Source organism: Danio rerio, chromosome 24 (assembly GCF_052040795.2).
Source record: "Danio rerio strain M-AB ecotype USA chromosome 24, GRCz13ab, whole genome shotgun sequence".
Classification (NCBI taxonomy): Eukaryota; Metazoa; Chordata; class Actinopteri; order Cypriniformes; family Danionidae; genus Danio; species Danio rerio.
Genome location: NC_141044.1, coordinates 14,994,185 through 15,066,273, shown reverse-complemented (window position 1 = coordinate 15,066,273; position 72,089 = coordinate 14,994,185). Strand labels below are relative to the sequence as shown.

At 37.2% G+C, this 72,089-nt stretch overlaps 3 protein-coding genes across 16 annotated transcripts in view; 1 reads left to right on the top strand and 2 right to left on the bottom strand.

Annotated features, from left to right (window-relative positions):
* sbspon (somatomedin B and thrombospondin type 1 domain containing) overlaps nt 1-5,688 on the bottom strand; it is a 28,210-nt gene extending 22,522 nt beyond the window's left edge. The window contains exons 1-2 of one of the 2 annotated variants that reach the window (XR_015524835.1): nt 4,393-5,042; nt 655-849 (exon numbers count right to left, since the gene is read on the bottom strand). Coding sequence is in view for 1 of the 2 variants with exons in the window: in XM_087309354.1 (XP_087165480.1) it covers nt 655-849; nt 4,393-4,618 (421 nt within the window). In the remaining variant the exon portion in view is untranslated. Of the gene's footprint in view, nt 1-654; nt 850-4,392 lie in introns of both variants that reach the window. The other variant, XM_087309354.1, reaches the window with a different exon arrangement.
* A 10,742-nt stretch (nt 5,689-16,430) lies between these two features.
* Nucleotides 16,431-41,769, bottom strand: si:ch211-171b20.3. 13 transcript variants are annotated; one of them, XR_015524827.1, is made up of 8 exons: nt 41,023-41,527; nt 40,803-40,848; nt 39,012-39,160; nt 38,538-38,667; nt 38,360-38,464; nt 37,758-37,801; nt 34,838-35,067; nt 16,431-16,581 (listed from the first exon to the last, which is right to left on the bottom strand). XR_015524827.1 is itself a non-coding variant. In XM_087309350.1 (7 exons), exons 1-7 carry the CDS (start codon nt 41,198-41,200, stop codon nt 34,928-34,930), a joined length of 792 nt encoding a protein of 263 aa, XP_087165476.1. In that variant the 5' UTR covers nt 41,201-41,752; the 3' UTR covers nt 34,770-34,927. The 13 variants fall into 13 exon arrangements, 4 of the variants coding, with proteins under 4 accessions (XP_087165476.1, XP_087165477.1, XP_087165478.1 ...); XR_015524829.1 differs by having other exon boundaries at nt 34,838-35,062; XR_015524826.1 differs by lacking the exon at nt 16,431-16,581 and adding an exon at nt 32,158-33,992.
* Nucleotides 41,770-45,772: 4,003 nt separating this feature from the next.
* rdh10a (retinol dehydrogenase 10a) lies at nt 45,773-69,607 on the top strand. The gene is given in 6 exon segments (NM_001080583.2): nt 45,773-46,411; nt 47,261-47,496; nt 56,607-56,705; nt 65,884-66,029; nt 66,359-66,490; nt 68,208-69,607. Coding segments are annotated over 6 exon segments (1,020 nt in total). The 5' UTR covers nt 45,773-46,128; the 3' UTR covers nt 68,332-69,607.
* Nucleotides 69,608-72,089: the final 2,482 nt, after the last annotated feature.

The following is a 72,089-nucleotide window of genomic DNA, read 5'->3' as shown; positions in this document are numbered from 1 at the left end:
ACAGCACTACCTACTGCGCCACTGCCTTGCCTCGTTAATGAATTGTTACAAACAAATGAAGTGCACAGATAGTTAGCTTATAACAAGCCTGACAAAGTCTATAAAAATAAGAGTACATTTTGGTTTAATGATGAATTTAAAGGTCTTGTGAAGTGCTTTAAAATTTGCATTTTTATTCGATGTTTGACGTCATCTCAACTGAAAAATAAAGAAAGAATAGGGCATAGTGAGAGCTGTTGAGATCAAGAGCATCAAATAAAAACCAAATGTGAAGCGTCTTGAAGGGGGTGGGGCATGTCAGATACTACACAGCATTTGATTGGTCAACACTTAATGAGAAACTAAAGTATGAAGTGACGTGAAAAAAATTGTTGATCCATTTATGCGGAAGTGGCAAATTGCAAACTTTGGATTTTTATGTGAGTTTTTTATTTTCTAAACATGAGTTTTGTCACTGTTTTGGAGCACACTAGCTAATATATGTCCTTAAAACGAACATACTGTAACTAACATCTACATTTTTTTAATTCACGTGCCAGTTAAAGCTTGACTGTTCTGTACATAACGTACTAAGAACAACAGAAAAGGAAAAGACTGTAAAAAATGTTTGAAAAGATATGAGTCATGTTTACTCAGTTTCATACAGTAGTCTACCTTGTGTCTGAGAACAGAACTGGCCCTGGTGGTCCTGATACTCCATGCATCCGGCCTGCTCTTCCAGACTCAGACAGGCCTCTCCGTTGTTTTGGGGCAGTCTCTCAACGTTGCGTCTCCGGACTCTGAATGAGGGCTGGCAAGGCTGTGCACACCCACTCCAGTTACTCCACTCACTCACTACACACGGCTGGGCTAAAAACACAACACACGGGTCAGATGTGGGAGTAAGGTGACTACAATTTATACAGATCAACAACATATTGTAGTGGATACATACAGTGCATCCGGAAAGTATTCATATTGCTTCACTTTTTCCACATTTTTTAATGTTACAGTCTTATTCCAAAATGGATTAAATTAATTTATTTCCTCAAAATTCTACACACAATACCCCATAATGTAAATGTAAAAAAATATTTTTTGAGATTGTTGCAAATGTAATAAAAAAAACCCTGAAAAATCACATGTACGTCCTTTGCTAAATACTTTGTTGATGCACGTTTGGCATCAATTACAGCCTCAAGTCTTTTCGAATATAATGCCACAAGCTTGGCACACCTGTCTTTGGGAATTTTTGCCCATTACACTTTGCAGTACCTCTCAAGCTCAATCAGGTTGGATGGGAAGTGACAGTGTACAACCATTTTCAGATGTTCAATAGGATATAGCTCTGGGCTGGGCCACTCAAGGACATTCATCGAGTTGTGGTGAAGCCACTTCATTGTTATTTTGGCAGTGTGCTTTGGGTAATTGTCCTGCTGAAAGACAAACCATCAACCCAGTCTGATGTCAAAAGCACTCTGAAGCTGGTTTTCATTCAGGATGTCTCTGTACATTGCTGCATTCATCTTTCCCTCTATCCTGAGTAGTCTTCCAGTTCCTGCTGCTAAAAAACATTCCCACAATACGATGCTGGTACCACCAAGCTTCACTGTGGGGATGGTATTAGCCTGGTTATGAGTGGTGCCTAGTTTTCTCAAAACGTTACGCCTGTAAGGTTCTCCTCTCTCCACAGAATGCTGGAGCTCAGACAGAGTGACCATTGGGTTATTGATCACATTCCTGACTAAGGTCCTTTTCCCCTGATCACTCAGCTTAGATGGCCGGCCAGCTCTAAGAAGAGTCCCGATGGTTCCAAACATCTTACACTTATGGATGATGGAGGCCACTGTGCTCTTTGTAATTTTCAGAGCAGCAGAGATTTCAGCGAAGAATCAATATATTTTATCAATTTTGGAATAATGCTGTAACAAAAAAAGCGCTATGAATACTTTCCAGATACACTGTATATCTAGGTGCCAGGGCCCACTACAGATTTATACGTTTCTTATCTATCAGTTTTTACACATACAGCTAAAGAAAAAAATATTATCCCAATTTATTTACCTATAACATATACCAATGGAGAGAAGATTTTTAATGTTTTAACATAATAGTTTTAATCAATTTCTAACAACTAATATAAATTTTTGTTTTTAAAAAGACAACAGTATATAATATATTACTATTTTACAAGATACTGATAATCAGCTTAAAGTGCTATTTAAAGGGCTAACTTAGTTTATAGATTAACTAGGCAAGTTCAACACACTTAAGTTGCACACACTCAAAACTGGCTTTTGCTGCTTGTTCAAACAACTTATTCAAAATGAGTTGAAACAACAAAATTCTTAAGGTTTTTGGGGGCCAAATTTATTACGTACACACTGTAAAAATATAGGGTTCCACAGAATTAATTCATGTTGTCCCAACACAAATTGATTAAGTTAACTTAACACTTTTGGCAAAATGTATGTGGATTGAACTCACAATTAAGATGTTCCAATGAAATCTCAAGAATTGTGTTGTTTCAGCTAATTTTAAAACAGTAGTTTCAATGAGCAAAATATATATATATATATTTTTTTTTTGAGTGCATGGTATATTTTTTTAGTACTGTATTAAATACAGAGCCACTAATGTGAGAAAACACAACACCCACTAAACCTGACATGCAGTCTAGGATATGAAGGCAAATTCTTTCAGTCAGCAATTTCAACCTGTGGCATTTCATCTTATCATGCCTTGTTATTTAAATATTGGATTCTGGACTGAATTATTTACTAAAACGAAACTATAAATCTAATTGATTCTGATTGTCAATCTTGCTGTACAGTCGGCAGATAATTCTTTCATTTTGCTGTCATTATGGAAACAATATTAATTGCTTTTCCAGGTAACTGAACTGCCTCTATTTTCATTTGTGTGGTGTTAAACATAAAACACACATACGTAACACACACATAAATGTCTCTTTCTTTTTTTTTTTGGGGTTTATACAGACTTAACAGCTGCCATTATTAAAATATTATTGTCTTGTTCATCTTTTTAATAAGCCACTTGTTTTGTGCATTGAAACATGATTTTTTTATTTTTTTGAGGAATGTTTAGGTAAAATTACAAAATAATATGACCAAAGCTGACAAATGATTTTTGATCAATAAATATTTTATGCTGCGTCAGGTGTCTCTCTGAAATCTTGTAAAGTACCTGGAACGCTTCTGCAAAGTCATTCCCTAACAGGGCAGCAAGAAAACAGCCTACTTGTAAAGTTTTAGGATTGTATGTTTCTAGATTACATTCACCTTGTCTTGTTTATTTTATACCTTTATATACCTCTTTTTGTTAGATTTAGATAAATTATTGTCTTGAGTAACCCACATTTAGCTGCCATTCTTTAGATAGTCTGCCATCAAATCAAATTTGATGTACCATCAAAGAGAAACTAAATGCAATGTGCAATTAATTTAACAAAATGAGGTTCTTTTATGTACATTTCAAGTCAGAATTATTAGCCCCCCTAAACTATTACCCACCCTGTTTATTTTTTTCCCCAATTTTCTCAAAACATTTCTAAACATAATAGTTTTAATAACTCATTTCTAATAACTGATTTATTTTATCTTTGACATGATGACAGTAAATAATATTTAGCTAGATATTTTTCAAGACACTTCTATATAGCTTAAAGTGACATTTGAAGGCTTAGTCACACTTTATTCTGATGGTCCGTTTGTTGAATTAAGTTACATTGCATCTACATGTGAAAAAATTAGGGTTGGGGTTAGGGTTTGGGTAAGTTGACATGGACTTGCAATGTTTCTTATAGTCAGTTAAATGTCTGTTAAAGGAGCAGTATCAACAGATATTAAGCAGACAGTCTACTAATACTCAAATGGACCATCAAAATAAAGTGTTACCAAAGGCTTAATTAGGTAAATTAGGTTAACTAGGCAGGTTAGGGTAATTAACCAAGTTATTATATAATAATGGTTTGTTCTTTAGACTATCGTAAAAAATAGAGCTTAAAGGGGCTAACAATTTTGACCATAAAATGTTTTTGAAAAAGATTAAAAACTGCTTTTACTCCAGCTGAAATAAACCAAATAAGACTTTCTCTAGAAGAAAAAATAATTTCAGACATACTATGAAAATTTTCTTGCTCTATAAAACATAATTTCAAAAAATAATAATAATAATTCAAAGGGGGGCTAATAATTCTAAGTTCAACTGTATATAATAGAAACAAGTTACATGAACTCAGAATGTAATTATATTAAGCTGAACTTAAACGGGCTGTTTTCTAGCTCCCAGCATGCTTTGCGTCAGACTGTATAAGACTCATTTTGCAAATGCATACAAGGAAAATATGTTTAAGGATTAAGACTAATGATATGGTCCAAATTGACCACTTACCTGGGCACTCTGCTGGGTAATCAAAGCAACAATCTTTAGTCTTTAAACACTTCTCATCACAATAGCATGTCCCATAAACATGGTCCATCCTCCAGTCTGTGGTAAAGCAGGTGAAATCACTGCCTTGACAGCATCTACCAGAGCATCCCCCATCGGAAAAGTGGCACATCCCAAAAAAAGTAGCCACCAGCAGGAGGGCATTCTGCTTGACTGACAACAACCCCATAATTTCCAAAAAGAACTCAATGTTCCCCCTATAGCTTAAAAAGGCAAACGTCCCATTTACTGTACTCAAGTTCCTCTTAAAATCAATGCCACAGATCTCATTGCTGAAGAGGAAATGAAACTATCACAGGTAAACTATCACAAGTCATCTTAGCCGGAGGAATCCCTGTGACCTAGAATTCCTGTGGCCACACAGCTCGTCTGTTTGCCCAGAGAAAAACAAGTGCTCAGGTGGAAAGAAAAGAGCTATTCTGTTAAATTGAGAGCGTCTGGAGCGTTTCTGCCCTCAATCCTGCACACAAAAGTGGACGAGGTAGAGAAAAAGAGAGGTGGGGAAATGTTGTTTGAGTGAAGGGTGTGTGAGAGCTTTCTCTCTCTCTGAGCTGCTCTTTTGGCCGCCGTGCCCTGGCCAACCATATCAAACTGATCTCAGATCAGTGCCCAGAAGCTTATAAAGCAGGAAAACAGTAGGAGGAATGTGAACATTTGGCCTTGCTCCAGTCTTGTTCGCCTGGGGCAGCACACGGCCCTGTTTCTGTCACATCACCATCACAAGCAGACACTACAGAAGCACATCCGCCTTTGCTAACCTCCCACAATGAGCCTCGGTTTGTTGTGTTTGTTAATTAACTGTGGTATGTCTGCAATGTTTCCTCTTTGGAGTGATGCAAATGTGATTAGGCATGAAAATGATGTTAGGGAATTAGTTGTTATCTAATCAGTACACTGCATAACTGAATTAGAGAGAAGATCCGCTTTATATTCGACATAGTGGTACAATGGCATTGCAAAGATCAACACATATAAACCAGTTGGCAAAGTCAAAGCGTAAAACTGTAAGTAGAATCAGAAATCAAAGAAGATCCAAAAATTCAAAACATGTGCATGAAATACTTCATGAAAGCACTCAATAGCTGTCCCAATCCCTTGAAGGGTGTAGACGACAACGGTGTGTTCTTTGAAGTCTAGGAAGTCTGAATCGAGCATTGTGAAATGCAGAGCTGACGTTGATGAGCGGCAGAAATGTTTGTTCTGTACTTTTAAACAAGAGCTGTTAAACTGACTGAAAATAAAACAAAGTTTACAACCTGTCCAAATGTGTTCACCTAAGTCTATTTATGTATACATTCAATCTTACATAAAAAAAAAAAAAATATATATATATATATATATATATATATATATATATATATATATATATATATATATATATATATATATATACAATCACATCTGATTGAGAGATGCTCAACATTTGAAATGTTTGGTTTTTGTTGCAGATATCCAAGGAAATGGAGAAACAATACGTCCTTTAACCAAAACCTTGAGACATTAGGCTGTGAAGGCTTGATCTGCTATAATGTTAACATTGCAAAATGAAGGCTGAAAAATGTTCCACTCCATCATATGAACTGAAAAACGTTTATATGATCTATTTCTGATAGATGCACTAATGTATCCTTTTTGTTTTTGATATTACAAGCTTGTGCTGAGCTAAACAAAACAATAAAAATGCAAAAACTGAAACAGAGGTATGGTTTTGTACAGTACACTACTGTGCACATTTTTTCGCTTTCCACTGTCAAATGTACCAAATTGGCAAACCGTACCATACAACCTTATGGCTAATGGTACCAAGCACAACAGAACAGTACCACAAGTGGGAAGCTAGGCTCACTGCTCAATGCTACTGGTTTACAGACAATTATCACCAGATCTAGCAAAAAGCTAGAGGAACAACAACATAGGAATGATTGAATTCAGGTATGCAAACAAGACTTTCTGAAAGAACTCAAAAGATCCCGGTTCACTTCAATGGCATTTTCTTTGAAGCCAATAAAGGTCGAACCAAGCATTGTGAAATGATCTGATACAGATGAGTAGCAGAAACATAAACTGCTGTTAAACTGTTCAGGCTATGTGATATTGTAAATAAAATGCATCTTAGTAATATATATATTTTTTTCTGTATTGTAGGTGTTACAATGTAATGTAATGTTTCATTACTAATGTCATAACAAAGAATCGCAATGTGTTCATGTGTCCTAGATAGCAGTTATGACATTTATGATGTGATTAAACATCTTGTAAAGTGCAGATCATCACAGAAGTCATGATGATATGAAAGTTGAGAGACCAAGGCTGAAATTCTTCATGTATTTGTATCTGCTTGGCTGAGACGGTTGTCTCCTCTGCAGGGAACTCAGACTAATCATGAGAGGAATGAGATCTGCTCATGCTCAGAAAGCAAGATCAAGGGAAAAACAGGATATTAGTGAGAATTAATCTCTAGGAGATTTGTTATGACTGCTGGCAATATTTGATTGCTTTGATTGTTGAACCAGAAGTAACACTATTTAACATCTTCATCCTCATCAAACCAAAGGAACTGACCTCACTATGCAGTACACTAAAATTACAAATAATTTAATTTGTAATGTTATTTTCAAGTAAATTACATCATAAAATAAAGTCAAATGTGCTTTACTAAGACACAGTATGTGGTTTTCGCCTCTAGAGGGCGTGCATTCACAACTAACAAAGCGTAGTTTGATGATGCCATAACCAAGTATGGAATCGTGGTATTTGTCATCTCCATTACATCCTACAGGTCTCCAGCAGAAATCATGTAGATGGATGAGCTAAAGTATTCTAAACTTATTATCAAGGAAGTACAAAACAAGTAATGCAGAGTTCACTCTGCACAATTGTTAGAAAATACAGGCAAATCAAAGCCCGTTCATGTGGGTAACAATCACACAGTGTTAACTATCAAAAACACGATCTAAGAGAATTGCAGATAAGTCGCAGACACTGGTGAGATATTTGGCATGCTAAATGAATCTGATTTTGTCAAGGATTCAAAATCATGCTTTGTGAAATTAGTTCTGATAAAAAATAACATCAGTGATTACCTACAGCCAATGAGAGTGCAGCATCCAGGCCAGCAGGAAGTTAAGGGAGAAGTTACGAAGGTAGAGAACACAATTTCAACAAGCCTGGCATCGGTTGAGAAAAGGGCTTTTTTGATCTATTTGGACGCAAGAAATGGAGGAAAAACTAGTGGAAATTTGGCAGGAGCACCCATGTCTGTTCGACGTGTCATCTGAGCAAAAGCACAACCGGGTCGAAAAAGAAAAAACACTTGGAGAGAAATTGATGATTTTTTGCATTAGCCAGATGAACAAAATAAGTACATTGTCTACCCCTCTAAATGCTTCTTTCTCATTATGTAGTTAATACCAAAAGATATAATACGTGACCTCACATTGTTTCCATGTCGCTTCTTGCGTGTGTTTGGTTGTGAGATGTAGTTTGCAGACCGAGACAAAGTTGTCAGCGATTCTTCCTATTGTTAAGATATGCAGTGTGAAACCCCGTCACCGATCCATTTGCAGTGTAAACACAGCACCACTGGAACGCTAGCCCTGATAGTCATGCAGTGTGAAAACATCTGTGACTCAACTCCTTTGAAAATCATGCAGTCTGAACTCGAACGAGCGCAAAGCAGCGTGAAAGCAGTGGAGCTTTTATTATGCCATGTCAACAGATGCCGGCTCTCTCGTTATCACATTGAGAAAAAGGCAGCTCTTACTAAATACTAAACAGATTTTAAGGTTCTGGTATAATGCTGCTTTGTGCAGTCCAATAAAATCAAAAAGTAATAAAAAGTAAACTTTTTTTTTAAATGTTCACTCTGTTTACTTTGTGGAACTCTGTAAAGTACAATTTAATTAATCATTTCTTACATTAATATAGTGCTTTTCTGGACACTCAAAATGATGCATCACTGGTGTTCTTCCTTTGGCCCAAACAAAATAAATGTGAGCCTAAAGTGGCCCACCTGTACAATGGCAAAAGTGGGCCAAAGATTCCAGTTCATATATGGGCTATTTAAGGCAAAGATTATGCACTTAAGGCAAAATGTAATCTGAATGTGAGCTTAATGTGGTCTATGTGGAAAATGTCAAATTTGGCCCAAATGACGGAAAAGAAAGTTGGCAAAAATGTGGCATAGTTATTTAAGGGTAATCTGGGTCTAAACCCAAAGTGGCTCACATGTGTAGGTGCACATGTGGCCCAGTTATCTTAAGACATATGTGGACCACTTTAGCCTAAAATGGCCCAGAGAAAATATGACAAATGTGGCCCATTCATTCATTCATTCATTTTCTTGTCGGCTTAGTCCCTTTATTAATCCGGGGTCGCCACAGCGGAATGAACCGCCAACTTATCCAGCAAGTTTTTACGCAGCGGATGCCCTTCCAGCCGCAACCTATCTCTGGGAAAAAATGTGGCCCAGCTATGTAAAAACGCATGTGGACCAATTTTGGCAAATTTTCAGCACAGTAAGCTTTGGCTAATGTGACTGTTAGAATAAAGTGGCTCAGAGAAAATATAGCAAATGTGGCCCAGTTTATCTTAAAACATATGTGGACCACTTTTAGCAAATGCTTGGCACAGTAAACTCTGGCTAATGTGGCTGTGACCCTAAAGTGGACCAGATGAAATATGGAAAATATGGGCGAGTATCTCTGGCTAAAGATAGTATGAACTCAATCAGCTGAGGTTAGATGTGGAAAGTATGGTACTGTTATCCTAGATCACTTTTGGTAAAGATAAAGTACAGTGATCATTTGATAATTATAGGGGTCAAACCATAGCTCTTTGACATGGCAGATATGGGTAGTAATATAGCTAATTTGTGGCCCAGATCTGGCAAACAGGAGCAGACCACCCTAGAGCCATCATTCCATTCATGTATATGGTCCAGATGAAAGTACCAGAATAAAAGCAAACTGTGGCCCAAAATAAGGTCAATTATGGTTCATTTGGTTGAATTATGGCTAATATGTGGTATCCCTATGGCTTAATTGTAGCCCAGAACTGACAAACAGGAATGGACCGACCAGGTGCAATCATTCCATGCGGTATGTGGGCCAGATGTAAGTGTCTGGTGTGGGCCGGTGGGTAAATTTGGCCAGGGTTTAACCTCTACTCTTTTTAGAGGAAAATCCTGGTATTTTGAACGACCACAGAAAGTCAGGATTGCGGTTTAACATCTCATCCGAATGACGGCACTCACTGAGCAGTATAGAGTCCCCATAAAAATACTTGGGTATTAAGACCCACACAGACCGCAGGTTGAGTGCAAAAACAATGTAGCATTGGATCAAGCCAAGTTTTTAAAGTGTATGCTTCATTTAAAATCCCTTTAGGTCAAGTCAAGCCACCTTTATTTAAGCAGTGCGTTTTACAATGTAGATTGTATCAGAGCCATTTTACAAAATGAACAGGAAAATAATTACTTGAATAGGTCAAAAATAAGTTTAGTGTTTATTACTTTAATTGATTCATTTGATTTTCTCAAAAAAAAGAATTGTAAAAATAACAACAAGTATACATATAAGTATACATATAAGGTCAAGCATTATTTTATAAAATCTTGAATTTAATATTATTACATGTTTTTTTTTCTTGCCTAAAGCTATTGATTTAAACTAGAAATTACTTCAGTATTTTTATGTTATATTTACTACATTGCAGAAGCAGGCACCAAACTAAAGAATAGTTTGAATATTTTATCTCAATAAACACACAAGCACCTTTTTATGAAGTTAATTTAACATCAGCAAATTATTTTTATTTCTGAGCAAATAACATGCAGTTGAGAAAACACAAAGTCTTTACTTTAGTTTCCAAATAAATGCACTAAAACAGTGGTTCTCAAACTGTGGTACGCGTACCACTAGTGGTACGCGGGCTTCCTCCTAGTGGTACGCGGAGGAATCGCTAAATAATGAAAGAAACAATTAACACTTTTAATCCTTTAATGCGTAATATAACATCGATGTGATCAGCATTGGCTGTTTTGTGAAGCGTACGATCACAACGCTGTGCTTAGAGTGTTTATTTTAGTGCACTGTGTCATAAGCTGCTAAAAATCAGTTTCCGAAGTTTAAGAATTGATTCTGAAGCGTGATTTGACTGACATGAAAAGTGGCCAATCACAGTCGACCTTGTCTAGTTGCGTGAAACGTAAGGGCGGGACAAAGGCTTTCTGTGTTGCAGAGACAGAAAAAACAACTTAAAAACAAGTGTTTTGTTGGAATTATACTTCTCGGATGTTTTCACTACAGAGATGTCTAGCAGAGTCATTAAACCGTGTACATATTTCCTGCCTATTTGATGATCTTCATACACGTTTCGCTCTCCGACAGCCAGTCGACTCGCCTCTGACCTGTCACTCCTCTAAATACATTCTGAATGGCGGCGGCGCGGGAATGAAGGTAACTTTATTGCGCAATTACTCATTTCTGCAAATGCGGCGAGTGCTTTATTTTAACACGAGAGCGCATTCATGTACGCAAATCGCTAAAACAGAAATGCGAGCTCTTAAATAGGCTTTTTTCAAATGAACTGCAAGTCCTCTCATGATCGCCTGTGTGCTCAGATAGAATACAATCGCGATCTTTCCACTATTTTTTATTATTTATCTTTGCTCCTTAACTAAATTTAGTCAAAAGTATTCAAAGTTATCAAATATTTAGAAATAGATTGATACATGATCGATGACAATGCTAATGGTCTTCTTATTTGGCTGTGTTGTGAAGTGAAACTTACTTTTAGCAAAGGTGGAACATTTTTTATTTCTTTACGACAAAATAATTATGCTGGAAATGTTTCTGGATGAGGTATTTGTGTGATTTATACATTTAGGTGTATTCTGATCTGTCCTAAAGCATTACAGGTCAAAGCAATCCATTGTTAGCCTACTTATTGTTTATTTATCACAATTTACAATAAGGCTCTTAAAGCACTGCTTTGATAAATGTAGTGTCGTCATATTTCAAATACCTCAAGTAAAATGAAGTCATTTGTTTTATTTTTTTACTGACAGTGTACTTGTATTTTTTTACGTTTCTATTTTAGATTAAGATCAAGTGTAAAATAAAATCTACATGTGATGTACAGCTATTTAAGAAACAAATTTGCCATATTGTAAAGAAAAATAGTGTAAAATATGTAAATAAAAGGCTAAATTTAAATCTTTTTACCATATACTTTAATTTAACCTTTCAACGCTTAAAAATATATATTTTTAAAAATGGGCAAAAAGTGTCTCTATGGCCTTAAAGATTATTTGGTAGTTTTACCAGTGCTATTGAAAAAGATTAATTGTCATGAAAGGAAAAAATCGACCATACTTCCTTTGTTAGTGCAAATTATACATGTAGCTTTGGGATGTAAGCAATCAAACCATTAAATTAGGTTTACACTTAAAAAAAAATGTGATTTCATAATGAAAATCAGATTTTTAAAAAAAAGTAACCAACTAGTACTTTTTAAAAGAGTAATTTGTACTTTTACCTAATATTAGTATTATTTACTAAAATTTGTGTTATTTTAGCAGTGTATTAGTATTTTTACCTGAGTACAAAAAAGATTTCACAAGCATTTAGTGCAGGTTTATTATATTATTAATATATGATTAATAAATATTATTATTAATGGTTTTTATTTGTATCCATTCCTATGCAATGTTTTATGGGTTGCTGAGAATACATTTCAGGTCTTCAATACATAGCATGTCAGTCTTGAAAAAAAAATAGGTGCTGGAATTGATTTTCATTAGGCTGTGCCTGTATGAACCCTGTCATGTACATTTAACATTTATTTCAAGATTTGTCTGAAAGTGTATGAATATGACATATAGCCTATATTTATAAGGTCCAAGCAGCATTTCCAGCTTTTGATGAATAGGCTACTATGAATACTTTAGATTTAAGTACTGCAGTTTTCTTTTTACTTTTTAAGAACAGCACCATTTTTTTTAATGAACTTTTAAAAGCACATTTTAACTAAAACTTTTTTTTTTTATCTGCAAGCACAGTTAATGTTCAGACTATTTCAAATGTTTAAAGTGACTGACAATGATACATATTCTTACTAATAGGAAGTAATCTGCATCGTTTTAAAACTGTGCACACCTGTAGCTGCTTAATTAGGCTTACGGCGCTATTTTTTAATACTGGTTAAAAAATAGCGTCGTAAGGTGGTACTTGGAGACGATTTTTTTCTAAGGTGGTACTTGGTGAAAAAAGTTTGAGAACCACTGCACTAAAAGATCAGCAAAAGTACACTTTTACAGGATATATGTGTCTGGTTGCTGTGAAAAAAATGCATGTTAAACTGTGTCAGGAGTTTCAGTGTTGTATAATTCTATAGAGTCTGAAATACAGGTTCATTTATGTCATTAGTTTGAATGTCTGAATGGACCTTTCACATTAAGCATGTCTAATTACATTAAGGTGTAATGTGCATGTAAGACTGGTTAGTGTTTTTTGTGCAGAAATAAAAGGAAGTTGTGAGGGGTCATGTGAGAGTTATGCATACCACAGTCCCCTGAGAAAACCCTCCTGGAAACAAAGTGCCAGTGTGGATCCTAACCAATGCAAATAAACACTAAATCAAACAGATCCAATAGCACTGGTGCCAGGGAACCCTTAAATAGTATGATCTGTTAGTAAAGATTCTACCCATGCAAATATATAGCTACAAACTTTAAGAAATAAAGGTATGAGAGCTGTCACTAGTGTGGTACTTTTTCAAAAATTACAAGTGTTTATCTTAGGAACAAATATGTAACTTTAAGATACCAATATGCACTATTTTTGTACAAAGTACATTTTTGTAAACCTTCTTACCCAGTGGGTGGGTGTGATTTTAACCGTAAGCCTAAACTTAGCATAAACGGTAAACGTATCCCTTAATTCTGATTGGCTAAATGGGATGTTGCTCCAGGATCAATCTAGATGTTAATCCAGGAACATGTCCCACTTGGGGAAATAATGTAAATTCTTCCCAGTGACAGTTTCTATACCTTCTATTCCTTTTGGTCTTTCTAGTTCTCCCTCTGTCTTCTCGAATGTTAATGGGTCCTATACACGCGACACAAAGCGGCGCAAGGTGCGACGCAATTGTCGTTTGCTAGTTTCAGCTCGGCGAAGAGTCATTTTGATGTTTTGAACCACGCTGTCTAAATAGCAAATGCATTTGCACTCATATGTGCACCCATAGGCATTCTGGTCTAAAAAAGGAGGCGTGTTAAGGTGCATTTCCGGTGTGTTACTATTTTTATTAGTCTCTCCTCTATCTCTGAAGTCTCTATAGGTGTCTTGAGAATACAAACACGGCTGTTACCTCATTGGAAACCCTGCCTCAGCTTTCATTCGATTTGAGAATGAAAAAAAAATGCAATTGACGCTCAAGAGCTGACCTTTTTCAACTGAAAGCGCACAGTGCAATGGCAAAAATGTGAGGTGCATAAGGCACGCAGAGTACATAAGCAGTGCAAAACATTTACAGGCATTAGAAAACCAATCAAAAAAGACCACTCTCAAGAGCTATGAGCAAGGCCTAAATGTGCTTTTCTACTGAATAGCACAGCAAGGTTTGGTTCTGTATGGTTTGCTCTTGACTTTTTCACTATGTTCTGTACCTAGCACCTGGTAAACCTGTCGTGAGGTTTCAAGTGAGCCATACCATTACCAAAGCATGATGTACACAGATTTATGAACACCAGTTTTTTCAAGAGAATCATCACTATTAGCATCCTTAGATTTGCAACATGAGACACCAAACCAATACATTTAAATAGTCAGCAGCAGCTACTGCACAAGATCACTATTGATAGCATCTATTGTTTCTGTGTTGTGGGTTGGTTTGTGTCACACATTTGTTCATATCACGTTTACAAAGGTGTCACAGCAATAGATGCAGCGCTAATATAGTAATTATCCCACAAGTAGTACTACACTGCATGACAAAAGTCTTGTCGTTGAACCCAGTTGTAAGAGCAACAAGTAATATCTTGACTTCAAGTTAATTGTTTTGAAAAGTATAGCAGAAAGTAGATTTTTCTGATGAATCGTCTGTTGAACTGCATCCCAATCATCACAAACAATGCAGGAGACCTATTGGAACCCGCATACACCCAAGATTCGCACGGAAATCAGTAAAGGTTTGGGGTTACATTCGTATTAGGGCATGTGAGAGATCTGCAATATAGATGGCAACATCAAAAGCCTGAGGTATTAAGACACTTGTGCTGCCCATTACTTTACAAACCACCCGAGAGGTCAAACACTCCAGCAGGATCCTTCTCATACTTAAGCATCCACATCAAAGCTCCTGAAAGCAAAGAAGGTCAATGTGCTCCAGGATTGGCCAGCCCAGTCCCCAGACATGAACAATATAGAGCATATCTGGGGTAATATGGTTTAAAATAATAGTAATTATAATTTAATAATAATATTTTATGACAACCTAAAAATAGAGAAGTAATACAGTAAACTATTCAAATGGAATGATAGCAGGATAGAATAGTATAATGTGGGAAAACCCTGGGGGAAAAAAGGCATCTATGATTGGTTGAAAGGGTTTTCTGTCCCTTTGATTTTACTCTGGACAACCTGTTGTTAGAGGTTTTTTAGCCTCTTTAGAATGACTCAGTATCTTATAAAAATAAATAAACATGCTGTAATTATTTTCCTTAATGCACACCACTCTTTAGCAAACTTTATGCTTCACTCTTGTTGACCCCTGCATTGTATTTTCTCAGACTGTGTTTATCTGACAACCGCAGATCTCTTTTTTTAGTGTAATATTACAGAAACTCTTAATAATGAAAGGGCTTCAGGAGTAAAGCACTCCCTCTTCACTTAGTTCATTATGTCCATCTGTTTCCGTCTGAGAGTTTGTTGATGGAGTGACTCAGTGAGTGACGCAGACACTGGTGTGTGTTTGTTTAAGCTGCAGGTGTGCTCTCATTGTTCACAATGGACACAACAGAATCAGTTTGTTATAGGCTTCTGAATCAGAGCAGATTTATAGAGGACAACTCTATGACTGTACATAACACAGTGTTTGCAAATCGATTTCAGAACCAAATATTTAAAGACATTTTGAAGACTCAATGTGTGTCTGTGCGCAGGTGCTGATTAGTAATCAGAAAGTGAGATTGAGTGTAAGTGGGTTCAGGTGGATCTGATGGATCCAGCAACTGCCTGACATTGTGTGGTTCATTCATCTGAACAACCTGAACCACACTGTTCCAGTTACTATGACCATTTATGTGAAGCTGCTTTGACACAATCTACATTGTAAAAGCGCTATACAAATAAAGCTGAATTGAATTGAATTGAATTCATCTAAAGCTACGGTCTACGGTCACACTAGAGTTAGTGTGTTCGAATTCTGTCATGCGGCGCTGCGAAAAGGGGAGGGAATAAACTATATTATTAGGCAATAAAAAAAGCGAGTGATTGCTCTGTTTTAAATTTCTGTCCAGAGAGGTCATATTTTGATCCTTGGTTGGTCTCACGCAGTCGAGTGATGCAATTTTGCAGGTCAGAGATCACCAAGCTTGAACTTTGCACCACAGCAACCTGCGAAACTTGACGCATGACCCCTGCGTTTCCGATCTGACACATTCGCGTGCGTATGAATGGTCTATGGGAGGAAAAGCCCAGTGTGAACGCAGTTTTACTGCGATATTCGAGACTGTTTCATAGTGTCTAATGGCTCATTTCCACTGAGTGGTACAGTACAGGTCGGTACACTTTTATGGCCGTTTTTTACTGTCTAACCGTACCATTGCACTTTTTGGGTACCTCTTCCAAAGGGTACGTAGCAAAACAAAAGGTAAAAGGCAGAGCAAGACATGCAGCTGAAAGAAAGCTATTATTTTACAGAGAAACATCACTAGCGTGAGTACAAGCCAGCCATGGTCAACCCAAGTGCAAACAAACCTTGTTGTCGTCTTGATGAACATCCACAAAGCCAAGTGGAAGAGCAGAATCTGCCATGTCCTGTTGTTGTTTACAAAGTCGTCTAAAGCACCGGCTGTTTCACTTTCTCCAGAGTTCACTTCGCTTATTGAAGTGCCTCTGTCATCCGATCCTTTCAGAAACGGACAAACAGCAGAGTGAAGCATGAAAAACATCAGCAGCTATCAAATCCTGTTCATAGAAAGGTTAGTACTGAATATTAAATTATACATAAGTATTTCTGTATATAAAGCATTTGTTTAGTAACAAGTGTTTCTCATACGATATGTGAACTACGTCAACTGCAACTTTCCGTCGAACACCACGCTCACTAAAAGGGCACCCTTTGGCAGTGGAAACACAAGCCTGATAACCATACTGTATTGACCCGTACCGTACTGTACCTTTCTGTGAAATCGAGGCATAATTTGGTGTCATTGTGCTGTGTTTATCCTGACATCTGACCCTGGTTATCCTCCTCTGAAGTGTGGGTAGGGAAAACCTACTTTGAGTAGGCGGGGAGAACCAGCTCATTTACATTTAAAGGCACAGGTGCAAAAACAGCTACAATTCTTTCTGACCCAAAAAGTGACTTTTCAATATTTTCAAAGTACCCATCAGATCAATGATCTGATGGGTATTTTGACCTGAAATTTCACAGACACTTTATGGAGACCCAAAATACTTATTAATCTTGTAAAAAGTCCAAAATTTGAATCCTAAAAGATTCCTACTCATGTTAAAAACTGGTTTTTAATAGTCATTTTGACATATTAATTTTCCTTCGGATTAAATTCTATAAGTAACAGAAGATTTTCAGGCACTTTCCTGCAGTCTGGAAATGTTGAAAAAATTATTATTATTTTTATATTTTTCTTGTGGTTTTATTATGAATGCATGTTATGAAAAAAAGTCTACAAATTTAGTGTACATGTTTACGTTTGCCATGTGGTGTCATTTAGAATTCATCTTGATGGCAGTATTTGTCTCACTCTTATATACAGTACTAATACAATTATTTCATTAAGGATTCAATTATAATTTGTCAAAGCATGTTATTCTTTATTTGTACAGTAGTAGAAAATTGCCTTTTTAAAACTGTGATAATAGTAATAATAATAATAATAATAATGTATTTTAATTGTTTCTGTATGAAATTATGATTCTGGACACTCAAAGTGCTTTACACATTTTGGGGAGAAACCCCTCATCTACCACCAGTGTGCAGCATCCACCTGGATGACGCGATGGCAGCCATATTGTGCCAAACAGCACACCACACACCCGCTGATTGGTGGAGAGGAGACAGAGTGATGAAGCCAATTATGATATGGGTATAGTTAGGAGGCCAAGATAGTCAGAGGAATGTGGGCAAATTTGGACTGAATGCTGCTAAGTTCTAAACAGCTACTCTTTTATTTTTTTTTTGGAAGAAGAAGAAGAAGAAGATGAAGAATGTCCTTGGATTTTTGATGACCAAAGTCGGGACATCGGTTTAACATCTTATTCGAAAGAATCTCAGGATAAAAGCAATTTTAATTCAAACTGTTAAGATCACTTAAGTTGGATCAAATTTATTTACAGCCTAGTTTACCTCTAAAATATAAAGTAAAACTTAAAACCCTGTAAAAAAATGAAAAAAATAAAAACAAAAAGGTTAAAATAAAACGGATAATGTCATGGCAGAAAATTATACATTTTCATGTTATAAATAAACAAAGAATAGTTTATGTTATTAGCAGACTATATGTATTTACAGGTTGACTGATTGCTTGATTGGCTGTAAATGTCAAAAGTCAAAAAAGTTAATATAAAAAATAAGTCAAATGTAGTGCCAAGCCAGGGCTGGATTTTATCTAGAAAGGGAAGGATTAAAAAGCTATATCAGCCTAAAATAAATAGTTTCAGAAACAGAGCAAGTAATTACATTTTGTTAAGGATTATTATTTTTTTTTCTTAAGAAAACTTGCACTAGTAAGTCCTTCACAATAAGACAAAGAATAAGTCTCTAAAATGAGTAAGGTCATGTTCACTTGAAAAAAAAAAAAGTTAAGCAGCGTTCGTTGGCCATTTTTTGTCTCACTAAGTCACTGGGGAAACAGATACCAAAGCTCCTCTGAAAGGTTTATTATTGTTTTCTGTTGGACATATTAATGTCACCTGATATCAAAGTCATTCTTTGAACTGGACTTCTGTTGTTCACTCGAACCGTTCTACTGAACTAACCCTTAAAAGTGTTGCCAAATGGGCCTTTTGATTTGTGGATTTGGCTGTGTTTAGGTTTGGCTTGGGCATTGCCTCCAATCTCATATTCATGGAGATAGAAGAGGACACTGTCTGCTCTGTGACTGAACTTACTCAAGTATATCATTACCATTAACCGGACTGAGTCACATTCCTTTCCAAAGCACACAAACTTCATGTCACTGGCATTTCAAGTTTTTTTTTTTTTTTTAAGCAAAAAAAGCCTAATAACATTCATAATATCCTGAAGATTAATACTTATCCCTGCACATCATAACATATCTTTATCAACTAACTTTTCATACAACTCAAACATTTAATTTGATTATTAAATTATTCTTTTTTAAATGTTTTTATAGAAGGCTTTTCTGCTTACTGAGGCTGCATTTATTTGATCAAAGTGCAGTAAATGTACAGTAAAAGTGTTAGATTTCATTACAATTAAAAGCAATGATTGATGAATGATGAATATACTTATGTGTATTTAGAAATCATTCTAATATGACCTGCAGCTCAAGAAACATTTACTATTATAATTATCAGTTAAAAAAAACTGTGGACTGCTTCATACTTCTGATTTATTGCTTCTTAACTATAAAGCTTTAAATAATCTAGCTCCTGTTTATCTAATCAACCTTCTGTCTCCCTACAATTCAACCCGCTTTTTAAGATCTCAAATCTCGGGGCTTCTGGTAGTACCCAGAATAGCAAAGTCCACTAAAAGAGGTTGAACCTTCTCTTTTATGGCTCCTAAACTCTGGAATAGTCTTCCTGGTAATGCCAGAGGCTCAGGCACACTCTTTCAGTTCTAAACTAAATAAAAAAAAAACCTACCTAAATCTTTTCAGTAAAACATACACTCAGAGCATCACATAATAGTATGATACATGAGTGTGCTCCTCACAGGTGAGTGGGCTTGACAAACCACTTGTAGGGCACACTCCTTTTTGTTAAAATACTCATATGCTTTCAATGTTTGTTTACGTAACTGCTATTTTCAGTTATATCATTTCACTTTTGCATCTCATGTTTAAATACATTATAAACAGCAGCTACACTAATTATTATTATTTTTCTCTATTTCCACCTGGATACTCATCCCGAGGCCTTTAGAGATTATGCAGCGCCATTGATGTGATCCAAGACCTGTGAAGAGATGATGCCAGAGTATCCATAATCCTGGACCAGGCCATAATCTGAGCTGATGCTGTGGTGGTCATGGAGGAGTGGAGAGCGCATAAGACTGATTCCTGAAAGACCACAGTGACAGACGAGTCTCTGCATTGATTGCGTGGGCCTGAAAACCTGCTGGTGACCTACTCACACCTGCAGCTTCTTCGGGGTATAGACGTCTAGTGTTCTTCAGCCTCCAGAGCCTAGACTGCAGCTCTGCACAGGAAGTTTGGCCAGAGGAGAAATGGTCGTGCCCAAATGAGCCTAGTTTCTCTCAAGATTTTTTTTTCTTCATTTTCATCGTTGGTGAAGTTTTGTTCCTCGCTGCTGTCGCCACTGGCTTTGTTTGGGACTTGTGGAGCTGTGCATCGATGGATTTACCCTTCAGTGTTTGGACTCTCAGCAGTGAAATTTTACCCACACTAAATTTAACTTCCAATCTAAAAACTATACTGACACAGTTTCAATTTACTAGAACTTATTTTTTAAGCTGCTTTGACACAATCAACATTGTAAAAGCACTATATAAATAAACATGAATTGAATTGAACATAGCGTTTAAAAGTAGAATTAAAAATTACTTTTATCAAGTCCATTAATCAAGGGCACAATATATTGTTGAAGAGCCCAAGTGGAGGCATTGAAAAAAACACACTGAAAGAAATAATTAATTTGATTTACTTTTTATGGTATATGTTTGCAAACAATTTATATGAGCTAAATTTAAACACAAATTAAATTAATTGCAGTTTAAATTCATTTGTTTGTTTAAATTCAGCCATCTAAATTGTTTGCAAACACCTGCTTTAAAAAATGTAGTAAATATTTTTTTTTTCAGTGGATGCTGTTCTTTTGAACTTTGTTTTAGTAAAAAAAAAAAAAAACATCCACAAAACTTTGAAGTGGGGAAAAATACTTTTAACATTGATAAATATTAATACCATCATTACAGAATTACTCATAACAGTAAACCATTAGAATAATTTCTATACACTTAAAAAATGACATTTGCTGTTTGTTCAATCTATTTATTGAAGATGAATTGAAACGACACAATTCTTACGTTTTTTTGGGGACGACTTAATTGTTTTCTATTCTGTCCACTTAAATGTGTAAAAATGATTCAGTTAACTTAAATTATTTGAGTTGGGACAACATGAAAGAAATGTGTGGAACCCTGCATTTTTTTATAGTCAAGAATGATGTGACACTTAAGCTAGAGTAATGATGCTGGAAATTCTGCTTTTAATCATTAGTAATAAAGGCTGTTTTAAACTACATTCAATTATTTTACATTTATATAATTTGTTACACAATTTTACAGACTTTACATATTATTTATCTAACTATTTTGCCTTGATGAGCAAAAATATAAAAATCTTACTTGTCTCAAACTTTTAAACATTAGTTTAAATGTCATAAAAACCAAGTATTTAAACATTAATTTGTAGAGTTTTAGACATTTATAAATGCTCCGAGTTGTTGGTTTTGTGTGTCAGGCTGATTTGGAGTGAGTTAAAGGTGCTGTGCTGAAATGATAAACCTCTTGTGGGCAGAGCTATAGCAGCCTTTGATTAAAAAAAAAAATCTCTTTGTTTATTGTTTGTTCCAGTTCCAGTTCCACTTTTATTGACTAAAGTTGAATACTTTCTCTGAAAAAAGTGCTTGGGTGGCCTGTACATTTTGGATGACAATAATAACTATAACAATCAAGTATATATTTTTAAGTTTAAAAAGATTTAAAAGGAATTAAAAAATAATAAAATCTACAGAATAATAAAAATTCCCTTTAAAAACCTTTTTTTAAACATTAGGAAAAAAATTTTTACAAATTCATGGATAATTATTATTGATATTATTAAAAACAATAGATTATTAAATCACATATAGAAATCTCGTCAAATTGTTGTAATAATAATACAAATAATTTTTATTTTTATTATTATTATTGTTGTTATATTATTATTATGTACCTATAAAGAATACTTAAAAAAATAAATAAATGGATCCATTGATTATTACTGTTGTTGCTCTTATTATAATTTACTTTTGAATTTAATTTACTGAAAAAGAATGATTAAAATAGCAATAAACTCCTTTGAAAACCTTTTAAATTTTTAAATAACTGAATTTAATAATAATAATAATTATTATTAAATAGAATTATTTATAGTATGTAATTTAATTGTTAATTATTAATAATTAATAATATTAATATTAATAATAACAATAATATACCATCCAGATTACCTAAAATGTATCACATGGATTCATGGATGATTATTATTATTATTATTGTAGTTGTAATTTAATATTAGTAATAATGATAATAATGCAATTAAAATTGTTACCATTTTTAATGAAGAAATATTTATTTGTTATGAAATTTTAACAATAGGTAATGCTATAACAACAATTACAATCATAATATAATAACAATTATATCAATAACTAACCCTTTTAAAAACTATTTTAATTAAAAATAAACACATAGCTGAATTTTATTTTTTAGTTAAAAACATTCAAAATATTCAACAATTCCTAATGATAAAAATCATCATCATTATCAAATACTTTTTAATTAGTGCAACTAGTACTAATATCTCTTCTTTCTCGTTGCAGGTGGTTCCTGAAATGAACTCTTGAAGCCAAAAAGACATTATCTCTCTTCTCTCTGCCCAGAATGTGCCAACCTAGTCTTGAACAGAATCAACCTGGCCTTTTTTCCTTCTGACAAAAGACACTTTGGTGCAGAATGAAGCTTTCCCACGCTCTCTAAAACAACCCGCACAAAGATACAGCCTCTCACCTGCATCAGTTTACTGTAATGTACGGTACGTTATCAGCTAAAACATAGACCAGCCAGCAGTTTGTGATTACTATCAAACTAAACTATTCATTTCAAAGTCTACAAACAGTGTTTCATTACATACTTATGGTTTGTATCACAAGTATGACTATTAAATTACAAGACATATTTACATTAAGTACTTCTTATAAGTACCTCAGTACCTCTGGACTGGGCAACTGGGTTGGTGGTTTCCAGTTTTAAGAAGGGGGACCGGAGGGTGTTCTCCAACTAAAGGGGAAATCACACTCCTCAGCCTCCCAGGGAAAGTCTAGGGTACTGGAGAGGAGGATCCAGCAAATGGTTGAACCTAGGATCCAGGAGGAACAATGCGGTTTTCGTCCGGACCGTAATACTTTGGACCAGCTCTATAAACTCCAACCCAGGCTCATTGTGCAAACGTAGCCCGGCGGACGTTTTTGGAGGCCGCGAAATACGTCCCCGGGAGGCACGTATTTGAGCAGTTTTTGTTTTCGTGGATCCGTGAGAGGCTGCTGTGCCGCGCCTTTTCACGTCTCGAACTTCTCTCGGGAGCGCGCGCCGTTCGTGCCGTTCGCGCCTGTGCTGTTTTCGCACGAAAAGCTGCCGGAGGCCGCTGTCGAGCGACCGTCTGTCCGACTGAAGGACTGCATGACTGAACGAACGACCGGGCAGCCGGCCAGTCAGCCGACCCAGCCATCCTCCTCCTCCTTCCCTAAACCCAAGCGATAATTTACAAAAGCCGTCCAGAAAAGAAAAGAAGAGCAAAAGCCCTCGTCCGATTTTGACCGCATTTTCGGATTTCGCTGCAGTCTCGCCCCGTCACAAACTTGTTCGCTTTTATTTTTTGGATTCTGTTTTTCATCTTACCTGATTTCTGGAATTGCTCTTCCCCGGTCTCGAACCTGGTCGTCGCCGCGGCCGGCTGGCTCCTCCTCCTCCGGGCCTCCACTCCGCTGACGTAACACTACGAGCTAAGTGGACAAACTGGTTGCGGCGGGAAAGCCCTCCACATGGAGATGAGTGAGCCATCACAGCCAGCATTCGCTCGAAAAAAACAAATATGGCCATACGTACCTCCGGCCACGTAAATCGCGGTCTCCAGAAACATCTGCGGGGCTACGTTTTGAGAGTGAGCTTGGGTTAATAACCTCACCAGGGTGCTAGGGTGCTTTCACACCTGTGAATCGATTCAGTTGTTCCGAAACAGAGATTACAATTGTTACATTGTTGCTCTTTGCTCTTGGAGCGGTTCGCTTTCACACTGCAAAGTTTCTAATCAGACCAAAAGAGCTAAAACAAGTCACGTGCGAGTAAACTCTCCTCACATTGGTCAGAGTGTCAGGGTTTATTTTGCAGTGTCCCGCTAAGCTGTCAGGAGAAGTGGTGGTTTGGTGGTGATTGACAGGGTGCGCGCGCGCAATGTGTCTGAGGAGAGATGCGGAGGGGAGGGGTGAGAAGGGTGCGCGACGATGCCTATTTGAGGACCTGGAGGGAGACGCGAGATTACCGGGAGATCATCACTCGTTTGCGGGCATCCGGAGACTCGCAAAACTTCCCACCCCAATCATAATTCTCTCTTCATATAGCCGTATATGCCTATTACATATCCATAAAATACTGTGATACAACCGCGCTCGGATCGGATCGCTTTCTCACTACAATCGAACCGCTCCAGGGTTCGTTTCAATCGAGCCGAGACCACCTCATTCAAGCGATCTCGGAGCGATTACTTTGGCGCGGAACAGAGCGCAATTGCCCTGTTCACATATGCCAATCGAACCGCGCTAACTGGGCAAACGAGATACGTTCCGAAACAAAAGTGTAGGTGTGAAAGCACCCCTAGAGGGTTCATGGGAGTAGGGTGAGGAGCTCTGACACCCGGGAAGATCTCGTAGTAGAACTGTTGCTCCTACACATCGAGAGAAGTCAGCTGAGGTGGTTCGGGCATCTTTTTCGGATGCCTCCTGGATGCCTACCTAGTGAGGTGTTTCAGGCATGTCCCACCGAGAGGAGGCCTTGGGAAAGACCCAGGACACGCTAGAGGGACTATGTCTCTCGGCTGGCCTGTGACCGTCTCGAGATCCACCTGGAGAAGCTGGAGGAAGTGTCTGGGGAGAGGGTAGTCTGGGATTCTCTCCCAGGATTGCTGCCCCCGCGAAATGGCAGAAAATGAATAAATGGATGAATGACTTCTTATAAGTACTTGAGGCAGTACACAAATAACATTTTTCTGGTAACACTTAAATTATCAATTTCCACTATTAACTACTGGCTTATTACCTGCATATTTCACATTTACATTTAGAAGATAAAAACATCCAAGCACTTGAAGTTTGTCTTTTTGGACGCCAAAAAAATCAATCAATGATTTTATTGACATCAACTTAATTCTTCAGTTTCTCATCCAATCCTCTGACCAATCAAATTCTCTCTAGTATTTGACGTGTCCTGCCCCATTCAAGATGCTTCTCATTCATTTTATTTTGAATGCGCTTGAGCTCAACTGCTCTCACTGGTAGAGCTGTGATGTAGAGTAGAGCTCTGCGCGGGACTAAATTTTGAATCCCGCTCCCGCCCGCACCCGCCAAGTTTTCGCCCGAACCCGACCTCTCCCGCATATATTAAGCATTTGTTGTCCCGCTGCCCGACCCGCCCCGTTTTCTACCCGCCGCGCCCGATCCCGCTAAAGAGCGGGGGGAGAACAAAACCGAAAATCTCCCAGCTATACAGTCCAGACAGCCTATAACAAGCTGTCTGTTTAAACCTGGCGGGTGCGGGATTCAAAATTTAGTCCCACGCATATCTCTACTGTGATGATAGCAAAACAGCTGTTTGTATTGGCTGTTTTTATAAAGGGGAGGAGCTAATATAGGTCAAACCCTGTCTTTGGGCTCTATTTTAATGTTCTAGGGGCAAATTCTGAAGCGCATGGCGCAAAAGCATTAATGGGGTCTCCTAATCCACTTTTGCTATTTTAAAGAGCCCATATTATGGGTTTTTGAAAATTCCCCTCCATGTAGTGTGTAACACAGCTCTAAGTGAAGTGAAGTATCCAGCTAAGGCTTAAATCTGTAAGAATACAGTGTTTAAAACTGTTGATTCATCTATAAAAGAGTCGACTCATAGTGCTTCAAACGAGTCGCCTTGATACCGATTCATTAGGTGTTTCGCCATGACGTACGAACGAAACCAAGTTATTCACGTGCACGCGCAAACCCGGGAGATTTCAAACCTGAGGCCCCGCCCTCTGACGCAGAAACCCAGACACACACACACACACACACACACACAAACATGCCGGTCGATTGAAGTCACACTGCAGGTGGATATATTGAGTCTCTACCCAAACATGAAACCTCAGCATTATAGCCAAGCAGTTGGAAACTACTGGAAACTTCTGGAAGCTACATGCTACAAAGAATACTTCATCAGCGTTTGTTAAAGGAAGGATCAGTAAAGAGTAACTTACTGCTGGACGTCAGGATGGATTTTTCTTCCTCCATTTCTCAAGTGTAAGTACGTGCGATTAAAGTTGCCTCGTTGACTCGAGCTTGCAAATGTATTTAGTTGTGATTTGTTACTTGTAACCGCGTGTACTGTATCAGGTTAACTGGCTATATTCTCTTATCGCGTGCAAAGTCATATTAAAAACGCGACGCGTGCTGCTTTGTTAACGGAGCTCCGTGGACGAGGAGTAGTGTGTGTGTCTGTGTGTGCGTGTGCGCGCGCTGTCGTCCGAAGGTGTGTGTGTTTGTGTGTGCGTGTGTGCGCGCACGCGCGTTGTCGTCCGGAGCAGGGTTAAGTGCGTGTGTGTTTGTGCAATATGTGTGTGTGTGTGTGTGTGTGTCTGTGAAAAGAGCAGAGTGAGAAGCTAGGAGATCTCCTCAACTGTTTTTGGAGTTTTTGCTCAATAAAATAGTCAGTCGTCTGTATTTTCAATTCCATAGTCTGTATTTACATTGACCCACTGGCAGCTAAACTCCACGCCTACACTATCGAGCGTGTATAAACTGTGATTACTTTTATATTGCTGATTAGCTGTTTGGCATTTCACTCTCTGACTGAAGGCAGTCGACCAATCGCAACAGGCTGTCATTGGTCCAATCAGCGCAGATTAGCTTTGCGCTAAGGAGGGGTTTGGGAACGAATGAATCACTGGACGATTCATACAGGAGTCGCTGGGATAATTAGGTAAAAATAAATGCAGATTATAAGACCATGAAAGTGTTTTTTGACCTTGCATGCATATTAAACTGTTGTTGGAGACCCTTACAACCAAGATATGACCCTATTTCATGTATAATATGGGCTCTTTAAGGACAGGAAACTATGCTTTGTGCAGTGGCGCATGGTCTGACAGGGTTGAGCTTATTCTCTTAATGAGTTATGGGTGTGTTATGAGAATGAACCAATCGGCGTCTCATCTCCGTTTCCTTTAAGAGTCAGTTGCTTCTCTCCATGGCACATTTTCTGTTTACATGGCAGACTTTGTAAGTTGAAAAACAGTTAAGAAAACAGTTAAACTGTATCTGCAGTAAGAGGATAATGAGCCTAATCCATCCGACCTTTACTTTTACTTTCTCTCTTTCATAGATAAGGAAACAGTGTTGTACGCTCTCCACTGAAGCAAGCATTAGCGTACATAATTAATTTCTTTTGTCACGCGACCTGTCTAATTCTTCCCACAACAACAACGAACTTTAATACAGTGGTACTGAAACCCGGGAAGAAGTGGCCCTAGGGGTATAGTGGGAAGGTCTGGGCCGATGCATTGGCGCCGCGGGCACGAGGATAGCGCACCAAAGAGTTGCTCCACAAAAGAGGTGAGTGCGTTGATCTGCGTCCCCGCCACGCCAATCATCGGCCCCCGTTGCGACGGGCTATACCAGATACCTGTGAGTAAGAAAGGAGGTACATATCAAGCTTTGGTGGATTCGGGGTGTAACCAGACCTCCATCCACCAAAGCCTGCTTTAAGACCCGGAATTGGATACGAGCCGCTTGGTGAGGGTAAGGTGTTTGTCAGGGGAAGGGCTGGGAATTTCCCGGTGTAAAGATTTTCCCCTGGAGCAGTCGTGTGATGACACACTAAAACATGCACTAAAAAGAGTGCATGCGGCCACATCGCATGGATCTCATCGGGCCATTAGAGCGATCCCCACGCGGGCAACGGTTTGCATTAGTTCTAGTGGATAATGCAACCTGCTACCCGGGAGCAGTAGCGCTCCATAACATCTCAGTGAAGAGTGTTGCGGAAGCCCTGTTTCGTATAATCTACCGAGTGGGAATCCCCAACGAGATTCTCACTGATCAAGGCACCGCGTTCATGTCACGCACGATGCGCAAACTTTACAGATTATTGGGCGTTACATCTATTCGCACCAGCGTCTATCACCCACAAACAGATGGGCTGATGGAAAGGTTTAATCGCACGCTTAAATCAATGATCTGTAAATTCATTCACAAGGACGCGAAAAATTGGGATAAGTGGTTGGAGCCTTTATTATTCGCTGTGCGGGAGGTTGCCCAAGCCTCCACTGGGTTTTCCCCCTTCGAGCTTCTCTATGTCAGACAGCCCAGAGGGGTTTTGGATGTCGTTAGAGAGGCTTGAGAGGATGAGCCTTCTAATAGTAAAAATGAAATTCAGTATATTCTGGACCTTAGAGCAAAACTCCACACACTGGGGCGGCTCTCTACAGAGAATTTGCTTAAGGCCCAGGATGACCAATGCCAGCGTTATGATAAGGGCACTAAACTGCGTAAATTTTTACAGGGAGATAAAGTCCTTGTACTGCTACCCACTTTCAGGTCTAAATTACTCCCCAAGTGGCAAGGGGCGTTTGTGGTAACACGACGAGTCAGTGATCTCGATTACAAGGTGGTTTGTTCGGACAGGGCTGATTCATGTCAGGTCTATCACGTTAATCTGCTAAAGCAGTGGAGGAAGCCGGAGGACGTGGCGCTGGCTACGCTTGTTACTAAACGAGGATGACCTGGGAACGGCTGAGCTCTCTGGTCACGGGGGGGCGATCATCTCTCAGCGAGCCAGCTCCTCGACATCCGCCACCTCCAACGGGAGTACTCTGATGTGTTTTCGCCACTGCCCGGTCGTACTAACCTGATTCAGCACCATATCGAGACCGAACCGGGCGTGGCCATTAGGACCCGGTCGTATCGCCTACCTAAACACAAGAAAAAAGTGATTCAGGAGTAATATGTTGAAAATGGGAGTAGTAGAAGAATCCCACAGCGACTGGGCCAGCCCGATTGTCTTGGTATCAAAGACAGACGGCTCGGTCCAGTTCTGTGTGGATTATCGCAAGGTGAATGCTGTGTCGAAATTTGATGCTCATTCAATGCCGCATATTGACAAGTTGCTCGAATGGTTAGGTGCTGCTCGGCATTACTCGACATTGGATTTAACGAAGGGATATTGGCAGATCCCCTTATCTCCAATATCCCGCTTAGCCAAAAAAACATCCTTCACTACGCCGTTCGGATTACACCAATTTGTGATGCTTCCGTTCGGGCTGTTCGGGGCACCAGCGACGTTTCAGCACCTGATGGATAAAATACTCGGCCCTCGCACAGCATATGCAACATCTAAGGGGGTATTGTCGGTTGGACGGGCCAGGCTCACAGCTAATCCATTGAAGTGCGCAATTGGGCGAGTGGAAGCAAGGTATCTGGGCTTCCACTAAGGTCACGGGCAGGTGCAGCCCCAAATTGATAAGACTGCAGCTATTGCAACCTGTCCAAGACCTAAGACCAAAAAGGAGGTAAGACAGTTTTTGGGGCTGGCAGGATATTATAGGCATTTTGCCCCTAATTATTCGGCCCTTATCAGCTCATTGACTGATTTCACTAAAAAGGAGGGACCGGATACCGTCCAATGGTCGGAGCAGTGCCAACAGGGCTTTTCGAAGGTAAAGTGTATACTTTGCGGGGGGCCACTATTGCATGCTCCTGACTTTGCTCTCCCCTTTGTTTTACAGAGAGAGAAGCATCCGATCGGGGACTGGGGGCGGTTCTCCCACAGGAGGTGGCGGGAGTGGAACGGCCAGTGCTGTACATTAGCCGCAAACTCAGCAAGAGTGAGGCTAAGTACAGCACCATAGAGAAGGAGTGCCTGCCGTTCTCACTCTCCGCTATTACCTCCTGGGTATGGAATTTGCCCTCTGTTCAGATCACGCTCCTCTCCAGTGGCTTCACCGCATGATGAATACCAATGCTCGGATCACCCATTGGCCAGGTGCAGAAATGGCTGTAACCGACTTACTCTCCAGGGCCTGGGGGCTCCCCGGCTTGAGGCAGGCGGTGGGGGTATGTGGAGAGGTGAGCATGATCGAACACTCAATAAGGGGGGAGAGCATGCTCGGAGCCCGGCGGCTAATCAGCAGGTCAATCAGAAATGATAAATAACACCTGTCTTTTTAGTGATTGGGCCGGAGAGACTCCCTTCTTAAGGAGAAGGGGAGGAGCAGTCGGGAGAACACACACACCCTGCTACATGTGTGATGTAGTAAATCAGTTTAATAAAACTGTAATAAATCCGACCCTGTCTTCTTCTTCCCACAACAACAACAAACTTTACTACTAGAAGGTTATTTCATTTCATCAGTTGATTCATTGGAGAAGGGAAACATCCATGGAAGAAGACGAGTAAGGGAGAAGGGAAGGTGAACCATCTGACATCGATTCCAGCCACTGACTGACTGGAATCCCTGGGTAGGTGACAGGAGATGGGGAGCGATAATTGGTGCTGAGGGAATGTGATGATGAGAAAGAATAGTAAACAGAGCAGCAGAAACGAGCTGGCGATGTGACAACAGGTGTTCAAATCTAAGCTAGTTTTAATAAAACAAATATAAATATGCATTCAATAAATAATACTAATGATAATAATAACATTATACAAAAGTAAGTTGTCGTGAATAAATTGAAAGAAAAGCCCCTGAGGTGAAAAAGGCATGGAGATACTTTTTTAAATATTTATGTAGAAAATAATCATTTTTGTAACATTTTAATCCTTTAATTCTTTTTCATTTGTAAAGATATTTCGGTATTGCTCTTTTGGTTATTATTCAACAAATGCAGAGGACAAACTAGCGTTCTTGTCTAGACCGGTCTTACAAAGTTACCTCAGAAGAAAGAACTGAGATATAAGATATTTCCTGATGGTCACCTGACCTTTACGTATTTTAACGGATGATAATTTAAACATTAAAACATCCAAACAACGATAAATTGCTTTTTTCCTTTTTCAAACACTGCCTTTATATGGTTGGGCAGCGGAGCAACAAGTCAGTTATCTAAGCTTTCAGACGCAGCCAATAATGATAGTCAAAATAGCACATACAGGCAAAACTAAATTAATACCTGTGGCCCCTGCAATACACTGGGACCGCATGAATAAAAAAAAAACAGTCTGTGGAAGAAACTAAACATTATCATGCACCTATGTCTATTACACTGGAAACCTTGCTACTTGATTACTCAAAATACATGTTGAAAGTTACTGCCAATTGTAGTCATAAAACATTCTGACAAAATATGTATGTGTGAACTGGCCCTTTTTGAAAATATTGGTAAATTTTTTTTCTGCCAATTTTCCAGAAACAGAATTTGTAACGTTACCAATAATTTGCCAGAATGCTGCTCTGTATGAACGCAGAAGGAAAATTGCTGGTCTCAACAAGAAAGAGCATGTTCACATTTAGAACATGCTGAAGTGAGACGTCTATTCCAGCCAATCAGAACATTCAGACACATTCACATCCACATCCATATTTTTCCAGACACATTCAACTGCTAGATGTTTGTCAAATAATGTTTTTTTCTTAATGCTAACTGTGTAAAAAAATATAGATAAAATGCTTATGAGAAACCCTTGCTTACCTTCAAGCTCTGCTTCAGTTGCTTGACGTGTGAGCACATGAAGAAGTGCTTTGGTGAGTGCCAGCACACACATATTATTTACATCTTGACATGCAAAAGTGTTTATCGAAGAAGAACACTAGTTTTCACTGAAGTTATTTAAAATAATTACCAACCACAGAATTTGTAATGTAGTCAAATGCGTAAACATTTAGCTGCGGTTCATGCTTGAGCCCTTGAGATGTCTCTGGGACAAAGCAGATGCTAAAGCTTTAAATAAAAGTGAAACCATCAACAAAAGCTCATCCCCTTCTATGTGTACAAATACAAGCACAGCTGTTTAAAGTGCATTTCTGGTTAATGATTTCAGAATTTAATGGTATTTTGGAATGGATGTGTGAATGTTTTTTTTCCGAAAAAATTCCGGAATGTTTATGAAGGGGCTGTGTGAACAGCACTTTTTTGAATTTACCCGTAAAGTTGGTCCAGACATTTTCTGGATATTTACCAGTGTCACTCTGTAAAAAGGAAACGATCGCTCAGTGCAAGGCAGCATCCAGGATAAACACAATTATTACATAACTCTCTGGAATATTTGATTCTGATTGGTCAGTCACTACATTTCAAGGTATGTTATTACAGCATAACAACTGCAAACTAATAACACAGGCTCATCTTTGTACAAGAGTCATCTTGACCAACAATAAGTACATTCATATATTTAACCCAGGCTCATTAAGAATACATACCCCAGTATATATTTCTGGACAGCGCCAAATATGTCCCATGAGGTACGTTTTTTTTTTTTTTTGCAGTTTTTCCTTTTCGCGAATCTGCCAGAGGCGGCTGTGTACTCTGTTTCAGATCTCAAATTTCTCTTGTGAGTGCAATTTAAGCCGGCTCTCCTCGCGTAAATCAACCAGTGGCCAATGTTGACTGACTCGGTCTAACCTAACTGATAGTGTTTTCAAAAGCACCGATTGACTGTTGAACATCCTCTTCCCTAAACCCAGTGCTTAATTTGTAAACTGCGAGTTCCCAGAACAGATGGGAGTAACAGATCCAGCATGTTACCCGTTGATGGAGAGGTGCACACATGAAAGTGGAGAGCCCAGGGGCTGCAGTGGGTTAGGCGTTGGATGGCGGAGGGGTGTCAAGGATGAAGAATGAAAGTGAAGAGCGGGGGGTTGTCGCGGATGAGAGTGAAGGGGATTGGGAAGTAGCAGTAGAAAGTGAAAGTGAACAGTGGACGAGGGAGAAGAGCGATTGAGAAGGGGGATCAGTAAAATGAGATTCTGGATCTGGCGTGTTTCGGCACAAATTAAGCCCTACCTTAACCCAACCAACAGTGTTTTTAAAAGCAATCCAGAAAAAAAGAAACGCACTCGCAGCTGTTTGATATTTACCACATTTTCAGATCTTACCACATTCTTAGCCTGTTACTTATTTAATTTTTTACCTTTTGTTTTTGTTTTACCAGCTTTCTGGAACCATTCTTTCCCAGACCTGACCCCAGGGCCGAAGTGGGACTCCTTTTCACCCCTGAAGTTTCAAGCCTTAGACCGGCCCACCCCATTTTCATGACTGACTAAATTAAAATAAGTTAATAAGAACATTAAAGGGTAGCTAAATCTTTAACACTATTCTTTTAAACATCACAATGTCCTTTCCTGCAATATCTGAATATATAAATTTTTATAGATATCCAGTCCTTTGTTATGGTAGTTACACAAAAAATAAAGTATGTACACCAACATAAGTACCCAAACAGTATTATATGTCTTAACACTAAAAATAAAATTACTCTGGTGAGGTTGAAACTCAGGTCAGCGGCGTTGTAACACAACGTGGTGTCTGCTGGACCACAATGGCGCTGTTATGCTGATGCATTTGGAATAAAAAAATAAGTATTGCACTATTATCTGCAAGACTTTTAACCACAGTATTACTTTCTATTGATGGCTTAATCTTTTTTTCCCCTTTTTAGATTTCTGATCAAGATTTAATAATGTAGTGAATCATCTGATTTTTATTGAGCAGATGTAATATTCATTAATATTAATTATTCAAACTCTTATATTCACTAAGGTGCCCCTGTTTGGAGTCGAATTATAGTTACATCATCATTAACCTGCAGGCTGCATGTTGATCATGGGGCTGCAAGAAAATAAATAAAAAGAGCGGATCTGCGGCAAAATAATTAACAAAAAGAGTGAGGCTATGATCAAATAAAAAAATAATTTAAAATAGTGTGACTGCTTGGAGTGCAAGCAGCTAGGGACACCGGCACTCGCGACCAAAAAACGGCCGGCCGTCGGGAATTCTTCCGATTAGCCAATCCGGGCATGCCCGACCCCATCATCGCAGTCAACTTCTCTGAGTCTCAAGTCTTCCAGCGTATACAAGGAGCCACTGGACAAACTGGAAACAGTGGAAAAGCCGATCACATCGAGGTGGGTGGGCATATCTCCTTTACATCTGTTTCCATGGTTTATAATCTTTTTCAGCTACAATTTAGTTTAAAAAATTGAACAATTCAGCAAAATATATTTGTATAACAAAAAAATATAAATAGTTTGCTTATCTAAAATGATTTATATAGAACTGCTGAATGCATATGTATTTTAGGCAAGTATATAGACCCTTTTTACATGTCTGGGTTTCCCAGCAGCAGAAATCATCATAGTTGGGTAAACTTAAAGCACAGTGAATGGGAGAATACAACAAATCTTTTTTTACAATCCTATTTGCTGAAATAATAAAAGGAAAAACTTTACGTTGGTCAAAACTTTCAGAAAAAGAGAAAAAAATTGTGTGAGACTGATAACAGCAGCCAAGAGAGAACAACGTCAAATTTACAGTCCTGCTACACTCTGCATTACAAATGCCTCGTACACACAGGAATTTGTTTTTGTAATTAGACGCAAAAATGATATAATTCATATGTAAATGCTTATAAATTTTCCTTAGTTTAAGTATAAATAAACGTTCGTTCAGGGAGTTATGATGCTGATTACAATTAAAGACCTCATAACGGTCTTGCGAAAAGAGTCCATTATAAGTAACTGCAATTAAATTCCCAAAATATGACCAGTGATCCCTTACATTTCTTTTAGACTGAAAAGTAATTTAATTACAATAAATAGTTACTTTGTAACTAGTTACACCCAACACTGGCGAAAACACATTTAAAGCAACTTGATACAATAATCACTTTAATTCAATATCTGTTCATACTTTAGTGGTTGTGATTCAACACTTTGTACCTCTCAGGTTGCCTCTCTTGACCTTATTTTCTCCATCTTGGCACAGTTGTTTCAGGTGTGGTGTGGTTTTCTTTGGCTAATGAACTCCAGTTAAGAGTCCTGCCTATTGATCTTTCTGAGTCTCTTCATTTTCTCCTGCCGGACTGTTTCTACTTCCAGAGAGGAAATCTCTGAGAGCCTCTGAACAAAAGAGGCTGTGGCCCCGAGGTGTGGATCAAGGTACGACTGAGCTGAAAAACAAAGACTGGTTAGGCAAGACTCTTTTCTTGCCTTAAGTAAATGACTTGACATTTCAGTAATAGCTGTGTCTAGCATGGCGTGTGTATGTACTTGAGTGTTAATTAATGTTTGTGAGCTCATGAAATAAGCATGACTGGGTCACATCCAATTATGTGCCTGTTAATACAAGGTTCTTATACATTATTCAAAGTCAAGTTTAAGCACTCTCCAGGTGCATTTTCAAATTTCCAGCACTTTACACGTGTGGCTAATACAAATTGACATATTCCATCTCATTACATCAGATACTATTTGTTAGAATACAATACTATGCACAGACTCCAAAGTTTTCATTTTATGCAAAAGCAGAAATATCTATTTTATTTTATTTAAATATTTCATTATTATTACCTATGTAGTAAGATAAATTATTATGAAATAATTTTGTATTTTCATTTTCATTAACTAACACTAACAAAATTACTTTAATAAATATATTGTTTATGCATTTGTTCAGGTTACTAAATACATTAACTAATGGAACTTTAATATAAACTGTAGCATTGCATGTGTGAAATTCACCCTGCGAATTGAATCTGGTTATGTTTACATCTTGTATTAAGATGCATTTATTTGATTCGATTACAAGTGACAAAACAACTCGCCACCTGCATAATGCCTAAACATTTCGGCATGCGTTGTTGAAGAGCACAAGTCAGAAGAGATTAAAACATTTGATTAATTTGTGTGATGAAAATGGGTTATTCATTACATAAAATGAATAATTTTATTCATTGACACTAAATCAAATTTAGTTTGATTTTGTAAATTAAATTACATGTCATACATTAAATGCGTTTAAAATATAAAATGCATACATTTAGTTTTCTTTAAATATTCATACACTCATTCATAACCACCAATTACTCTGGCATTTGTTTTAGGTGGTAAATGCCCTTCCATCCACATCTCAGCACTGGGAAACAATCAAACACTCTTATTCACACTTAATCGTACACGATAGCTAATACTGTTTTATCTTATTTAATTATACCATATGTCTTTGGACTGTAAGGGAAGCCAGAGCACCTGGAGAAAACCCACACGATGATGCACACGCCACACAGAAATGCCTCCTGGCACAGCTGGGACTCGAACCAGCATCCTTCTTGCTGTAAGGTGACAGTTCTAACCATTAAGCCACCAAGTCAGCCAATAAGAATTATACACATTATAAAAATTGTATAAATGGTATGAAGTTGTCCATATGAAGGCAGTCCTGAAGCAGATGTTCGGATTCAGTGTAAAGACGCCATGGCTCATTACACAGATGTACAGTGTACAGTTTTTGTTAATACAAACTTTAAAACATGTACATTGTTTTAGGTTTGATTTCAATGCCAATTTTGCTATGTAAAAGTGCTTATAGTAACTCATTTTAATAAAATAAATAATTTTTGTATTTTACTTGCATTAATCGACTTTACATCTGTAACATACTAGCTGCTTTACTAGCATTTTTAACCATATTCATTCAAAGATGTAGTACACGGAGCAGACAGAATAGAATAGAATAGAATAGAATAGAATAGAATAGAATAGAATAGAATAGAATAGAACAGAATAGAATAGAATAGAATAGAATAGAATAGAATAGAATAGAATAGAATAGAATAGAATAGACATTGTTTTAAAACAAAGAAAGACTGTTCAGGACTTATCAACCCATGCACAATCTCTAATCAGAATAGTGGTCAAAAGTGGACCAAAGAGACAGATTAAACACCATGAGTAAACAGTCTATGTTGTCTACTTGTAATCCAATAACCAAAATGCATCTTAAAACCAAGGTATAAATAGGGCCTGTAATAGGAGTGAAGTGAGAGATATCACATGTTCGGGACTAAGCAAGCAACTTAACAACACATAATATGTGCTAAATTCACCCGCATATAAGCTTGGTCCCTGATAAACAGAACAAGCAGAATGCAGCAACACAGGCTCGCTGGAAACAAGTGCTGCAGTCAGTATGATTGCAACAACGCTTGTTCCTTTTTTACACTATTGATATTTATAGGCACCTGTTAATGGTGTCCTAATGGTTTAATACATGGTGTATTAAACATTTGTCTCATCTTTCTATTTCCATTCAGACAACTTTTCTGGTGTGGTCAGTTTGCTCGATAATTTACTTTGTACTGTTTTGTAATTATGGTGCAGAGCACTAAGGTTTCTGCACGGTTTCACAAAGCAGATAAAAGCAATGAAAAATCAAGGTAAACTACAAGGCCTCTGTTCACCTTTTTTCTTTTTTTTTTTTTTTTGAAAACACTATAGGCTTGGTTTAGGTCACTGGATTCGCTATGTGATCTGTACTAGGTGATGTACAAGTGCATAGGTTGTGTATCTTAAATGCACAAAAAAACATACCCTAAACAAAGTATTCCAGATTTTAAAATAAAATAAATAAAATAATGATAGCACCCTCTAAGTGGATTTATCATCTGAAATGTGCCATGAAGTTTTTCTAATTTTGATTTTAACTTTTACATGTGCGTTGATTAGATCATCTGTTTTGTTTTGTTTTTTTGGTTTTTTGGTGTGTAACCATCTTAATAGTCTACTATGGTTATCTAGTCTACTAGGTAAATCACAACACATTAAGGTCATTCATAAAGGTCAAATGAAAGATAATGCTCACTTTTGTTAGCATCAATGGGAAAGAGGCTGTTTTTCATCCTTGTCCTACGAAAAACAATGAATGAGACAAAATATAGAGTTAGAGTAAAATATTAATACAATAAAATTACAACTCAAATATTTGGAATAATTTTTTTTTTTTCGAAATCCAATTGTGCAGTTATTTGACGGAAGCATTTTACAGCTGTTTTCTATTTTAATATATTTTGTTCTTAAGATGGTAAGGAATTTTTAGGCCCATTTTTGTACTTTTTAAAGTTTTTTTAAATAATAATGAAAAAGTGACACTTTTACAATCATTTATAACATTAATAATATAAAATAAATGTTTTGAGCAGCAAAACAGCATTTTCTAATGGTTTTTAAAGGATCATTTGACACTTAATACATTTGACACTGAATACTAGAAATTCAGCTTTGAATCACAGGAATAAATTACAATTTAATCTTTTTTTTTTTTTAAACAGGAACATTAAAACAATATTGCTGATTCAGTTGTATTTTAATCAAATAAATACATACTCTCTGTGCATTAAAGACATTGTTCAACAACAACAAAAATATTTTAAAAGTTTTGGCTAGCATTGTTTGTACAGTTTTTACCTGTTTTTAAAGTTTTGTGATAGACACACTCGACCACTAATAGAGGGAGTTGTGACTGGTAACAGTATTGATGGAAATGACTCCAGATAATCAGACCTAGAAGAACTGATACAGAGTATGTAAGTTATTGCATATATAAACACAGTCAAAAAAATGCAAGCATTTCAGCAGGACTCACTCGCAAATACGGGGCCTTGTGTCACGTGGGAAAAGCTCTTTGCGATGGGCAAATTTGGTTAAATTGTGAGAGTGATAAACATGAAACTCCTGAGAGAGTGCACCTGGGTTGTGGTTATTCAGAACATCTTCTGTTTGGAAAAATAAACATTTTGATGCAGAAAAGCCTAAAATTTCAGAATAATGTAACAGAAAGCTATATAACCAATTTTTTTCCTCAAATAATTGCAAAAGCATTCACTGACCAAACTTTGTTCAATCTAAAAAATTTTGTTTTATGTTGGTAATCCCTAAAGTTAAAAGGGCTGCACAAATATTAGTGTGGATTAATGCGCCATCTCCTGGTCACTCGACTAAAATAAAATACACATTTTAATCTCGTCAAATATTAATAAATTTTTTATTTATTTATTTATTTATTTTGTCTTAAACAAGAGCATTTAGATTGAAATATGAATGGAAAAGTGATAAATACCTTCAATACCATGTTTCATGTATGTTCCATTTCTCCATCGTTTGTCAAATAAAAAATGGCGGCCAGAGATATTCCTGTCAGGCATGTTGTTTTGTGAGGTACATTTGGTGAATTCTGCACGATCATTGGCTATACATGGGAGCAGAGGCCTAAAAAGTTGACAAAGTTGAATAATATTTATCTCTTAGAAAAAAACAAAGTTATTTCAAGTGTGCCATTTACTGGTATACTCAACATTAAAACGAAGAAGAAAAAAGAAAAAAGAAATGTAATGTCAGCATGCTTATGTAGCCTAAAGTACACTTTATTTAGAACTGATTGTTTACCCCCAAATTAATGGAACTAATATGTTGCTCCATAAGTGGACACTGTTACAACTAAAGTTTGAAATGCAGAATCCCTGAGTGTTTTAAAATCATCACTTACAATGTAGGCTACTTTAGGGTATGTTTTATGTGTGTTATTCTTTTGCTTTTTGCTTTCTTAATTTGATTTTAAATTTTCTTTATTTTTATTATAACTGCTTTGTTTTGTTTTTTTTTTTTTTTGTTAGTTTTTTTGTCTTTTTTCTTTAGCCTAGATTTTTTGTACATTTCTTTTCCTTCTGTACTTTTATATAGTGCTTTAATTATAATATACTAAAATTCATAGTAAACTAAAGTATTCCCCTCTTAAAATATTTGCTTAAAATATTACCTTGTTTCCCCTTATCTGTACGAGTGAAATTTTAAACTGTCCAGTGCCTTCTGCTCTCAAATGTTGAAAAAAGTATTAAGGTCTTGTTTTAGATAAACACTAAAAGCTGAGATGAAAAATGTACTTTAGTCAGAAATTTACTTTTGCTGTTTATTCAAAGGTTTAGGAAATTTTCCAAATTATTTCTCTACCATGGTGTTATGGCAACTAGTAAAAACAGTGCTTTGTTATTCAAGCATTCTGTAGCATTTGTTAAATCATATTTTACAACAAACCCCGCATAAATTGTAGCCTGATCATCTCTACTCTTGAGATATTTTTAGAAAATTCCACCACACAGGTCAAGCACTCAATGCGTTTAGTATGTAGTTGAAGTCAGAATTATTAGCCCCCCTGTTTATTTTTTCCCCCAATTTCTGTTAAAAAAAATAGATTTTTTTTCAACACATTCTTAAACATAACATTTTAATAACTACTTTTTAAAAACTGATTTATTTTATCTTTGCCATGATGAAAATAAATTAGATTTCTTTAGATATTTTTCAAGACACTTCTTTTTAAGCTCAAAGTTACATTTAAAGGCTTTAACTAGGTTAATTATGTTAATTTGGCAAGTTCGGTTAGGCAAGTTATTGTATAATAATGGTTTGTTCTGTAGACTATCAAAAAATATAGCTTAAAAGGGCTAATAATTTTGACCTTAAAAGGGTTTTTAAAAGATTAAATTTGCTTTTATTCTAGTCAAAATAAAACAAACCAGACTTTCTCCAGAAGAAAACAAAATAGTATAGCACACATACTGTGAACATTTACTTTTACTGGTAAACATCATTTGGGAAATATAAAAAGAAAAGAAAAGAAAATTCAAAAGGGGTTAATAATTCTGACTTCAACTGTGTGTCTACTTGTCATGCTGCAATATTTACTTTTTTAACATAATGTTAAATGTTACAAATGCTTTTTAAAGGATATGTTTTGTAATCTGCAACAAAATAACTTCACACAGCCATCTCCCCAACCCTGCATTTAAATTCACTTGCAGTATAGGTTGCAGTATGAATGACAGATGTATTAATTATATGGTATTACACTCACCCATCCTTTACAGAGCTGACAGTGTGAAACTTTAGATCCCTGGAATCTACAATTTCACATTAAACATAAACATGTCAATCAACATCATATAAAGTCTAAATCATATAGCTTTTTCAACTGCAGTATACTTTATTTTTATTTTCATTGTTTTATTTTAATACGTTCCATATTAAAACCGAAATGTTATCTGCATGGTGTTGACTGTAAAATAATCACTCACTGTGCGTTGGTCTCCCAGAGAAAACGTTCAGCCTGGAGTCAGCGGTGGAGAAATATCCAGACACCGGAGGACTGAAGGTTGAACTGGGTCGCGCGTCTGTAATGTCCTGGATCATCAGAGAAGCTTCAATTGGCAGTGACATCAGTTTGGGTCTAACGACGCTGGCATAAGGCTTCATCTTCACTTTCAGATGACAAACAAACTATGTCATTTTATACCGTTTAAATAGGTTAAGACTAGCCAATTGGTCCATTTCAGCTAAGGCTAAATAAAAGAGTAAATAATGGAAGCTGACAGTGCTTGGCGTCGACGTTTCCATGACTACCACTACTACAACAACCACGTGACAAACGCGATGCGATAAAAGTTAATTATATTCAGTTTGACTAAAAAATGAATTAACGTAACGTTATTCAAACCATACGCGGTTTGTTGGCTTAAAATGAATTAAACATACGATATGCTGAATTTATTTACCTTATTTAATTTTTCAAATTTAACAAGCTCTAATTGTTAAACAACAACACCTGTGATGGAATCGTTAGTTTGAGTCGGTTCGTTTCTATTAATCACAAGTTACTGTTCTAAGCATCGGTCGTAACGTGAAGAATCATTGTACACTTTGTAATGGGCTAAGTTCTTTCAGAATATGGACTGTATCAGACTGTGCTATCAGACTTTTAGAATATTGTACATTATGCATTGTAGCTATTATTTAACAATAATAATAATAATAATAATAATAATAATAATAATAATAATAATAATAAATTTCAGTTTGCATTACCAGATAATAGTAATGATAATAAACAAAAACAGGTCAGAACGAAAAGTGAATAAAATCAAATAAAAACCTTTGTTGAAAATAATTGATCAAACAGCCCCATCGTCACTTAACATTTACTATGGACCCCTTTCCCTTTACAAGACGGAGAGTGTAATTATAGTTCTAGTCCAACAGGTGGCGACGTTGTAAAGGCATTTTCTCCCAAGATAATTTAGTCCTAAAATGCACTTTTTCTACTTTTAATCTAATTTTTATTTATTTTGCTGTTTTTATTGTAACTCAATCTTTTTTATACATTTTAAATCATTAGTTTCCTTAAAATTAATTTACAACTAAAAACAATAAATATATATAGGGCTACTTTTTAAATAAATTTGACTGCTAGACTGCTTCATGATTGGGGGTAGTAGATATTTTATAATATTATAATTACATAATATTACATTATCATCCTAATATGATGTTTTTATTCATTCATTCATTCATTCATTTACTTTTCGGCTTATTCCCTTTATTAATATGGGGTTGCCATAGCAGATGCCCTTCCAGCTGCAACTCATCATTGAAAAACATCCATACACAATCATTCACACACATACATTGCGGACAATTAAGCATATCCAATTCACCTATACCGCATGTCTTTGGACTTGTGGGGGAAACCAGAGTACCTGGAGAAAATCACGCAAACATGGGAGAAGAGAACTTACAAACTCCAAAAAAGAAATGCCAACTGACCCAGCTGAGGCTCGAACCAGCGATCTTCTTGCTGTGAGGTGAATGTGCTACCCACTGCACCACCGTGCAGCACAATATGATGTTCTATTGTATATAAAAAAATATTTAATGATACAAAAATTGCATTTGTTTGACTCTCACTATACAAAATATGATGGAAAACAATATAGTTTAGGTATAGTTTATACTTTTTTTATATTTATTGGGGACCCTAGATGTCCTGGTGCTCTAAGCTCCCGTTTACCTTGATTATTAACTAAATCCGCCCCTAATCATGAGCAAATAAAAAAACTAAGCCTGTAATATGACTAAATTCCATTAGTTAAAATTAAGATGTAGCCTACATACAAAAACACACACTATGAAAAAAAATTCAGGGTTCCACACAATTCATTCAGGTTGTTCATTCATTAATTTTCCTTAGGCTTAGTCCCTTTATTCATCAAGGCTCGCCACAACGAAATAAACCACCAACTTGTCCAGCATATGTTTTACACAGTGGATGGCCTTCCAGCTGCAAACCAGTATTGGGATACACACATACACACTCATTCACACAAATACACTACAGCCAATTCAGCTTATCCAATTCACCAGCACATGTCTTTGGACTGTGGGAGAAACTGGAGCACCCGGAGGAAACCCATGTGAACACGGAGAGAACATGCAAACTTCACACAGAAATGCCAACTGACCCAGCCAGGAATCGAACCAGTGACACGGTGTGAGGTGAATGTGCTGACCACTGAGCCTCCATGTTACCTTCATTCAGGTTAACTTAACAAATGTAAGTGTATTAAACAATAATTACATTGTCCTCAAAAAATATCAAGAATTTTGTTGTTTAAGCTCATTTTACATAAGTAGTTTGAACAAACAGCAAAATACTTTTGAGCATACACTGTAAAAGATAACATGATCAATTAGTCGTGACAGCAAATGTTTTAGTTCGTTGTAACTTAATAAACTAATCATGTTTTAACTTCATTTTATAAGTTACACAAGCTGTTTTGAGTCAGTTTATCATAATGTAAGTTTAATGGAATCATACGGTCAATTTGATTCAGCTTAAAATTGTAAGGTAACAAGGATTCTTCTACAATAAAATGTAAATAAACTAGCCTACTTGCATTTTTTACATAATAGCTGTTCAAAATCCATATTTTATTATGGAAAAAAAAATTCTTTAGTCACTAATAATAACTAAGTTTTAGTTCATTGATTGGTAACTGAAATAAAAAAGTTCAACAAACAATGGGCTGTTCAGGGCATCATTTATTAATGTCACAATAAGGTTATAGTGCCCAAACAGCCTTTCCCATATTAGTAGCGCAGTGATTCTGCTTTAGACTGTCAGAGGAATCAGTGTTTACAACACAGCAGCACGTGCATTTGATCTGCAATAGAGAATGTGGATTGTGAATTAAATGTTTTTCTGTAGGGAGGTTGGACATGAACATTAGCAGCCAGGTGCCAATTACCAAGACAATAAATTCTTCTCGAACGTTAACAAGACCCCAGTGATTACACACCCATTCACATCTATTGATCTGCTAAGGAGACAGTTAAAACTGTTTTCCGTCTGTACTGTAGCTTATAAATTGCATTGACTACAGAAGAACTACTGATTTAGGCAAAGCTCTACAAATGTGCCACTGAAAGCAATACTAACTGCCGGAAATCTGTCTGAACAGAATGAACTGCAGAGGGCAGTGAAGACAGTGCAGTTTATTACTGAGCTATCAGGCAAGTATTCTGAAGGATGTCTTTAAAAGCCCAGATCCATTCTTAAAGAACCCAGCCAACAGTGACTGTTTTCTCCTAACATCTGTGAATACTGTTTTGTCAAATAAAGTTTTTCACTTTCAGAATAAACTTCATTTGCATTGCATACAGATATGCAAAGCATTCACTGCATGTTTTATGGTTCACTTCGTTCATATTTGAATTGGTTTCCGGATAACCTTAATATTTCTATTCTAAAAATGCTTTGTGCTTTTTTACATTTCTTTCTGAATAAAATAATTAAATGAAAACATAAATAACAGTCTGTTCACTCATTTCTCAGATTCGCTCACTTTCATATTCATATTAACTTAACTATTGAACTGGATTAACAACTTTTGCACATTATAAAAAATATGTTAAATGTTCCATGAATTTTTTTAACATCCATGGACATATTTCATTCTACGAACAGTTATTTACAGTTGAAAAATATTCTTAAGAAAAAGTTATTTTTCTTAAAGAATGGTTCTTTGAAAACATTTTTACTAAAGGAAAATATTATTTTGATGCATCACTGTGAAAACCTCTTTGGAACCTTTCCGATAGCACAAAAGGTTCTTTATAGTTAGAAAAACCAACTTTAATTCATTGTTGTATTTTAATGTCATTTTAAAATATCTTTGTTGCATTTTAACTTTATACTCAAATAATACAGAAGTAAAAACTTTGAATGCCCTCTGGTAGCCTTCAAGTGTTGGCTCAAGAATAAAATGTAAGGAAAAAAAGTCAAGAAAAAGAAAAAAAAAGTTCTTGAGAAGAACTTAAACCTTCTCTCTTCTGGAACCTTTACACTTTTAAATATGAAGGTTCTTTGTGGACAGTTTGGCATCAGTGCTTACATGCAGAACCTTTAACATCAGAAAATGGCTACATGATCAAAGTATCAGATTATTTACAGTAGAAGCTCTTAAGCTAAAATTGTTCTTTATTGCAGAGGTTCTTTGGGACACCAAAACGTTTTGTTTGGTAGGCTACAGGCTACCTCCTGGCACCCTTCATACACCTGTACTTTTGAGAGTGTAGGCTAGCCTTAGCCTACACCTGTATTGTCTACTGATTTTCTTTTTTCTTAGAAATGGGCTCCTATAACATCACAGTTCTTAGCTGCAGCTGCTGGTACAGATAAAAAAAAATATTTGGCCATAAAAAACTCCAAGAAAAACAAAATAGGCTACTATATCCTCTAATACGCATAGCCTATCAGCCAAAAAACACTGAAGATACAAACGCAACTATTTATTGGTCAGTGTGGTCATCACGCACCTATTTTGTTTCCTCAAACGTCCACGGATGACCTACGTAAGTAGATGTAAATTTCAATCAGGCATCTGGGCCAATCACTCCGTGGGGTCCTGTGGAGAGGGGCTGGTTTAAATAGAGCGCGAGCAGCAGCAGCGGTTGTGAAGAGATCAACCTCTCATAGATCAGCGGCGCACCGGCAGCTCTCGTGCGCATCCGTGCCGGGACATCACAGCATTCATACGGGCATTCGCAGGGGGACGACGCGGCTTTATTTAGAGCCACTTACAGATTTATTTGTGATGCTTGTATTCTAAAAGTTTAATGTGTTATATTGTTGACAGGTTTATGCGGTTTATGTGTGTTAGTAGTCGTATGACAGTTGGGGTTACCTGTATGTTCACCCCACAACATTGACAGATAGATAAATAAAAAATTAAACGCTTATGTTCGGAGCACATCAGCAGAACTCAGGTTGTTTAGTCATTTAGGTGTAACTTGACATTTTGAGACCTTTTTCTAAAACGAGTCACGGCACGGCATTAAACATGGTGATGAACATCTTCGTGGAGTTTTTCTTGGTCATGCTCAAAGTTTGCTGGGCCATCGTGATGGCCGGATTCAAGTGGCTGATACGGCCGAAGGAGAAGAGCGTAGCGGGACAGGTGTGCGTGATCACCGGGGCGGGCGGAGGGCTCGGGCGGCTCTTCGCCAAGGAGTTCGCCCGGCGCCGGGCTACACTGGTGCTGTGGGACATCAACAGCCACAGCAATGAGGAAACTGCGGAGATGGTGCGACAGATCTACAGAGAGCAGGACAACCCGATGTCAAAAGAGGGTACATTTCTTATTTGACCTAAATAAGTGTAACTGACAACGTTTTGAACACGAATGTAAATGTTTGTAATGTTTGTAAACGTTTTTAAATGTTTGAAAGTATATATATATATATATATATATATATATATATATATATATATATATATATATATATATATATATATATATATATATATATAGATAGATAGATATAGATATAGATATATAGATAGATAGATAGATCATATTCTCTTAATAATAACTTAAAAATCCTATGACTGAAGCAAAAAATATATATTAATTTTCAATTTAATATGCACAAATGCGTATATTCATTTGTTATATATTATTTATAATTTAAATAAAATATTAAATTTGTATTCATTTCTTATTGTAGATAATATGTAAAATAATAATATAATTACATATTATCAATTTTAGTTTACATTTTTTTGTATAATATGATGCTTATTTTTTGTTAATACTTGTTTATTATATAGGTTATTATCCTGATTGTCATTAAGTAGTAATACTCAAGTACAAAATCTCGAAATGCTGTTATTTGCTTGACAATTTATTGTTGTGAAAAAATTTAAATAAGTAACTGTACTTAAATGACACCTTTTTGTTAAACAGACCTTAATTTTTAAGTGATATTCATTGGAGACATACTATTTAGTGCCATCTATTGGTAAAACATATAAACTACCAGTTATCAGGCTACAGTCATACCCTTTTTTGGAATTAATTAGGTTATGTAAGCATTTTTGCAAAATAGATTTGCTTTTTGGCAGATGTTTACACTTGATGAAAAGTAAACTGAGGTGCACAAGAACGTTTGGTGAGTTTTAATTTTTGCTTCCCAAAGGAGCTGTTGGTGGTGTGGAAGAGGTTCCTCCGTTTCAGCCGCAGGTGTACACATACGTGCTTGATGTGGGAAAGAGGGAGAGTGTGTACTCGACAGCAGAGAAAGTGCGTAGGGAGGTTGGTGAAGTGGACTTGTTGATCAACAACGCTGGTGTTGTGTCCGGCCACCATCTGCTAGAGTGTCCCGATGAGCTGATCGAGAGGACCATGGTGGTGAACTGCCACGCGCACTTCTGGGTGAGCCTCTTTTTACTTTATCACTACTAAAAGCTGATCCAATCATCATGGAAAGCCAACGTGCATCATAAAGGCAGCGTACAGCTGGGAATACTCAGTGGAATGCTCTCTTTTAGTGTTTGTACTATATCACATGATGCCACTATCCATGCACCCATCTGTTCAGCACATACTCATTTCTCTGCTCTGGTATTTGTGCTTGGGCCAAGTTGGAAAGCAAACCTCTTTTCCTCCATGCATGTTCATAATAATACTCCAGAGTGAAGTTTGAAATGTGGACTCATGGTATGTTAAAAATCACTGTTTATTCTTTGAATTTCAATTACATCAACCTCTTAGAAGTCCAGTCGTTAAATCCGTCTGGTGTCATTGAGTCCAAACAAATGTGTCTGTCGTCTAAGATGAGACCCCCCCCCCCATCCCATCCCCTTTTTTCCCTCCCTTAAAACTCTCTAAAAAAAGTGTTGCATATTCCTCATGTAATCACACACGTCCTGACTGTCTGGTCTTTTTTTTAAAGTAAAGTTCACCCGAAAATTCTAATTCTGTTATTATTCAGTCACCTTTTACTTGTTCTTAAGTAAGTTTCTTTCTTATGTTAAACACAAAAAATATATATTTTGAAGAAAGCTCAAAACCACTGACTTCCAAAGTATTAGTTTTGCTTACTATGGTTTAGTGTTCAACAGAATAAAGAAACATATAAAGGGGTTGGAACCACTTGAAGGTTAGAAAATAGTGAGTAAATGTTTATTTTTGGGTGAACTGTCCCTTTAAGAAGTCAGTGACATCCATTTGTTCTCATTCTTTCCTTAGATTGCAGCGGCCTGTATTAATATTTATGGCTCATTCTGGATGTACTGCTAAAGTAGACATCCACAGGCTATGAGATTATGAAAATCTGGTGTGTGTTCTGTAAAGATGTCTGCGTACAGGAGCTGATCTTGGATCAGATTACTCTTTCTGACTATCAGTTTCGAGTTATAACATCAGAACAGATTTTAAAACCATACTTTCACTCAGGGAGGATTTATTAACATGCCCCCTGTCGTTTCAACAGAGTCCTCTCCAAAGCTCTTCAATCTGTGGATGAAAACAAGCTTTGAGTAAGACAACTCCAGCAGGGGGTTTTAGAAAGATCACCAGGAACAATCTGCTCTGGCTTGGTTTGTTAATTTAAAGCCCATTGAAGAGCACATCCTGCCTGGGGAAGTACCATTTGGACGAGTCTATTCTCACTTGGCCTCACTAATTAACCTCTTGCCAGTAAATGCGTAAAGGGGCCTGTCTGTAGTTTGCATTGTCTTACTAAGACCACCTTGTGGCGTGATATGGGGCTGGTTGTTCTAAGTCACATTGTGGTGGATTGTTTTATTTGTGTGTGTGTCTCTGTTGGATATCATAGCATTGTAATGATTAGAACGACAGGATATTTAATGTTTTTGGAGAGGTGTGAGTTGACATCATTCTAGACCACCTGGAACATAAATATACTAATGTTCTTTTTATTTTGACTAAATGTTTTTTGATAGCCTTGGGGTGTCAAGAAACTGCATTGCAATGGGAAGGCTTTTTTCTTTTTTTTGTGTGTGTGTGTGTGTGTGTGTGTGTGTGTGTGTGTGTGTGTGTGTGTGTGTGTGTGTGTGTGTGTGTGTGTGTGTGTGTGTGTGTGTGTGTGTGTGTGTGTGTGTGTGTGTGTGTGTGTGTGTGCATATTGGCATCTGTGTGAATGAGCACATCCTAAATCCTGGAAGTTCTTCTAATGAAGCATGAAAATGCTTGGAGACAAACTGAGATTAAGTGCAACAACATGTTCTTTGCTATCAATTTGTGTGTGTGTGTGTGTGTGTGTTGTGTTGGTTTATTTTGTACTTAGAAGTTATGTAGTTGTGCTGCGTAGCAGATGCACTTGTCAGTGGTGGAGTTGGGATTCTCATTAAGGTTTTGGTTGTGTTTGCTTAAGCTTTATGCTGCGCATGGTTTCTTGTGGGGGTTTAAGATGAAAGCAGAGCTTAATCATTAAGGACAGGGAAGGAATACAGAGTGGAGGATGTGGTCATTAAAGCCACAAGCCAGCTGAATAGAAATGCACCAACACTGCTTTTCCTTTTTCTCTCTTACACAAACATGTTGTCTTAATTGGTTGCTGCCTGCATGTGGTTTGCAACATTGCAAGACTTCCCTTTTTCCTTCTCTTTTGTGTTTACTAGTAATTTTGTTTTGGCATGCTTTTATTCTAAAAAAGATGCTGTTTTTGTAAATATGGAGCTCAACACTGTCACTTAAATTTATAGGCCATTTTCCACTGGGGCAATAAGTTGGTTAATATTATATATTCTGGAACAAATTTCCCCTTAAATGGTTTAAATGTTGATTTATTCATTTATTTACATTAAATTCTTTTTTTTAGCTATTCATACTTTAAAAAAGATGTATTATTTCAGAATTAATTTAGTAATTTATTCAAATAAAGTAATTTTTTGTGGCTTTTAATTTTTTTTTATATAATTCTAATGTATTTGTTTAATATTTTTTCATGTTTTAAATATTTGGCTTAATTTTTTGCACTCTAGAATAGATTTTTTGTTCCTAACGTAAAAATGAAATTTCTGTCATCATTTAGTCATCCTCACTTGTTACACTTTTGTTGAACACAAAAGAAGATCTTTTGAAAAACTTTGGAAACTAATAGCCATTGACTTCTTTGGTATTTGTTTTTCTTAATATGGATGCTAATAGTTACCAGTTTCCAACATTGTTCAAAATATCATATTTTGTGTTTGGAACCAGTGTGGTTCCAAACAGCAGAGTGAATGCTGGCAGAATTGAAATTTTTGGGTGAACTTACAACTCACATGCGTGGTTCCAAAACATTATTGGTTTATTTTATCTGTTGAACACATAAGATGATATTTTAAAGAATGTTGGTAACCCGTACCAATTGACTTAAACAGGTCAAATTAAAATATTATTGAAGTTCTACCAGTTTCCAACAGTGGAGAGTGAATAATAAAAGAAATACAGTTACTGCTACTACTTAGAGCTGAAGATCTTTGCCCGAAACCGACGGGTTCGGGTGGGTTCGGGTTTAATTTCTATCATTTTAGACGGGGTCGGGTCGGGCCGGAACAGTCATGTAATGCATTTCGATTAGTGCGAGAAAGTAATTAAATCGTTTGTTACAACATTAAAATCCCCCCTGCAAAGGTGAAACAAATGATGACGGAAATGTCAAAAAGAACAAATTTCGGCAGTCACTCATATACTGCGTATTACGATTGAGCACTAAACAGCACAGCAAGCTGACAGGGAAGATGACGAGGACACTCATTACATTGAAACCGTTGTCATGGAAAATGAATTGGATGTTCTTGGGTGGTAAAAGATGAACAAACAATCCTACCCAAAAGTTGCAAAATTAGCCAGATCAGAACTATCCCGGGCTGTAGCAGCAGGTGTGAAATGGTGTTCAGTGCTGCCGGATGCACCATCCTGAGTCCAGGACTGCACTAAAGCCATTTACAGTGGAATAAATAATATTCCTCTACAAAAAAAAAAAAAAACTTAGCCTAATCTTGGCGAGTAAAGGGTTTTTAAAATTATAAATAAATATTAATTAAACCATAAAATCATAATGTAGACAGGGTATACAGGCTAATGTTGGCATTAGGCTATTATTTTAATATTCAGCAGTCATCCTAATGCCAGATTGTGAAAAGAAGCCGAATTCTGTCGGGCTCGGGCCCTATCGGACCTAATTTTTATGGCCCGATTACAGCTCTACTACTACTTTTAGATATGCTGCAACAAAGATGAGAAAGCTCTTCAAGCCTTCTTAAAGCTGTCTAAAATATGCAAAAATTTGACATTCGCTTGTCAATTTCTTACTCATAGCTTGACAGAATATAAATTAAAAAAGCTGTTCTGCATTTTTGCTTTAATACATTTCAGATCTATTAATGGTATGAGAATTTAAGCCGCCTCCTTTCAAATCTTGATCTCATTCCTTTGGCCACAGGGAAGTTTCTTAAGCTTGTCTTCACAACAGGTCGATGTCATCCTCTTAAAGAGTCTCAAACATGACCTGGCAGCCGGTTCAGCGCCTTCATTTCAACGCTCTGCCGTGTTTCGTAACTCTTAAGGCGAGAAAGGGCAAACTCCAGATGGACATCATCTTTATTTTGTTGGAAAGCATGGTGGGAATGTAACAAAAGTGGAGGAGCCAATAGGAAGTGAGGCCATTATCTCAGAGCAGTTCTCTTCCAGGCTGTCTGTGCTCCATCCACTCTTACAGCTGCAATTGAGTCCCAGGACCTCACCACTGAGCCCTATCAGAGGCTTTTTAAAATAGCTGGTAGGAGCAGCACTGTGGAGGACTGACTGGTACTTGGCGAGGTAGAAGTTTAAGTAATGCAAATGTTCAGATTTAATGCCTTGTCAGATTTAAGAGAGCCGAACAGAATAAGCTTCTTCCTTTCTCTCTGATGTTGACCCCATAATAGGCGATACGTGAGAGGTGCATTCCACACCTGGGCACAGTGGTGTCTGTGAAAGCCTCCTAGTTGCTAAGTGAGCGTGGCTGAAGCGAAAGACTCAGGCCTGTCCCAAGAGAAAAGCATCAAGGGAAAGAGAGTCTTGTACACAAGCTTGCTGGTAATGGGGAGCTGCTGCCTGACCCACTTATGTGACAATTGCTTTCTTGTCTAGGGATCAGCTTGACAAGATGCCAAACGACATGAGCCAAGTTCTCCAGCCTGCATTCCTGCTAGACCAGGAGAAAGGAAGCAGCCAGGCAGAAGGGTCTTACTTGAGTAGTTTTAGATGGTCTTGATGAAGGCCAATGCACCTGTAGCCATTATTTGCCTTGGGGCTGCTCATATTTTGCAGAACTCCCACTATGGCTTGATTTGAGTAAGGTCGAAGGGTTCATTTTGACTGTGGCTTTCGAACTGATTCCGCAGATCTCGCGCCACATTTTAATGAGACATTGGCATTACAGTAACAGTGTATCAATTAGCCCTCGCTTCATTTTCTACAGGCATTAGAGTCTGAGGGCTGTACATCAATCTGGCCAATGCTTTGCTACAATTTTCGGGTCGGTCCATTTTCTTCTAATTAACGGCCATCTGGGCTTTTCTGTGCAACAATATTTGTGCATATTCCTATTGGTCAAACATTATCACTAATCCAGGCTGACACGGCAGCTGTGAAGAGCTTTGTGAGGAGCGATGCACTTGAGCTTGTATCAATTAGAGAGCACAACAGGCATAGAACCACTGCAAGGGCCAAGGAAGCTTTCTGCTGTTGGAAGTTAATTTAGCGTAAACTCAGGCGCTGAGAAGCAATTACGGAAGCTATGAATTAAGACATGAACTTCTGTTCGGTTTCACACATTTTGTGTCTGAGAGGTCAGCAAGGGCATGCCCACATCAGTGGCAGCCCCCTCATTCCGAAGCAGATTGGGCTTTTACAAAGATTCTTAGCCATTTCTACTCGTTTGTGGAAGTTCAGAGGTTATTGGAGGTCATAGACTAATGGTCAATGGCCTGAACTGGTTATGTTAGGTTTGATTTTGGTAAAGCCCTGCTACTTGACCAAAATCAAGCCCGACGTTACTAGCTTAGGAGCCTGACTGGTCAAATTCAACAGTAGGGAAGTAGCTAAACATGATTATGGTTAGGTTTAATTGGTGATATTAGGGTTGATATTGGCAAATGGGTAATCAATGTTAGTCCAATTTCACTGCATGTAACAGTGTTGTGACAAATAAAGGGTCATCATAATATTACCGATGTATTGAATTTTCGACCACCAAAAATTTAACGGAAGAAAATATGTTATGCCGTTTAATAGACCCTCTAATTTTTGTGGCTTCAGTCATTTTTAGGGTACTCTTTTAAATCTGGAAGCATTAACAACTTCTATTGAAATATATATCTTTATTGTTCAATATGGAAATTAATTATCGAGACTGCATTTTTGCCATATTGCCCAGCCCTAGTACTTACTAATTTAAAGTAAATGTATTTTGTAACTTACATGATGTCATTTTCTAATTGTAATGAATGTCTGTCTTTCATTTCGCTTAATTAATGGCTCAGATTAAGCAAGATTTGTACTTTAGCGTTGAGTGATTTCCGTACCCCACTAGCATAATGTGCCTTGCATGTACCTGACACTGTTGTAAGCTTTTATACCTCTGACACTTACGAAATTGCTAGTAGGTAGTGGGGTATGTATGCTCCACTGTGTTTAGGTTCTTTGCATGTGCAGAAAAGTAGCTAAAACTCACACTTATTCAGGGAAAACAGGTGTGACCCGGCAAACGCTCAACAAGTTTAATCATAACGTAAACTCAAAATCAATTTATCCATTCAGTGGTCCGAATTAAACACTAAAATGGATCTCAGCCCAGCCCACACTCATCACCACTACCAAGTTGACCAATCAAAGATCTAAAGGTATGTGTTGCCTTCGACATGTCGTTAATTTTTTTCATTAAGAGTTGTGCACCAGGGTCTGTATCAGGGGACAGTGAAGGGTGTGCAATCAAGCGAAGGCTACGCCAAACCTACCAGACTTTTAATTGCCTGAATCATTGCTTTCTGTCTAGTATGATGGTAGTATAATCCATCTCAGTGGCAGCAGCACCTTGCCCATACGCTCAAAATAAAAGTTTAATATTGTGTATTGCAGTAATTGGAAGATGTTGGCATATGTTTACTACAAGCCCAATCTATCCTAATGCTTCATTTGCACGCATACTTACCATGAGTTTGGCATGCAAGGCACGAGTACAGCTTCAAACTCATCCAAGTCTTCTCCCTTAAAGGAACCCCCCAAAAATAAGGGGAATATTAAGAGCAATTTTACACTTAATGCCCTGGAAAAATACACAGTTTACTCTTAACATTAGGGATTAAATGTGTAGCATGTGGACTTCAGCACTCCAATGCACGACTGGCCTGTCTCATGAGACTGAAGTCAGTGATCATGAATTTGAGAGATTCCAGTGCAATACTTTAGCATGTCAAAATGGTGTGTTAAGAAAGTTGGCAAAAATGTGAAATGTGTACAGTACCGTACAAGATGGTACCATTCTCAAGCATGGCCATGGTCCATTTTTACTGAGCTTGTTTATAAATGGTGATATCATTGAAAAGCCTCTGGAAGGGGCTCTGTTGATCTTGGCTCTAACATGCTTTTTTCTTTTTCATAGCATGTTTCGTGTTTCATTGAGGATTGACTATAAAGCTACAGGCTGTTCTGTGCCGCAAGTCATCTCTTAGAGAGCAGTAAACGGGTGACACCGGTCATGTTTTTCATCATTATTGTGTCCACCCCCTCACTTCCCCTGGGTCTGAAGAGAATAGAAGATGAAGCTTACTTGTGTGAAGGGTGTTTCTTTGTCTTTTGTCCAGCTAGGATCAGGCAAAAGTGGAAGATGACACTGATTCATTGCATGGAAAAAATGTCAATAACAGGCAGGCAGGATGACAAAGCAGATTAATAAAATTAACAAATGTAGTCCATCAGCCTTCAGTTAGTATAAGCCGAGTAAATGGATTCATTCTCTATGTTTTAAAGGGTTAGTTCACCCAAAAATGAAAATGATGTTATGTATTACTTACCCTCATTTCGCTCCAATCCGAGATCTTCATTCATCTTTGAAACACAGTCTTCCTCATCTTCCAAAGACAGCAATGGTCCCAAAAAGTCCAGAAAATTGCAGAAAACAAATTCCTTAAATCAGACCATATGCCTTTGGTAATTCAATTCGGAATAGTATCAAGCTATTAGACTACATTTGAGCATGCATAAAACAAAAATAATACATTTTATTACAGTTTCTTCTCCTCAGTGTCAGTATAGTGTGCACATTTACATTCACAGTGCTGTGCTCATTATACAAGTCTCATAATTTATGTGTGCTTTCTGCTTTATTTCAAACATGTCATGTTTGGGCACTTGGGGTATACATATCAGTGAACACTGCTCATGATACTATGCATTTAAGTGCATTTAAACAAAACAGATCTATTAAACAAATATATTTATTCAATAATATTCTAGTCACCAAATATATTTAACATTTTTTAAAGATAATTCAATTAAATTTAAGCAAAATGTTGCAAACAAATAAATAAATAAAAAATACAACCTACAAAATTTCTACACATTTTTTAAATGTTTTTTGCATCTTGATTTTTTCCCCTCTTTTTAAAACTAGTTTTTAGATCATAAGTTATTTTGCTAGATAAGCTCCAGATTTGGCATCAGTACTGACTAATCTAATGCACATGCACAAAAATAATATTGTATTGCTTTCTATTAAAGAAATATGAATTTAAAATATAGATTTGTGAGAAAGGGGTGTACTTCTATATGCTTTGTACTTGCAATTGTTTTTTTACGATTTAGTAATTTGGTAAATTAATTTTGGATGAGCTGTTTCTTTAACCATTCCAATGCTAATGCATGATCCAGGCTAAAAAGGTGGTGTTTGTTTCCAGTCTTTGTTGACCCAGTGCGGTGTTGTTGTGGTCATGAGCCATATTGTGGTGACAGTGGTGAGTGAGTACGCCGCTCCGGCTTTGTGCTCTTGATACTGAGATTCCACTCTTGGGACCAACTCATTGTGGGAAAAGAGGAAACCACAGACAAACCACTTGTTGTTAACTCGCAAGTGGTCTTTTCACCACTTTAATAAGCCATTTCAGACTAATATAAAACCACCCCGAGGTTCTGTGCAATAATTCACCCATTAAAGTAGTTCGCTTACCGTCCAAGTTAAACCTCCATGGCAGAAATGAAAACTCTGTTAAAAACTAGTACTACCAAAACAAATCGAGGCGTACATAAATTAATCTCTTAAGTGCACGGGGAACGCAAGCTCCCTGTAAATGGCCTTTAAGACTGTAATGGAATTGTGTTTCTAAACTCCCCCAGCAGGATGAGTGTTTAGTCTCAGTGAATTATTAGTTGGGGAGGAGAAGGAGGAAAAAAAAGAACGGATCAAAGGGCTTTGGCAGAGATGAACAGCAACAGCAAAATAACTGTCTTTATTTCTCCCCACCCCCCTTCTTTTTCCCTCTCTCTTCCTCTTCCAGACCACCAAGGCATTTCTTCCCAAGATGCTAGAGATGAACCATGGCCATATTGTGACCGTTGCCAGTTCACTGGGCCTTTTCAGCACAGCTGGTGTGGAGGTTAGTACATTGCATCCATCGCATAAATCTATTGGCAGTCTGAAATAAAAAAGAGAGCATGTTTAGAGAGTCTCAGGACATTGGCTCGCCTGGGCATGGAAATTCAGCACGGCACACAGCACGCCGAGTGCTTCATGCCAATTAAGGAGCACGCTAACATTGAGAGTTGCTCTGAGGTTTCTTTGGGTCTACCTGCTGCAGAATATTTTTATAATTAAACCTGTTTTGTGGAGCAGCCTAAAAAGCAGTGGTGGATGAGGTACACCAGTGCTTCCAACAGGTTTAAAATATACTTGCGGTGGTCGCTGGATTGAAACACTTCATTTACTTACATCACATAAATAGTAACTATATGCAACAAACAAAACATAATCTAATTTTTAACAATACTTGTGTTTATTATGACACTGTTATACACGGTTTCTTTTCAATGGGTTAAAGTAAAAAAAGACATAATATGTTGAAATAAAAAAGAAATCCACTATTTCTCTTAATTTTATGCCATTCAGGAGCCCTGTCCACACATTGATTGGTAAAATCTGCTTATCTCTCTCTTCCAAGGTCAAAGCAAACTAGAATGCCAAAGCATTTTAGATATGTATAGCCTATGTGATATATTAACATCATCTAATTAATAAAATAATCAGCAAATGAGAAATACATTACAGAAAAAGGAATAACATACAGTATTTCTAAAAATGATCACAATTACATGATTAAAACCTGTAGATTATTTAAATAAGGCAAACGCGTTAATTAACCATTACTAATGGTGTACATATATTTTGCAGCTAGTTTATACCAGTCATTTTATCCTCTTTGTCGAGTATATAGCAAAGTTTTCTTTTCTGTTTAGATTAAAAAAATGAATTATTTAATGCAATTAGCTGCGAAGCAAAGCGAATGTAGCCTTAAGTTAAAAGGTCATGCAAAAATGCATATGAGCTATAGAAGACAAAAGCAAAGTTAAATCCCAGATTTAAAAAACCTTGGCCGAAAAACATTTTTAAGACCCAAAATAGCACGTCTCTGTGAATCTGCAGAGCACTTAAGACTGTCTGTGGGAGTGTTAACAGGTCTTGTGCACACAGTACGCAACAGGTAAACGAGAGAAGATTTTCCACTGCATAATCGATTGCGGATGTTTGTTTATATTGGGCGGATATAAAAACTGTAAAGTGATGTTAATTATAGTACAAAAGACAGGTCACAAAATTTAGGCTGCCGTTAATATACCTGGGTGGCCCGCCCAAGTAAAGTCTATGTATGGGAAGCACTGGACACAAATCAATATTTTGATAAAAAATAACTTGTAAAAGAACAGATACACAAAAAATGGGTACAAAAGCCTTTTTTATTTTGCTTGGGTTAATGGAATAGCCTACCAAAAAGTGTAACATCACAATTTACTGCCTCTTAAATGGTGCCAAACCTTTATGAATTTCTTTTTTCTGTTGAACTCAAATGAATAGTTTGAAAATTATGTAAACCTGTAACCACTACCCTCAATAGTGGAAAAAAAAAACTCTATGGAAGTCAATGGTTACAGGTATCCAGCTTTCTTCAAAATATCATCTTTTGTGTTCAACAGAAGAAAAATTTAAACAGGTTTTTGACAAGGGTGAGTCAAAAAATTTAAAGTTGGGGTGAACTATCCCTTTTAATGTACAGAAGTACACTCAAAAAAATATTTTTGCAGTTTTTTTTTCAAACTACTTATTGAAAATGAGCTGAAACAGCTGAAATTCTTGTGTAAAAAGAATTTTTATGAGACAACTTAGTTGTTTTATGTTCAATCCACTTAAATTTGTAATATTGTCCCAAAACCAATTGATTGAGTGGAACCAAGCTTTTTTACAGTGTACTTGATTCCCACTTGAGTTTCAAAAAAAAAAATGTTTTTTATTACCAAAAGTTGTCATACACTGATAACAGTAGTGATAATTTATGATAATTCAAGTATCCAAACAAGTGAAACTAACTAAATATTCCATGAAACAAAGAAAATAAAAAATAATAAAGACAATACTTGTGTAATTGTGTGTTGACTAATACAACAGACGACCAATACAAACAGACAATGCAATAACGAAATAACATATAATGTGATAAGTTTTCATATTGAACTATGTAGTCATACTATCTATTATGTGCTATAGCATATCTCCAAGTATGATTTCCGCTTACAATGATAAATCCAAAAATTTGGCATTAGAATTGTACAATGTTCAAGTTCACACATAGACAGTTAACCCAAAATACCATCATTTATTCTCCCTCATCTGGTTTTTAACCTTGGATTTTTTTTTTTCATATGTTGAACAAAATAAATATACATTTTAAAAACTGCTGGTTGCTGGGACCTCTAAACCTCCATTGTAGAAACATTATTACTACAGGTGTCAGATACCAGCATTTTTCAAAATATCATCTTTTGTGTTCAACAGAATAAAGAAACAAATACTGTAAGTTTTGAACAAGTAAAAGGTGAATAAAAGTGTGGTGAAGTCAAGGTTTCTCACTATTAATTAGTGGCTTATTGCTTGCCTATTATTATGATATTGGCTTTTTATTAGTACATATTCTAAATTATTTTATTCTACATGCCTAATCCTACCTAATACCTTACTACTACATTATTAAATATTTAACAACCAGCAAATTAAAGGGATAGTTCACCCAAAAAAGAAATTAATTTGCTCACGTGGCTCCAAACCTTTTAGAGTTGCTTTTTTCTGTTGAACATAAAATAAAATATTTTGGAGAGGCTGAAAACCTGTAACCATTGGCATCCATACTATTAACTGTTTCCTTTAACTTAATCAAAATGTAATCTTTTGTGTTCAACAAAAGAAATGAGTAAAGGTTTGGAACATAAATGTAAAGAGTGAGTTAATGATGATTTTTAGAGCTATTGCTGTAAGAGTTTAAGAGTTTAAGGCAAAATTCATAATTAAGGGTTTAATAATAGCAAGAATTGTATCTTAAAATAAAATGTAACTAAAGTTTTCTACAGTAAATGCTCTTCAATCAAAATACTGATAAATATACCTTTTAAAGTAAAAAACAAAACAAAAAACTTCCAGTCCATCACTGCTAAAAAAGCCCATCTATATGCGGGATCTCTCAGAGTTTTGAATAAAGCACAAGTACAGTCCTCTTCTTTCACCGCCAGCCAAAGTGGTGTCATTTTCCCAGCAGCCCTTTTGGGGGAAACATTACCTTTTTAGTTTTGTTAGCTGTACGTGCACTTCTGTTTTACAAGCCCTCATCTTTACTCTCACTTCAAAAGGCTTCCAGAAGCCCAGTCACACTGTCTGACCTATTATGTTTCCTTGAATACAACGTTTTATGGTTTGCATTATTAGAGTGACTCAAGCCGTTGTGAGCCCCTTTATTCTAGAGTGTTTATCTAAACGCATCTGTGTTTGCCCACTCCATTCGGAAGATCCCGTCCACCGCCAACCACATCAAAACCCTCCACCGCCGCTCTACCTGTAGTTCATACAGGACATGCAGTAGAAGAATGCTAATGAAACCATAGATCCTGGGGCCTCATTTATAAAATGTGCATCAACTCAGATTTGATCTTCGTGTGTGTACGCTAAAACCCACAGCAATGTCATAATGTCTTCAAAGGGCACCTAAAACCCCTTTTTTTTTAGCTGTTTAAACAGAACTGTGTGTAGGTATAGTGTCCACAGTCATATTGGGGTGATATAAAAACAATAAGTCTCTTTTTTTATTTCCTGACATTAAAATAGGATCCAAATCACTACCATTTTGAGGTTCACTGCAATGTGGTGTAGGACAAACACATATTAAAATGTCTCTGTAGTAACGCTTATAATCATATCAACAATCTAGGACATGCGCAAAACAACTGGGATTAAAAGATATTTTCGGCTCACTGAGATCCTCAATCATCATCAAATGTGTGCAAGAATTAGTATTACTACTTTAAAACGTTGTTAAAACAGTGCATGTTTGTAATAAAGTACAGATGGAAAAATCTATTAAATTCATTACCGCAGCCGCATGTCAGTACTATTATAATTGAAGACGCTTCAATCCCTGTTTGTGGACGTTAAATCGGGTTTATTTTGTACATTTAACATAATGGATATCCATACAGCAGTGGATATTAACGTGTATCCTGTCACGTTTGTCGTGCAAAAACAGTGCAAATTTAAACGTGCACACTGTGTGTGTGTGTGTCTGTGTGTGTGTAAACTTTGTAACGACATTGTGTGTGACTCATCATTGCAAAAAAGCTTGAATTAACTCTTCAACAACCACATCAAAAAATCATTGGGAAAAGTTCTTACTGTAGTATTTTTCAAACGTTACATGAGATCTGCTGCCTTCATGTCTGTCACTGTGCTGTTTATCTGACGCAGAAGTAAACGGAGACATACTCTGACAGGGAACGTGGAGGGAGAACTAGCATTAAAGGCACAGGCAACAAATACAGCTACAATGCGCTCAACTAAACAATGCGCTCAGAGCTGAAAATTTAGATATTCTGAAAAGGTATAACAAATAATCTGATGGTGTTTTAAGCTGAAACTTTACAGACACATTCTAGAGACACAAAATACTTATCTTAAATTTTGAAAAAGGGGTAAAATAGGTGCTCTTTAAGGTGGAAAAGGATGACAAAAGCTGCATCCCAAATCGCATACTTATGCACTATTCTACACCATTTTGTTGTGTAAATAATGTAAGTAGTGCGTTCACACTGAAAACTCTAAAAATAAATAGTTCACTTTAATTACCCAGATGATGCACTCATTCAGCTGGTAAAATGAAGTGTGGAATGATGGACACTTCACGCACTCAACGACCGAGGCTTTGCAAATGTAAGTAGTGCGTTCACACTGAAAACTCTAAAAATAAATAGTTCACTTTAATTACCCAGATGATGCACTCATTCAGCTGGTAAAATGAAGTGTGGAATGATGGACACTTCACGCACTCAACGACCGAGGCTTTGCTCATGTAGCGGAAAGGGCGGAGCTATTGGGCGCACATGTTGGATAACTTTATTTATTTTGGATAGTGAAAGCAAAATTCTCGTACAAGAGGGATTATAGCGCATCCCGATAGTGAATGCGGTTATATGCATGGCTGGTATTATTTGGTAGTTTGGCCATTTATTTCACTGATTTGGCAACCGTCAAACTTCATCAGGGAAGCGGTTTAAATTTCTGCTTAGTAAAAAAAACAATTGTGCTCCATTTGGGACGACACTACATACATGTACTATGCTGTTGAGTGTGTAAGTGCATAAGTACATAGTGCATGAGTGCATAATGTATAGTGTGCCATTTGTGACACAGGTAAAGTCTAAGCAGATGTACGCTCTTGTGGCAAAGTCGTAGTACTGCAACTATTTGAAAAACTAATAAAAGAGGTGTATGCACACCGAATTTATTATAAACAATAAAGAGTGAGAGATTATTTTAAAATAGGGAATAGTTTAGGAAATATAAGTTTTTGCAAAATTAAACTGACCTTCTAATAGCCTAATGTTGAGAACACTTTACTCGCATTCTGTTGGCTACACCGTTTATTCCAAGTTGTTATTGGTTTTGTTTAAAAAAAAATAAAAAATTTAATGAGAAAATTTGTAACTTCTTGATTTTTTTAAGATGTAAAATCTACAATAAACAATCATAATCCTAATAAATCTAAATTAAAATGAAAATAGAGACCTCAGCATTTCAACATTTTGGTCAGTTATATTTCTACACAAATATATATCCACACAAAATCTATATATCAAAATTATAAGCTCCCTTTGATTTTTTTTTCTTTTTTAAATATTTCCTAAATAATGTTTAACAGAGCAAGGAAATTTTCACAGTATGTCTGATAGTATTTTTTTTCTTATTTGTTTTTTTGTTTTGTTTTTTTGTGGCTACAATCAAAGCAGTTTTACATTTTTTTAAAAACCATTTTAAGGACAAAATTATTTGCCCCTTTTAGCTATACATTTTTTCGATAGTCTACACAGAACAAACTTTCGTTATACAATAACTTGTCTAATTACCCTTACCTGCTTAGTTCACCTAATTAACCTAGTTAAGCCTTTAAATGTCACTTTAGGCTGTATAGAAGTGTCTTGAAAAATATCTAGTAAAATATTATTTACTGTCATCATGGCAAAGATAAAATAAATTAGTTATTAGAAAATGAGTTATTAAAACTATTACGTTTAGAAATGTGTTGAAGAGATCTTCTCTCTGTTAAACAGAAATTGGGGGGAATATTTAATAAAAAAACACGATGTGCATTAACTGCAGACTGTAAGCTTTAATTTGAGGGTATTTACATCCGTGAACGGTGAACGTTGTAGGAGTTACAACAGTTTGCATTTGTGCCTCCCACTAGTTAAGTGACCAAATGTAATGGGACTGAATAATAATCATAAATCAAACTTTCACTTTTAAATACTTGGTTGCAAATCCTTTCCAGTAAATTACAGTCTGAAGTCTGTAACACATAGACATCACCAGACACTGGGTTTTTTCCCCTGGTGATGCCCTGCCAGGCCTCTACTGAAACTGTCTTCAGTTCCAGCTTGTTCTTGGGGCATTTTCCCATCAGTTTTCCCTTGCATGCTTAATCGGATTCAGGTTAGGGATTGACTTGGCCATTGCATAACAATCCACTTTCGCTTCAAAAACTCTTCTTAGTTGTAATAGCATGTCAAGTGATTCTTTAAAGCAGGATAGCTCTTTTTTAATTGAAGCTTTTATTTTCTTTGTGCTCCTCATTCTATAGCAGTAAAAAACAGATACTAGCTCGTGCATCTTTTATGTTAATTATTTTATTTCTTGAATGTTAATTACAATATTATGTTTTATATCTTGGTTACAAGGCGGAAATCTGATAGCACACCATTTCAAGATAATTGGATAATTTTCAAGATTGGCATATGCAAATGTTTTCTCTGAATCACACTTTAAAAACAATTTCGCAAATGTTTTTTTGTGCAACGTTTTATAAATTAAAGCTGCAAGCAGCGATGATAGGGACCTCGCACCCGGGCTCACCGCCGCCCGGTGGCCTCAGGATGACAGAGAACAGCGAACAGTAAAAATTAGGCTGATATATTAAAAAAATCTGAGAAAACCGCAGATTTATGCCAAACTTCCTCTTCTCAGCAGGTGGCGCTATAACTGTGACTCAAGATTGGCATGTAGATGTGCCAGGAGTGGAATCTTATCAACAATGTAAAGTTTCAGGCAGATCGGACATTGTTTGGCTGAGTTATAAGCCAAACTGCCTTTTGTCAGCAGATGGTGCTATGACAGACTCAATGGTGTTATGTGGATGTGTTCAGGAGTGGACTTTTATGAACCATGTGAAGTTTCAGGCTGATCAGACATTGTGTGGTTGAGTTATAAGGACTTCCTGTTCCACGGCGAAGCGTTAAGGTTTGTCATGCCGCCACGGACACGCCCCTCTGCAAAAACTCTAGATCTTCACAATATATCATCGCTAGAGCTTTCAGATAACACCACTCAAAGTTGGTGCTGATACGATGAAGTTTGTGGGAAGAGTTTGTTACACTGTAAAACATGTCATTTCCTGTGGCCAGCTGGTGGCACTATAACTGTATCTGGATATTGGCAAGTAAACGTGTTCGGGTGAGGACGCTTATCAAACGTGTGAATTTTGAGACAGATCTGATAATGCATGCCTGAGTTATAACGACTTCCTGTTTTGTGGCGAATCGTCAAAGTTTGCGAGGCCGCCACGGACACGCCCATCGACAAAAACTATAAAGCTTCACAATTTAACATCGCGAAGGCCTTTAGATGACAAAACCTTATTTTGGTGTCGATCGGATAAAATCCCTAGGAGGAGTTTGTTAAAATATAACGCCTGGAAATGGCAAAAACGCCACTTTTTTGACGCAGGAAGTTAAAAATATCCGACTTCCTGTTGGGTTTGAGATATGGCTCCAAGAGACTTTTTCGTATGTTTTGGCATGTTTGAGGTGTGTGCCAATTTTCGTGCATGTGCGTGATTCGTGGATCGGGGGCTCGTCTGTTTAATTTTTATAGGTGGCGCTGTCGAGTCATTTTGCCACGCCCACTTCAATATTGTTATGTGAATGTGTTCAGGAGAGGACGTTTATCAATCATGTGAAGTTTCAGGCAGATCGGACATTGTTTGGTTGAGTTATAAGGACTTCCTGTTCCATGGCGAAGCATTGAGGTTTGTCATGCCGCCACGGACACGCCCCTCTGCGAAAACTCTAGATCTTCACAATATATCATCGCTACAGCTTTCAGATAACACAACCCAATTTTGGTGCTGATAAGAAAAAATTTGTGGGAGGAGTTTGTTACTCCGTAAATCATGTCATTTCCTGTGGCCAGCAGGTGGCGCTGTAACTGTATCTGGATATTGGCAATGTAAACGTGTTCGGGTGAGGACGCTTATCAAGCGTGTGAATTTTGAGCCAGATTTGATAATGCATGCCAGAGTTATAACGACTTCCTGTTTTGTGGCGAATCGTCAAAGTTTGCGAGGCCGCCATGGACACGCCCATCGATGAAAACTCTAAAGCTTCGCAATTTAACATCGCCAAGGCCTTTAGATGACAAAACCCAATTTTGGTGTCGATCGGATAAAATCCCTAGAAGGAGTTCGTTAAAATACAACGCCTGGAAATGGCAAAAACGCCACTTTTTCGCCGCAGGAAGCTAAAAATATCCGACTTCCTGTTGGGTTTGAGATATGGCTCCAAGAGACTTTTTCGTATGTTTTGGCATGTTTGAGGTGTGTGCCAATTTTCGTGCATGTGCGTGATTCGTGGATCGGGGGCTTGTCCGTTTAATTTTTCTAGGTGGCGCTGTCGAGTCATTTTGCCACGGCCACTTCCGAAGCCCATAACAAACGTAAATTTTCGCCACTTCTGAGGCGTTTGCGAAGTTGCGTGAGTTTTCGGGCATGTTTAGCCCCTCAAAACCGCGATTCATTCCGCGGAAGAAGAAGAAGAAGAAGAAGAAGAAGAAGAATAAACGGAGCAATTCCAATAGGGCCTACGCACCGTTTCGGTGCTCGGTCCCTAATAAGACCACTGGTGCTCCCATGCAGTTATACAGGAAAAGTGCCTCAGGTAGGCCTCACCAAATTCTGTTTCTCCTTGGGGTTTTAGGATTACTGCGCTAGCAAGTTTGGTGCCATCGGCTTCCATGAGTCCCTGAGCCACGAAATCCAGGCTTCGGAGAAGGACGGTATCAAGATGACGCTGGTGTGTCCTTACCTGGTGGACACGGGCATGTTCAGAGGATGCAGAATAAGGTAAAAGAAAGCAGCCGTCCAAATGTCACGATTGGGTTTCAGACGGCCACTAAAGGAGCGAAGGATACAATGAGTATCTAGTTCTAGTAGACATTGCTTAACAACAGTCAGGGTAGCTTTGCTTGTGGCCTCTCATGTCACTGTCAGCTTGGGTTTTCACACGCACAATAGCACCTTCCACTTGAATAGACGCTGCATGCTGGATCTGTTTCCACTCAATAATGACTCGCTCTGACTGGCGCAGCACTTTTTTCTCTTTTTTTTTCTCAACAAAGACCACTCTTAATCATCGTGTTTTCTCCTTCCTTTCTTTCTCCTGGGCGGGTCAGGAAAGAGATCGAGCCGTTTCTCCCTCCGCTGAGACCAGAGTTCTGTGTGAAACAGGCTATGAGGGCCATCCTGACAGACCAGCCCATGATCTGCACGCCTCGCATCGTATACATGGTCAACTTTATGAAAAGGTATGTATGAGTGTATGGAGCTAAATTAGCCTCAAGGAAAATTAATGTCAAAAATACGATGAACACATCCATAAAGCCAAATTCACATGCACAAAATATTTACATATCAAACCCTCCAAGATTTTGTGATTGTGGGATTGCTTAATTTAATGCAATTGTCACAACATTTTGTGGAGTTCACATTTTTTATTTTGTTTAGTTGCCGCAAATTTGCCACATATTTTGGACAGTCAGGACCTCAAATTCCAGCCGTGCCACAGATCGCCATCTGCGTAGTTTTACATTTAAAAACAGTATTAACAAATAGAATATTCCTGCCCAGTGTGCAAAACCTAAAGTTGTTAATTCACACTTCTCATCTGGTGTGTGATCCCCGTCATGAGACATTATCACAACATTCGTTCAAAACTAGTTCTGTTTGAACTATGCCACGTGAGTTGTATCACTTGCTAAACTTCTACATATTGTAGATGCATCTTGTTGTCATATCTGTCTTTTTCTCTCATACACATTACCCACACACAGACACACCCATACTGTAAGCACGCATTCTCTGCATTATGTCCAGCTGTCAAACCACACTGATGGATTATTTTCAAACAGTCAGTTTCATTTTTTTCAAATATGATACCGCAGCTTAAGGGTTAAAGTCTAGCTTCTTTCTGGTCCAATCAAAATTAAAAAATTTTATCCCTTGCCCTTGTCCCTTGACACAGATTGATAAGGGGAAGAGCTTCAAATTTTACCCCTAAGAAATGGGACAGCACTACAACACCTGCACACATCATCAAGTCATCACAAGCTCTTACTTCATATGAGATGGAAGATGGTGACTGCTGTAGTTATTTTAGTTATGCAATTTATTTGTATTTTGGAAATCACTAAAGGCAACGATATCATGTCATCATAACGATATAATATGGCGATAAGATCGTAACTGTACTGTGCATTTGCACTGTGGCCATATTGATCTATGTAAACACATGAAAACAACATAAACATTATAGCAGAAACTGTAAAAAGGTCATTTCCAGCCACTAGACTTTTCTGACAGGGGTTTTCTGAAACCCCTTGGTTTCGAGAGTGGTCTTAAAAAATCTGTTTCAAGGTCTATCTAGCCTTCCTCTTAACCCTACATCTTCAAGCTAGAGAACTGGGACACTTCCACCCCTTTTACGTGAACGCGCAAAACGAGGGGTAAGGGGAACGGCTAAGGGGTAGAATTGGGATCAAGCCTTTGTTTCTCTAAGTGAGAACGTTTACATGGATACCAATCATGAATGTAAGTAGTATGCTTGGAACTTCATCCGCCATTTTGTCATGATCACGTGACCTACCCGTGTCAGTTGAGTTACTTTACTCCCATTCATGAATTCGGTCGCAGTACATCATAAGATAAGATCCAGAAAGAGTCTCGCAGGAAGTAGGAGGTCATCCGGGTACTTCTTGTATAAGGTTTTTTTTGAATTCTAAGAGTTTGAACACACTACTCAGCTCAGATACTGTTTTTAACATACTATATAGTATGGAAGTATGCGATTTCAGACGCAGTCATAGTTTTATGCATGTGAATTTGTCTACCCATGTGAACATTGTTTTTTTTTAAAGTGAATTATTATTGAGACTAATTTAGCTCAATATTGATGGTCCTAAAAACATGACTTTTTGCTTCATCAAGAACTGTCAAAACTTAATTGCGTCCATTTTTGTTTTCCAGCATTTTGCCGTTTGAAGCAATCGTGTGCATGTACCGGTTCCTTGGTGCTGACAAGTGTATGTACCCCTTCCTGGCTCAAAGAAAAGAGGCGATGAACAACAACGAGGCCAAGAACGGGATCTAGAGGGTGCCATTTTTTAACCCACAAGGGTATTTTTCTAACCCGCATGAGGATAAGACCACTGAGAGGGCAGAAGGAAGAAAAAAGACTGAGTTTTTTTAGACTGGTGCACTTGCATTTGGCAGATGCAAAGGTTTACCATATTGTTCCTCTGGAACAAAGAAAGCTGTGTACTACACTAAGGATTTATTTGTTGATTTTTATGTTGTGTGTCTTTTTTAAAGGTTTGTTTAATCAAACCATCCATCTATATACTGTGTCAATAGTTTTGAAATCATACATGAGCTATTCAGTAATTAACTATTTACGTAATGTAGTCACCAGCATTATCTAGCGTCTTTGTGAAACTATACAGTATGTTACTGTACAAACAGTAAATTCTTGTCACTTTTTTGGTTTTGTTTTGTTTGTGTGTAGACATGCACTGTATTTACTTTCTTCTACACTGCCGACATTATCTACACAGTTCAATGTGGCACAACGCCAACCCCAATCCATTTAAAGCCAGGAGATCATGTGTCTGAAAGAGCCCAGTTCTGCACCATGTGATGTTATACAGTAGATGAAATATTTTGCATTATCCCCCCACACACAAACACACATTTCTCTTTGTTGACGTCATGAGAAGTGTAAGTGGGTAATCCGCTGGTCTTTTATTTTTTCAGCTGCCGATGAGAAGGGAGTGTTTATTTTTTTTACTTTATAATCTACAGAGTCTTACGGTATTTTGTATAAGTAAATATACCAGAGCGACGGTCAATCTGAAGAGATGGCCTGCTTTTTATCTAATGTCATTGATTATTATATTTAGTATTAAGTGACCAATTTTAAACTTGCGCAGCAGCTGAAAATACTTTTGGTCGTTTCATTGTGGAATCATCATGAAGTTTATAAATCATTTATGAATCGCCAGTTACAGTCAATAACCCGAGGATCTTGTCATAATCTGAATATGATGCGTTTTTTAATGTACACTTATTATTTCTGTATGCAAAGCTGAACCATTAAACAAGTTTTTCACACACATTTTCTACATTTAGGCCAGCAAAAGACAAAACACATGATTTTAAAGTACATTCCAATAGGCTTCCTCTCTTCACCGACTGTGATGAGCCTAAAATCTCTACCTCTTCATATTTTTTTTGCCATTTGTTAACAGTATGACATAAATACTCTTTTGTAACTTTCCTAAAGAGTGCTCTATAGATGAGCACACAACATGGTTCCAATGTTTAGTGTCTCTACCTAACTTAAATTAATAAAATGATTTAGATTATGAGTTGATGTTTGTGTGTTACTCATTACCTCAATGTCTTTTTATGATCGCTGCAACAGAAAAATGCCAGAAATTCTTGAGAAAGCTTGAGTATTACTTTTTTTATATAAATTCTAGTGATTAAATTCCTGAGTACATCCCTATAATAACTGGACAGGGTGACTCGACATACTGGAACTCAAAGCTCACAGAGAGAAACTAAACTTACTGAACTTGAAGGCTACAGTATTGTTGTAGGATGTTTTTGGGGGGAGGGGGGTGGGGTAATCAGTGCTAGAACCGTTTGAGTCAGATGTTCTATGTTCCATCCAAAATCTATGATATCCTTGAGTAAAGTAAGTTTGCATCATGGGGAAATGCATCACAGGAAGAGAGGCTTGTGAATGACTGTCTCATACTATGAGTTTGAGTAGCCTACTGGTTTCCTAAGGGAAAGTTGATAACATCTTTAGAAAAGTGAATTGAATATAACAAGGAGTTATTTGTGAAATATGACTAATGATGAGGGGCTGTAGTGAACATTTTCAGATAACAGTCAATGGTGAAAAAAAGGCCCACGTGAAAAGTACCACAGTAACTTTGTTAAATACTGTTGTATATTTGAAACACCTCAGGATTATATAGTATTTTTAGTAGTATTGTAGTACCACTACAAAAGTAGTAAAGTATTCTTTGTTAATGAATGCTACAAGATATTGTAGTATTATCAACCGTGAACTGATAAAAAAAACTAATAAATACTGTAGTATATTTTAGTTTTTACTACAGTTAACAGTGGCATATGGTATATTATATACAGTATATAAGATTGTACAGTATTGGGAAAATTTTACTTTAGTACTATAGTTTTATTATCACATTAACTAGATTTGCCACAACAGATTATTCAAAGTATTTTATTACAGTATAAATACTTTATTAGGTGCCACTTCATTAGCTACACCTGTCTAACTGCTTGTTAACGCAATTTTCTAATTAGCCAATCACATGGCAGCAACTCAATGCATTTAGGCATGTAGACTTGGTAAAGATGATTTGCTGCAGTCCAAACTGAGCATCAGAAAGGGGAAGAAAGTTGATTTAAGTGACTTTGAACGTGGCACGTGGTTGTAGGTGCCAAACGGGCTAATCTGAGTATTTCAGAAACTGCTGATCTACTAGGATTTTCAAGCACAACCATCTTCAGGGGAGATGAGAATGGCCAGAAAAAGAGAAAATATCCAGTGAGTGGCAGATTTGTGGGCACACAAGCCTTGTTGATGCCAGAGGTCAGAGGAGAATGGCCAGACTGATTTGAGCTGATAGATGGCAACAGTAACTCAAATTACCACTCGTTACAATCGAGGTATGCAGAAGAGCATCTCTGAAGGCACAACTTGAGGCGGATGGGCTACAGCAGCAGAAGACCACGTTGGGTGCCACTCCTGTTAGCTAAGAGCAGTAAACTGAGGCTACAATTGGTACAGGCTCACCAAAATTGGACAAAAGGAGATTGGTGAAACGTTGCCTGGTCTGATGATACTCGATTTCTCCTGCGACATTCGCATGGTAGGGTCAGAATTTGGCGTCCATAACAAAAAAACATGGATCATTCTGCCTTGTATCAACGGTTTAGGCTGCTGGTGGTGTAATGGTGTGGGGGATATTTTATTGGCACACTTTGGACCTATTAGTACTAAGCATTGAGTCAACGCCACAGCATACCTGAGTATTCTTGCTGACCATGTCCATCCCTTTATGATCACACTGTACCAGTGTTCTGATGGCTAATTCCAGCAGTATAATCCGCCAAGTCATAAAGTGCGAATCATCTCAAACTGGTTTCTTAAACATGACAATGAGTTCACTGTATCAAATGGCCTCCACAGTCACCAGAGCTCAATCCAACAGAGCACTGTTGGGATGTGGTGGAATGGAAGATTTGCATTATGGATGTGAAGCCGACAAATCTGCAGTAACTGTGTGATGCTATCATGTGAATATAACATGTGAATCATGTGAATAGCGTTGTCACATATTACCCAGGTGCAACCCGAGTTCGATTCCTGACTCAAGGTCCTTTGCCGATCTGTTCCCTATCTCTGCTCCCAACACATTCCTGTCTGTAAATCTTCACTGTCCTGTGAATAAAGGTGAAAACTCCTAAAAAAAAAATAAGTTATTAAAACTTTTAGAAATGTGTTGAAAAACTTATCTCTCCCTTAAACAGAAATTAATTGGGGAAAAAAGATAAACAGGAGGCTAATAATTTTGACCTCAACAGTATAGAAGGCTGAGAAGGCTAGGAACTTCTGCACAATCTGAAAAGAAAAAAAGAACAGTTGCAGCTTCAGGGTCATGCAGACTTTAATATTCTACTAAACAACAAAATTTTGCTATCCTTGGATGTTTTGAGGTTGTGTAAATAAACAGCAAATTTCCATACAGTGAACTTTCCCTTAAGGTCCAGACATCAGCCGTGTTTGAACCTGTTTAATTGGCCTGA

Bases quoted from the DNA above. Each gene is read 5' to 3' on its own strand.
- si:ch211-171b20.3 (XM_087309350.1), bottom strand. From the start codon at position 41,200: ATGAAGCCTTATGCCAGCGTCGTTAGACCCAAACTGATGTCACTGCCA. The intron at 39,161-40,802 runs GTGAGTGTAATA...TCAACTTTTTAG, and splicing joins GTCAGCTCTGTAAAGGATGG to GCCTCTGCTCCCATGTATAG. The intron at 35,068-37,757 runs GTGAGCATTATC...TTTGTTTTTCAG, and splicing joins TCCCATTGATGCTAACAAAA to CTCAGTCGTACCTTGATCCA.